Source organism: Schistocerca nitens, chromosome 12 (assembly GCF_023898315.1).
Source record: "Schistocerca nitens isolate TAMUIC-IGC-003100 chromosome 12, iqSchNite1.1, whole genome shotgun sequence".
NCBI lineage: Eukaryota > Metazoa > Arthropoda > Insecta > Orthoptera > Acrididae > Schistocerca > Schistocerca nitens.
This window is the reverse complement of record NC_064625.1, coordinates 133,358,597-133,430,685: the sequence shown is the minus strand read 5'-3', so window position 1 is coordinate 133,430,685 and position 72,089 is coordinate 133,358,597. Positions and strand designations below refer to the sequence as shown.

Sequence of the window (72,089 nt, the reverse complement as noted above, 5' to 3'; positions counted from 1 at the left end):
CGATTCCCGTGAGTTCCGTTGTTCCCGCTGGGGCGTGGCCTGCTGGCCAGCCTTTACAGTGTTCCGGTGAATCATCACCCCTCCTCCATGCTGAGACGGTGGAGCAAAGGGATTCAACGGGTTGTCATCCCGATGATCAGGTGATGCAATGCGACACCGGAACTGTCTCTTCTGTACCTGATGTTGCTGGAAGTCGTTCTGAGTTCTGCTCCCCGATTTCCGATGATTGCAGTGGCGATGGCTCCTCTGTCAAATCGGAGGTGGTCATGCCTCCAACCCCTCCACATCAAGAGTGTATGTTTTCACGGATTGGTGTGAAACAGCGTTTCCAACCTGCATGTGCAGCGGCGCGTCGTAAAGAGAAAAAGGAGGTTCCCTCGGCTTCCGATGCGGATTAGAATTATACCTTCTTTCCACCCCGGACGTTGAGGAGAGAAGGGAGTGATGTGTGCATTTCCCTTAGTATTGTTTCATTGACCTTACATGCCCTGACGGATGCAGGCATATACATTTCTAACCCTCAATGATAATAGGGTATGTTCCCAATTACGGCTTGTTGCATTGTTGTTGTTGTCTGCAGTCCCGAGACTGGTTTGATGCAGCTCTCCATGCTACTCTATCCTGTGCAAGCTTCTTCATCTCCCAGTACTTACTGCAACCTACATCGTTTTGAATCTGTTTAGTGTATTCATCTCTTGGTCTCCCTCTACGATTTTTACCCTCCACGCTGCCCTCCAATGCTAAATTTTTGATCCCTTGACGCCTCAGAATATGCCCTACCAACCGATCCCTTCTTCTAGTGAAGTTGTGCCACGAATTTCTCACCTTTCCAATTCTAATCAATACCTCCTCTTTATTGACGTGATCTACCCATCTAATCTTCAGCATTCTTCTGTAGCACCACATTTCAAAAGCTTCTATTCTCTTCTTGTCCAAACTATTTATCGTCCATGTTTCACTTCCATACATGGCTACACTCGATACAAATACTTTCAGAAACGACTTCCTGACACTTAAATCTATACTCGATGTTAACAAATTTCTTTTCTTCAGAAAAGCTTTCCTTGCCATTGCCAGTCTACATTTTATATCCTCTCTGCTTCGACCATCATCAGTTATTTGACTCCCCAAATAGCAAAACTCCTTTACTACTTTAAGTGTTTCATTTCCTAATCTAATTCCCTCAGCATCACCTGACTGAATTCGACTACATTCCATTATCCTCGTTTTGCTTTTGTTGATGTTCATCTTATATGTTGCATCACTCCAGTTTATTTACGATTCCCAACCTGATATCTTGTCTTCACAAGAAGTATTATTTGATGTGTTTTGTCTTACTGGATACTCTATGTTTTTCAATGTCGCACCTGAAAATTCTACCAGTATGGCTTTGCTTTATCGAGATGCAATCCCGCTGACGGATTTCGAAACGCTAGATGATGGTGGTGGTGGTGGTTAGTGTTTAACGTCTCGTCGACAACGAGGTCATTGGAGCGCAAGCTCGGGTTAGGGAAGGATTGGGAAGGTAATCGACCATGCCCTTTCAATGGAACCATCCCGGCATTTGGCTGAAACGATTTAGGGAAATCACGGAAAACCTAAATCAGGATGGCTGGAGACGGGATGCTAGATGATGGTCGCGCTATAGGCTCTAGATTTAATGCCTTCACCTTAATTTTTCTTTACGATCCCTCTGGATCCGGTCGTTCATCCGATCGTGCGTGGTTTTATAAGGAAGAAGTTTTTATAAGGTAAAAGTTGTTTATCTACTCCCACGGATTCCGCGAAAGGTTTTGTTGGGCGGGGGGGGGGGGGGGGCGATTGTAACTGCGTCTTACGTGGTGTAGATCAGACCCCCAGTTATACATCTTGTCGTGAACTTAATGATATGGTGACGTCTTTGCAAATCCAAGATGCTTGTGTTTGCAGATATCCTACATTGGTTCGGTTTACGTTTTTTACAGCTACTTTAAGTAGCCTATTGGACCGCTTTTATTTATCTGCCCCCATATGTGGTCAGCTTCTATCGATTGATGTAATTTCTGCCAGTTTCACTGATCACTGTGCTGTTTCCATGACTTTTAACCACGTCCCGCAGCCGGTCCATCTTTCGTGCCCTTTATGGAAGCTAAATATTCTACCCCTCTCTCGAAGGCATCATCGCAGACGTATGGCGGCGGACAACCCAGTTCCATGCTAGTTATCCCTCACTTCTAAAATGATGGGTTACTTTTGCTAAACCCCAGATTCGAAATACACTCGTGGATTTTAGCACTGAAAAAGCGGCTGAAATAAGGTGAATTAGGGAATTTTATTGTGCTGTCCTTCGCGATCCTTAAGATAATGTTCGTGATGCCCCGTTGAGTGTCGTTGACGTCCACCGTGTGAAGGCAAAACTCACACAACTCAAACGTAGGCAAATGGTTGATTGCGTTCCCAGCCTCGTTCAATCGTACACGATGAGTTGGCCTCTCTGTACCATCTTCTTCGGCTTCACAATCGTTCGCAAAGGACGTGTCTTAGTACCATCCGTCCTCTAGATGGTCGTGAGTGGTCCTCCCAACCTGATATCATGCGTGAACTTTAGCAGTACTTTTTCGGACTTTATACTGGATTCAGACGGTCCACCGTCTGTTGATTTCACCTCCCTCCTTGATCGTGTTGTTACGCCTGCTCTCCAGGAAGAGTTTTTCTCTGTATTCCATCGCGATGATATACTTGATACTGTGGCTCGTTCTACCTCACACAAATCGCCTCTCTTCGATGGCCTCCCCAAAGAATTTTATATTCGATTTTTTGCCCCTAATAGGAGGTAACTTCTATGGTGAACGAAGTATTCCACAGAGACCTTCTCCCGCCCAACTTTAAGGTTGCTAAAATTGTCCTGATCCCCAAAAAGCCGGTACGTTTGCGTGTGGATTAGGTCCGCCCAATAACCCTCTTTATCTATGATTATAAAATAGTTACGCGAGCGTTAAACAGCCGACTGTCGGTATTGTTGGCTACCATTTTCGCGAGCAATCAAAGTTGTCTTCCTTGTCGTACTCTCTTGACTCCCGTTGCTGAGTGTCGTGATTTAATTTCGATTGTGTCCACCATTCCCGTGCCAAGCGCTTTGCTTTTCATTCATTTTCACCAAGCGTTCGACCGCGTTAATCATGGCTTCCTTACGCTAGTACTGACGACTGTTGGTTTTAACGATGCTGCACGAAGGCTGTTTAGCTCTCTAATCACTGGAATTCGGACGCCCATTGACGTAAATGGCCGTCTTAGTTCCCCCATCGCAGTGTGTGAGAGCGTCCTTCAAGGGAGTCCATTATCCAATGTCGCTCTACACCCTGTTTCTGGTATCGTTATTGCTATCTATAGCTGCTCGTTTGGGTGGCTGCTCGCTGCTGGGAGAAAGGTTTACCGTTCGTGCATATGCTGATGACGTTATGGCTCTTCTCCGTGCCGATGATGATATACCACAGCTGAAGGAAGTTTCAGATGCCTTTTGTCGTCTTACGGGAGCGCGGCTTAATGACCAGAAATGTCGCTCACTCAGTCTGCGAGGATCTGACGCTGTTAGAATTCCATGGGCTTTGAAGGTCACCCGATATCGATCGTTAGGTGTTATCACTGACAGTTGTTCGCTAAAGATAGCTACATTAAACTGGAAGACTGTCATGGATAAGCTTCAGGGAGAAATGAACACGAGTGTCAGTCCCTCTCACTTCTTCATAGGGACACTGGACACGCATTCGGGACGACGACGGTTCAATCCCGCGTCCGGCCATCCTGATTTAGGTTTCCCGTGATTTCCCTAAATCACTCCAGGCAAATGCCGGGATGGTTCCTCTGAAAGGGCACGGCCGACTTCCTTCCCCATCCTTCCCTAATCCGATGAGACCGATAACCACGCTGTCTGTCTCCTTCCCCAAACGACCAACCAACCAATCTTCATAGGGTCCGGGCCATGGAAATGTGTGTGTTAAGTGAGGCTTATTTTATTGCACGAAGGATGTACCGCAAGTTGCAAAGTTTAGCTGGCATAGTGAGCCACTCGTGGTCTCGCGGTAGCGTTCTCGCTTCCCGAGCTCGGGGTCCCGGGTTCGATTCCCGGCGGGGTCTGGGATTTTCACCTGCCCCGAGATGACTGAGTGTTGTTGTTTCGTCTTCATCATCATCATTCATCCCCATTACGGTCGGAGGAAGGCAACGGCAAACCACCTGCATTAGGACTTTGCCTAGTATGGCGATGTGGGTCTCCCGCATCGTTCCCCTACGCTCTGTAAAGAAGCATGGGACTTAATTTGTCCATTTATGTGGCGCAACTCTATATTTCGCGTGCGTTATGGGATCATGGCGCGCCCCGTCTTCTGGGAGGTTTGGGCCTTCCTGACATTCGGGTTAAGGTTTCTGCCTTATTCACCCGTCGCACCGTTTTAACATGTCTACGCCCCCCCCCCCCCCCCCCCCCCCAGTGACTGTATCCGACCGGCGAGTTCTCCAGTAGATATTGGTAGGATTAGTCATAAACTACGGCACGTTAAGGAATTTTTTCCTTGAAGTCAGTTATCTAGGAGTGAATATACTTTCCCACTCGAATCTCTCCCTAAAACTGCTGTTAAGCCGCTGGCCAATTCCTCATAGTATTCCCTCTGTGGAAGTCCTGTCGCCAGAAACGAATTGGAAGATTGTTTGGTCTAACATCATCTTCCCGATTTTCCCGATGGATGTGGCGTCCTAACGGTACCAAGTTGTTCATGATATTGTACCTACCGAAGTGCGACTTTTTCGTATTGGTCTCAATGTGAGGGATCGCTGCAATCGTTGCCTCGAAACCGATACATTATGTCACCGGTCGATCTCCTGCGGTCATGATCATTGGAGATGGCTTCGCCGACAATTGGCTTTTCTTCTCCGGGCGTCGGAGGTCGCTATCTATGGGAGATTCTCGTGCTTCCCGATTCAGCCTTCTTTCCCCGATCGAAGAACAATTCCATCATGTGGCATGTTGGACATTACGTCCACTACGTGATGGTGAGTAGATATGACGCAGATCCGTGTGCCTTTTTCCAATATATGGCTACAGCCCATTGGATGTGGTCCAGGATGCCACGTTATCGTGCCATTTTTTTCTGATATGCTGAGCTGGATGAGTAGACATCCACCCCCTTTCTTTACGGGCACTCTTGTTTGGATTTAAATGTTACACGATCTAGAAGTGACGGATGAAAGAAGGTGTGGGCACGTTTAGATTTATGCCATATTCCTTCAAACGTTTTTCTGTTATAACCCTTTTGTTTTTGTCGAAGTGTCTTCTTTTGATTTATGTTAATAAAAAAATGGTAAAAGGGGTAAGGTCTTTGATTAGTAATAAAAACGTCTTCGGTCCCCTGGTTCGAAACCCTAAAAAATAAAGGGGTTAGCGTCTGTGATTCGTAATCAAAACGTCATCGGTCCCGGGTTCGAGTCCCGCCGCTGCTTAAATTGTGATTAATGATCAGCATTGTCGGCCGAAGACTTCCTGAATAAGAAGTGACCCTCATTCTGCCAACGGCAAGGGTGCAGGAGCGCACAGAGGTTCAGCGCACTCTCTTGTCGTTGGAGTGGGGCACTGCCCATAAAGGCGGAAGAATCAGCAATGATCAACGACATGAGGATGCAGAAGGCAATGGAAACCACTGCATTAAAGACACGTAACGTGTATCCACAGGACATGTGGCCTGTAATTGAAGAAGTGTCATAATGATCTCTCCATTGGCTAAAGATTTCAGAATAGTCCCCCATTCGGATCTCCGGGAGGGGACTGCCAAGGGGGAGGTTACCATGAGAAAACGATTGAATAATCAACGAAAGGATAACGTTCTACGATTCGGTGCGTGGGATGTCAAAAGCTTGAACGTGGTAGGGAAACTAGAAAATCTGAAAAGGCAAATGCAAAAGCACAATATAGGTATAGTAGAGGTCAGTGAAGTGAATTGGAAGGAAGACAAGGATTCTGGTCAGATGAGTATAGCGTAATGTCAACAGTAGCAGAAAATAGTATAACAGAACTAGGATGCGATATGAATAGGAAGCTGTGGCAGAGAGTGTGTTACTGAGAACAGTTCAGGGACAGGGTTGTTCTTATCAAAATCGACAGCAAACCAACACAGATAGTTCAGGTATACATGTCGATGTCGCATGTTAAAGATGGAGAAATACAGAAAGTTTATGAGGATATTGAAAGGGTAATACAGTGCGTAAAATGGGGTGAAAATCTAATAGTCATGGGGCACTGGAATGCAATTGAAGGGGAAGGAGTAGAAGAAAAGGTTACAGGAGAATATGGGCTTGGGTCAAGCAATGAGAGACGAGAAGGACTAATTGAGTTCTGTAACACGTTTCAACTAGTAATAGCGAATACTCGGTTCAAGAATCACAAGAAGAGGAGGTAAACTTGGGAAAGGCCGGGTGATACAGGAAGATTTCAGTTAGATTACATCATGGTCAGACAGATAATCCGAAATCAGAGCCGGCCGCTGTGGCCGAGCGGTTGTAGGCGCTTCAGTCCGGAACCGCTGGCCGCTAAGGTTGCGGGTTCTACTCCTGCCTCGGGCATGGATGTGTGTGACGTTCTTGGTTCAGTTAGGTTTCAGTAGTTCTAAGTTCTAGGGCACTGATGACCTCAGACGTTAAGTCCTATAGTGCTCAGAGCCATTTGAACCGAAATCAGATACTGGATTGTTAGGTGTACCCAGGAGCAGATATAGACCCAGATCACAAAATAGTAGAAGAGGAGGCTGAAGATTACGACATTTGTCAGAAAGAATCTATTTGCAAAGAAATGGTATACGGAAATACTAAGGAATGACGAGACACGCTTGAAGTTTTCTAAGGCTATATATACAGCAATAAGGAATAGCTCAGTAGGCAGTACAGTTGAAGAGCAATGGCCATCTCTAAAATGGGCCATCACAGAAGTTGGGAAGGAAAACATAGGTACAAAGAAGGTAAATGCGGAAAAAGCATGGGTAACAGAAGGGATAGCTCAATTAATCAATGAAAGGAGGAAGTAATAAAAATGTGCTGGAAAACTTAGGATTACAAAAATACAAATTGCTGAGGAATTAAATAAATAGGAAGTGCGGGGAAGCTAAGACGAAATGGCTGCATGAAAAATGTGAAGACATCGAAAAAGAAATGATTGTCATGGCTGCATGAAAAATGTGAAGACATCGAAAAAGAAATGATTGTCAGAAGGACAGACTCAACATACCAGACAGTCAAAATAACCTTTGGTGACATTTAAAGCTCGGGTGATAACATTAAAAGTGCAACAGGAATTCCACTGTTAAATGCAGACGAGACAACGGATAGGTGGAAAGAATACATTGAAAGCCTCCATTTTAGGGGGAAGATTTGTCTTATGTGATAAAAGAAGAAACAGGAGTCGATTTAGAAGAGATAGGGCATCCAGTATTAGAATCAGTATTTAATAAGGCAGAAGGGAAAGATAACATTCCATCAGAATTTCTAAAAGCACTGTGAGAAGTGGCAACAAAATGAATATTCACATTGGTGTGTAGAGTGTATGACTCTGGCGACATAACATCTGACTTTCGCCAACCTATCATCCACACAATTCCGAAGACGGCAAGAGGTGAGAAGTGCGAGAATTATGGCACAATCAGCTTAACAGCTCATGCATCGAAGCTGCTTACAAGAATAATATACAGAAGAATGGAAAAGAAAACTGAGAATGCGCTAGGTGACGATCAGTTTGGTTTCAGGAAAGGTAAAGGCACGAGAGAGACAATTCTGACGTAGCGGTTTAATAATGAAGCAAGACTAAAGAAAAACCAAAACACATTCGTATCATTTGTCAACCTGGAAAAAGCATTGTACAATGTAAAATGGTGCAAGATGTTCGAAATTCTGAAAAAAGTAGGGGTAAGCTATAGGGAGAGACGGGTCACATACAATACTTACAACAGCCAAGAGGGAATAATGAGAGCGGACGACCAAGAACAAAGTGCTCGTATTAAAAAGAGTGTAAGACAAGGATGTAGTCTTTAGTCACTACTATTCAATCTGTACATCGAGGAAGCAATGGTGGAAAAAAAAGAAACGTTCTGGAGTGGAATTAGAATTCAAGGTGAAAGGATATCAATGATACGATTCGCTGAAGACATTGCTATCCTGAGTGAAAGTGAAGAAGAATTACATGATCTGCTGAACGGAATGAAAAGTCTAATGAGCAGAGAGTAGGGACTGAAAGTAAATCGAATAAAGACGAAACTAATGAGAAGTAGTAGAAATGAGAACACCGAGAAACTAAACATCAGAATAGATGGGCAGTAGATGAAGTTACGGAATTCTCCTACCTAAGCAGTGAAATAACCAATGATGGACAGAGCAAGGAGAGCATCAAAAGTGGACTAGCAATGGCAAAAAGGGGCATTCCTGGACAAGAGAAGTATACTGATATCAAATATCGGCTTTAATTTGAGGAAGAAATTTCTGAGACGTATGTCTGGAGCACAGCATTGTATGGTAGTGAAACATGGACAGTGGGAAAACCGGAACAGAAGAGAATCAAAGCATTTTTGATGTGGTGCTACAGATGAATGTTGAAAATTAGGTGGACTGATAAGGTAAGGAATGAGGAGGTTCTGTGCAGAATCAGAGAGGAAAGGAACATGTGGCAAACACTGATAAGGAGAAGGGCAGGACGATAGGATATCGGTTAAGACATGAGGGAATGACTTCCATGGTACTAGGGGGAGCTGTAGAGGGATACAACTATAGAGGAAAATGGACACTGGAATAATCCAGCAAATAATTGATGACATAGTTTGCAAGTGCTGCTCTGCTCTGAGATGAAGAGGTTAGCACAGGAGAGAAATTCGTGGCGGGCCGCAAACCAATGAGAATGCTGATGACAAAAAAAAAAAAAAAAACTGTATGCAAAATGAAGACTAATGTCCATCCTATCCAGCTGCCCAGCACAGACTGAGTCTTTTTCCCACCAGTTCCAAGGAAGAATTGGCGGTCAGATGATTTAGGTTAGTGGAGGTAGCCCAATTGATCTGTTAACCCACCAAAATTTGAATTTCCCACCATGATGTCATTGCAATGTTGCCATATTTACCGTCGCCATCTTGGATCTGCCATCTTGAATCAATTTGACAACATCGTTGAGTGCAGTGACAGGAAGCGTGTTCCACTGCTACGATAGCGCCCTCTGGTGGCAGTAGTGTGTATTAGGTCATTTGGACTCATGGGGAACATACTGGATGGAGCTACTGCCTATGACAACTCAAACTGTTCAAATAAATTCTGCATGCACAATAAAGACTTACATCCATCCTATGCAGTGGCCCAGCACAGGGTGAGTCGTTTTTCCACCAATTCCAAGGAAGAGGTGGCGGTTGAATGACGTAGGTTTGTGGAGGTAGCCCAAGTGCCCTTTTTTCCCCACCAAAATTATAACTTCGCACCATATTTTTGGGGAGGGGGGAGGTAGGTGTGGGGTTAGGGGAGGGGGTTACGTAAGTGGAGAAGAGGAGGTAGCCCGATTGTCCTATTTCCCCGCCGAAACTTGAACTTCCCGCCATGACGTCATTACAGGGTTGCTATATCTATCGCTGCTATTTTGGGTCCGCCATTCTGAATAAATTTGGCAACAATGCAACGTGGGGTGGCGTCCTTGTTGCCCTACGACTGAAGTCTACTAGTCTCAAACATAGGCCTTACTTTGACACAGAAACTCCTGAGTAATGTGCTTGAAACACAGCATTGTTGACAGTGAAACATGAACTGTGGGAAAAATGGCTCTGAGCACTATGGCACTTAACTACTGGGGTCATCAGTCCCCTAGAACTTAGAACTACTTAAACCTAACTTACCTAAGGACATCACACACGCCCATGTCTGAGGTAGGACTAGAACCTGCGACCGCAGCGGTCGCGCAGTTCCAGACTGTAGCGCCTACAACCGCTCGGACACACCGGCCGAACAACTGTGGGAAAAACGGGAGAGAACAGAATGGAAGTTGTTGTTGTTGTGGTCTTCAGTCCTGAGACTGGTTTGATGCAATTCTCCATGCTACTCTATCCTGTGCAAGCTTCTTCATCTCCCAGTACCTACTGCAACTTACATCCTTCTGAATCTGCTTAGTGTATTCATCTCTTGGTCTCCCTCTACGATTTTTACCCTCCACGCTGCCCTCCAGTACTAAATTGGTGATCCCTTGATGCCTCAGAAAATGTCCTACCAACCGATCCCTTCTTCTAGTCAAGTTGTGCCACAAACTTCTTTTCTCCCCAATCCTGTTCAATATTTCTTCATTAGTTATGCGATCTACCCATCTAATCTTCAGCATTCTTCTGTAGCACCATATTTCGAAAGCTTCTATTTTCTTCTTGTCCAAACTATTTATCGTCCATGTTTCACTTCCATACATGGCTACACTCCTTACAAATACTTTTAGAAACGACTTCCTGACACTTAAACCTATACCCGATGTTAACAAATTTCTCTTCTTCAGAAATGCTTTCTTTGCCATTGCCAGTCTACATTTTATATCCTCTCTACTTCGACCATCATCAGTTATTTTGCTCCCCAAATAGCAAAACTCCTTTACTACTTTAAGCGTCTCATTTCCTAATCTAATTCCCTCAGCATCACCTGACTGAATTCGACTACATTCCATTATCCTCGTTTTGCTTTTGTTGATGTTCATCTTATATCCTCCTTTCAAGACTCTATTCATTCCGTTCAACTGCTCTTGCAAGTCGTTTGCTGTCTCTGATAGAAGTACAATGTCATCGGCGAACCTCAAAGTTTTTATTTCTTCTCCATGGATTTTAATACCTACTCCGAATTTTTCTTTTGTTTCCTTTATTGCTTGCTCAATATAAAGATTGAATAACATCGGGGAGTGGCTACAACCCTGTCTCACTCCCTTCCCAACCACTGCTTCCCTTTCATGTCACTAGACTCTTATAACTGCCATCTGGTTTCTGTGCAAATTGTAAATAGCTTTTCGCTCCCTGTGTTTTACCCCTGCCACCTTCAGAATTTGAAAGAGAGTATTCCAGTCAACATTGTCAAAAACTATCTCTAAGTCTACAAATGCTAGGAACGTAGGTTTGCCTTTCCTTAATCTATTTTCTAAGATAAGTCGTAGGGTCAGTATTGCCTCACGTGTTCCGTTATTTCTACGGAATCCAAACTGATCTTCCCCGACGTCGGCTTCTACCAGTTTTTCCATTCGTCTGTAAAGAATTCGTGTTAGTGTTTTGCAGTCGTAACTTATTAAACTGATATTTCGGTAATTTTCACATCTGTCAACACCTGCTTTCTTTGGGATTATTATATTCTTCTTCAAGTCTGAGGGTATTTCGCCTGTCTCATACATCTTGCTCAGCAGATGGTAGAGTTTTGTCAGGACTGGCTCTCCCATGGCTGTCAGTAGTTCTAATGGAATGTTGTCTATTCCATATGTGAGTGAGACACGAACTAGATGAAGTAACTAATGCACTGGCAAGCACCCTCTGCCACGCATTTCACAAAAGTTTGCAGACTACTGATGTAGATGTAGAAAAAGGTGATCCTATTTGATGTGTTACGGGCAGTTACAGGACGGATTAACAGGGTTTTCCATAATATTGTCCTCAAGTACATTGTATAGACCCTCTATATACTCCTTCCACCTTTCTGCTTTCCCTTCTTTTCTTAGAACTGGGTTTCCATCTGAGCTCTTGATATTCATACACGTGGTTCTCTTTTCTCCAAAGGTCCTTTTAATTTTCCTGTAGGCAGTATCTATCTTACCCCCAGTGAAATAAGCCTCTACATCCTTACATTTGTCCTCTAACCATCCCTGCTTAGCCATTTTGCGCTTCCTGTCGATCTCATTTTTGAGACGTATTCCTTTTTGCCTGCTTCTTTTAGTGCATTTTTATATTTCCTTATTTCATCAATTAAATTCAATATTTCTTCTGTTACCCAAGGATTTCTACCAGCCCTCGTCTTTTTACCTACTTGATCGTCTGCTGCCTTCACTACTTCATCCCTCAGAGCTACCCATTCTTGTTCTACTGTCTTTCTTTCCCCCATTCCTGTCAATTGTTCTCTTATGCTCTCCCTGAAACACTCTACAACCTCTGGTTTAGTCAGTTTATCAAGGTCACATTTCCTTAAATTCCCACCTTTTTGCAGTTTCTTCAGTTTTAATCTACAGTTCATAACCAATAGATTGTGGTCAGAGTCCACGTCTGCCTCTGGAAATGTCTCACAATTTAAAACCTGGTTCCTAAATCTCTGTCTTACCATTATATACTCTGTCTGATACCTTCTAGTATCTCCAGGCTTCTTCCATGTATACAATCTTCTTTTATGATTCTTGAACCAAGTGTTAGCTATGATTAGGTTGTGCTCTGTGCAAAATTCCACCAGGCGGCTTCCCCTTTCGTTTCTTACCCCCAATCCATATTCACCTACTATGTTTCCTTCTCTCCCTTTCCCTACTGACGAATTCCAGTCACCCATGACTATTAAATTTTCATCTCCCTTCACTATCTGAATAATTTCTTTTATTTCATCGTACATTTCTTCATTTTTTCGTCATCTGCAGAACTAGTAGGCATATAAACTTGTACTACTCTGGTAGGCGTGGCCTTCGTATCTATGTTGACCATAATAATGCGTTCACTAAGCTGTTTGTAGTAGCTTAACCGCATTCCTATTTTCCTATTCATTATTAAACCTACTCCTGCCTTACCCCTATTTGATTTTGTGTTTAAAACCCTGTAGTCACCTGACCAGAAGTCTTGTTCCTCCTGCCACCGAACTTCACTAATTCCCACTATATCTAACTTTAACCTATCCATTTCCCTTTTTAAATTTTCTAACCTACCTGCTCGATTAAGGGATCTGACATTCCACGCTCCGATCCGTAGAACGCCAGTTTTCTTTCTCCTGATAACGACATCCTCTTGAGTAGTCCCCGCCCGGAGATCCGAATGGGGGACTATTTTACCTCCGGAATGTTTTACCCAAAAGGACGCCATCATCATTTAATCACACAGTAAAGCTGCATGCCCTCGGGATAAATTACGGCCGTAGTTTCCCCTTGCTTTCAGCCGTTCGCAGTACCAGCACAGCAAGGCCGTTTTGGTTATTGTTACAAGGCCAGATCAGTCAGTCATCCAGACTGTTGCCCCTGCAACTACTGAAAAGGCTGCTGCCCCTCTTCAGGAACCACACGTTTGTCTGGCCTCTCAACAGATATCCCTCCGTTGTGGTTGCACCTACGGTACGGCTATCTGTATCGCTGAGGCACGCAAGCTTCCCCATCAATGGCAAGGTCCATGGGTCAAGGGTATTTGGTGTTAAATAGAAATATTGAGATTAGGTGGACTGATAAGGTAACATATGAGGAGGTTCTCTGCAGAATTGGCGAGTAAAGGAATATATGGAGAAGACTATCAGAAAGAAGGGACAGGATGAGAGGACATCAGGGAATAACTTCTGTGGTATTAAAGGGAGCTGTAGAGCGTAGAAAAAGATTGCAATACATGCAGCAGATTACTTGGGAAGCAGGTTACAATTGCTACTCTGAGATGAAGGCGCTGGTACAGAATGGAATTCGTAGCGTGCCGCTTCTCGTCAATCAGAAAATTGATAACACCACAACATTAGAAAATAGCCACCTAATGAGGGGTTTTCTTGTGGATTCTCAGAGGCGGTATGGGTTGAAATGTTTCCCTCTGCCACCCATATTTGAACCTCGGTCATCGCTGTGAAGAAAAGTAGAGAGATGTGGGAAAGTGTGGGAGGGGATGCTACGATATTCTCATCGTGTGACAAGTGCACAGTGTCATTGAATAGAATTGTCGTGGAATGTGGTACCAATGTGACCTCCCAATATACTCTCCTGGAAATTGAAATAAGAACAACGTGAATTCATTGTCCCAGGAAGGGGAAACTTTATTGACACATTCCTGGGGTCAGATACATCACATGATCACACTGACAGAACCACAGGCACATAGACACAGGCAACAGAGCATGCACAATGTCGGCACTAGTACAGTGTTTATCCACCTTTCGCAGCAATGCAGGCTGCTATTCTCCCATGGAGACGATCGTAGAGATGCTGGATGTAGTCCTGTGGAACGGCTTGCCATGTCATTTCCACCTGGCGCCTCAGTTGGACCAGCGTTCGTGCTGGACGTGCAGACCGCGTGAGACGACGCTTCATCCAGTCCCAAACATGCTCAATGGGGGACAGATCCGGAGATCTTGCTGGCCAGGGTAGTTGACTTACACCTTCTAGAGCACGTTGGGTGGCACGGGATACATGCGGACGTGCATTGTCCTGTTGGAACAGCAAGTTCCCTTGCCGGTCTAGGAATGATAGAACGATGGGTTCGATGACGGTTTGGATGTACCGTGCACTATTCAGTGTCCCCTCGACGATCACCAGTGGTGTACGGCCAGTGTAGGAGATCGCTCCCCACACCATGATGCCGGGTGTTGGCCCTGTGTGCCTCGGTCGTATGCAGTCCTGATTGTGGCGCTCACCTGCACGGCGCCAAACACGCATACGACCATCATTGGCACCAAGGCAGAAGCGACTCTCATCGCTGAAGACGACACGTCTCCATTCGTCCCTCCATTCACGCCTGTCGCGACACCACTGGAGGTGGGCTGCACGATGTTGGGGCGTGAGCGGAAGACGGCCTAACGGTGTGCGGGACCGTAGCCCAGCTTCATGGAGATGGTTGCGAATGGTCCTCGCCGATACCCCAGGAGCAACAGTGTCCCTAATTTGCTGGGAAGTGGCGGTGCGGTCCCCTACGGCACTGCGTAGGATCCTACGGTCTTGGCGTGCATCCGTGCGTCGCTGCGGTCCGGTCCCAGGTCGACGGGCACGTGCGCCTTCCGTCGACCACTGGCGACAACATCGATGTACTGTGGAGACCTCACGCCCCACGTGTTGAGCAATTCGGCGGTACGTCCACCCGGCCTCCCGCATGCGCACTATACGCCCTCGCTCAAAGTCCGTCAACTGCACATACGGTTCACGTGCACGCTGTCGCGGCATGCTACCAGTGTTAAAGACTGCGATGGAGCTCCGTATGCCACGGCAAACTGGCTGACACTGACGGCGGCGGTGCACAAATGCTGCGCAGCTAGCGCCATTCGACGGCCAACACCGCGGTTCCTGGTGTGTCCGCTGTGCCGTGCGTGTGATCATTGCTTGTACAGCCCTCTCGCAGTGTCCCGAGCAAGTATGGTGGGTCTGACACACCGGTGTCAATGTGTTCTTTTTTCCATTTCCAGGAGTATATATATATATATATATATATATATATATATATATATATATATATATATATATATATATACATATATATATATATGTTCTTTTTTCCATTTCCAGGAGTATATATATATATATATATATATATATATATATATATATATATATATCAGTAATTAACTGATTGTGAATCTAAACTGGTAAATTTGGACGTCAGCAGCGCTGCGTCATGGCCCTGGAAGATCATTCTGAATAAATCGAAAATTCTTACCTCAGTGAAGTCGCTGGATAACGCGTATATATCTGCTCGTATGAGGAATTTATCTGGCACAGCCCAGTGCAATGCTGGCCGCTAGATTTGTCATGTATAAAAAGAAACAACTGATTTCTCTTTATGATAATATCCATGGAGAAGATATAAAAACTTTGAGGTTCGCCGATGACATTGTAATTCTGTCAGAAACAGCAATGGACTTGGAAGAGCAGTTGAACGGAATGGACAGTGTCTTGGAAGGAGGGTATAAGATGAATATCAACAAAAGAAAAACAAGACTAATGGGATGTAGTCGAATTAAGTCGGCTGATGCTGAGGGAATTACATTAGGAAATGAGACACTTAATGTAGTAAACGAGTTTTGGTATTTGGGGAGCACGATAACTCACGCTGGTCTAAGTAGAGAGGATATAAAATATAGACTGGCAATGGCAAGGAAAGCGTTTCTGAAGAAGAAATATTTGTTAACATGGAGTACAGATTTAAGTGTGAGGAAGTCGTTTCTGAAAGTATTTGTATGTAGTCTATCCATGTATGGAAGTGAAACATGGACGATAAATAGTTTGGACAAGAAGAGAATAGAAGCTTTCGAAGTGTGGTGCTACAGAAGAATGCTGAAGATTACATGGGTAGATCACATAACTAATGACGAGGTATTGAATAGAATTAGGGAGAAGAGGAGTTTGTGGCACAACTTGACTAGAACAAGGGATCGGTTGGTAGGACATGTTCTGAGGGGACATGTTCAAGCGATCACCAATTTAGTACTGGAAGGCAGCGTGGAGGGTAAAAATCGTAGAGGGAGACCAAGAGATGAATACACAAAGCAGATTCAGAAGGATATAGGCTGTAGTAGGTAGTGGGAGATGAAGAAGCTTGCAGAGGATAGTGTAGCATGGAGAGCTGCAACAAACCAGTCTCAGGACTGAAGACCACAACAACAACAACAATCGGTATGACCATGGATTGCAGAAATTAGTAAATAAATTCAGATGAATGATTGTCAAAAGTTAATTTAATAAGTAAGATTATTATTAAAAGATTTTTTTAAAAACATTTACACAGGACTTGATATAACAATAGTAAAAATTTAGTTGTAACAAGTTAGATATGCGCGCGGTTGCTTTTACCTTATACTACGTCGCTCAGGCACGGCCTAACTGCCCGACTGCAAGCTACCACCACTACTGCCGACTCAACTCCTACTGCAGCCGACAGTGCTCTTTGGTCTGCGATTCTATTGTGGCTTAAATATCGCAGGCCGCGAGTGAACAATCCATATCTGCTCCAGTGCGCTAGCAATAAAGCCCTTGCCGGTCGGGGTGGCCGAGCGGTTCTAGGCGCTACAGTCTGCAACCGCGCGACTGCTCCGGTCATCCTGCCTCGGGCATGGATGTGTGTGATGTCCTTAGGTTAGTTAGGTTTAAGTAGTTCTCAGATCTAGGGGGACTTCTAAGTCCCATAGTGCTCAGAGCCATTTGAACCAATAAAGTCCTTAATCATGGACCTCTTACAAACTCACTTTATCTATGGCCTTCTTTCCGCATGCTGTTTGAACCGTTGCCGGGCTCGAGGATAACGACACAAGGCATCAAGATTTTCTATCCCTACAGAAGCTGGTTGTAGGCAATTTAGCACTAAAATTTTAACTTCTGCAGCCCAATGGCAGAGAATAACTGTGTTTCAAAACAGTTACCATTTACTTTTTTTCGTGTCTTCAACAAATGTCACATAATAATATTCTTCTTTTCTTTCTGCAGGGCGAGTAGAGCATCTGAAGTATGGGTTCCAAATCGATAATGCGTTACGCCAGAGTAAAGGGCTTGTATGAAGATGTGTGTTTGGCGGAAATTGCAGACGAACGGAGAAGGAAAACTGGTGAGGAACCGGTGATAGTGGTCGACGGAGTCGAATGCGTGTGGTACCTGTACCGAAACTGTGACTTCCACTGTGGTGGGCAGTACAAAGAGTTCCGAGAGGCGTGCAGAAACTTTGTGCGGAAATTCAGTAATTCCAGCGTTCGACTCGTGTTCTTCTTCCACGGGCTACCACCTGCTGAGAAGAATGAGAAATGGCTCCATGTGTCTAACCAGAGTGTAGAGAACCCGGAAGAGACTCCCACTAGAGCAAAGGTGCGCTTGCAACTACCAGAAGGGTTGATCCCGTGCGCCCGGGTGATTTTCAGGGAGGTACCATTGTCCGAGGTGCGTCTCAGTATGGAAGATTACAACGTGGACATCGCGCGGTATGCGGCGAGCAGCAAAAACTGCCTGGGAGTCATTTCGAGGAATGTGGATTTCCTGATATATAAGGAGGTGCCAGGCCTGTTCACATTCGACAGAAGCCTGCAGTTAGACGACGAAGTGAGAATGTTGCGTTTTCGTCCCTCTGACATCGCCTCCAGTCTTGGCATACAGCAACAAGACCTGCCTGCATTGGCAACATTCTTGCAAAGTGACGGCATCAGCGCGGATGAGTTTCGACGCGTACACGGACGGCTTGGTCGTCGTTATGGACGAAGAGAACATCTAGCCAGCGTTGTCGCAGAGCTGGTGAAAAATGGCACAGTGGAGGAGATGTGTCGCATTGCATTCGGTGACAGCTGGCGAGAATTCGTCGGCAGCGTGAAGGCAAAGATTGAACATTTCAATTACAAGCGGAAAGCAACTGTAAGGATTTCAGATGGGTCTAATTGGTCCGACGTCCTCCAGAGGATTACAGCTAAGCACTCTTCTGGCGAGGTACCAGCTGTACTACTCTCAGTTGCCAGGTGTCATAAATTCCATGTGGGTGCTGCACTGGAAGATGTGTCACTTGCCAAATATGACACCACGTCGATAGGAGAAGCTCTCCAAACTATGAGACGCAGGATGTACACCGCGCTGCTGTGGGAATGTGGAGACGGCCCATTCCAGGTGGAGGAGCTGGTGACTGGAAAGACGGAGGTGTGCCGGGAGCGAGTGGAGGTCCAGAAGCGGCTGCCGCCCAATGTGGTACACCCAGGCCTGCTGGAACTGTGGGCTGGAGGTGTGGAAACGCGCTGGAGGCTCTTCACCTGGATAGTGGGAGTCCCAGATCCAGAGGAGTCCGCCCTGATGTCACTGGAGCCCCAGTCTCTGGTTGTGCCAGCCGTCACACTGTACTTCCTGCGGCACGAGGCTCATCTTCTGAGGCGCCATGAGGCTGAGATCTTTGCCGTCGTCGCCGCCACTGTGGGGAAGCTCACAGCGTGGGAACTCGCCCGAAAACATTGCCCAGAACTGGACCAGCGTGCTGCCTTCCTGGCAGCACTGTTTGTCCGCACCGCCTTGCACGTGCTGGATGCAGCCGCACTCTGTGGGCTGTCATTCCCACGGGAAGCCGACTGCCAACTGGATGCCTACTTTGATGGGAAGTTCTTCCACGAACTCTACCTCAAGGCTAAGGCCCAGTCGTTCTCAAGGATTGGGACCCACGCTCCCTGGGACCCTACCTACCTGGCCCCAATCCACAAGCTGCTAAATGTTGTAGAACCCACACATTCTTAACATACGGTTCTATCACTGCATAATAAGATGAGTCAGAGAAACCATCCTGTTTAATGCAGCCAAAACATGTTAATATGATGGGCAACCACAGTATTTCAGAAGAACCCAAAATAACATACTGTCATCCTGAATCTGCTAGCAAATACTCCAAATATACGAGGTCTGTTTTTTAAGTAAGTACCGTTTTGAAATTAAAAAAAGACGTGCTAAGATATCTCAATAATTTTATTTTTACATGAAAGCCTGTACCTTAATTTACTTTTCTACATAATTTCCGTCAATATTGAGGCACTTGTCGTAACGTTGTACCAGTTTTTGAATACCCTCCTCATAGAAGTCTGCTACCTGACTCGTTAACCACTGCATCACCACTGTTTTGACTTCGTCATCGTCTTGAAGACGCTGACCGCCCAGGTGTTTCTTCAAGTGCAGGAACAGATGGCAGTCGCTGGGCGCAAGATCGGGGCTGTACGGAGGATGATCTAGAGTTTCCCATCGAAAAGATGTGATGAGATCTTTTGGTCTGATTCGCCACATGTGGACGGGCATTGTCTTGCAGCAAAACGATGCCCTTGCTGCACTTCCACGGACTGTTGCTTTGATTCTGATGTGACGTAGCCCACCCACGTTTCATCACCCGTAACAATTTGGCTGAAGAAATCGTCACCGTCGTTGTGGTACCGCTCAAGGAAAGTCAATGCACCGTCTAAACGTTTCGTTTTGTGCACATCCGTCAACATTTTCGGTACCCAACGTGCGCACAATTTTCGGTAACTCAAGTGCTCGGTCACAATGGCATACAAAAGACTACGAGAAACATTAGGAAAGGTGTTTTCTCTCACCTTATTGTCCACTTCCTGCACCAGACTTTCATTAACGACCGAAGAACGCCCACTCCGTTGTTCATCATGCACATTTGTGCGGCCATCTTTAAATGCTCTCACCCACTTTCTTACCATTCCATCATTCATAATGTTTTCTCCGTAAACTGTACAGATCTCACGATGAATATCGATCGCTTTTAGATCTTTAGCACTAAGAAATCTTATAACAGCCCGTACTTCACAGTTGGCGGGACTCACGATTATCGGAGGCATCTTGAACACTCAGTACACAACGTAAACAAGGAAGAATCAGACTGTAATGGCGTCAGTGCGTAGATTAAGGTACAGGCTTTCAGGTAAAAATAAAATTATTGAGATATCTTAGCACTTCTTTTTTTAATTTCAAAACGGTACTTACTTAAAAAACGCCAATATCAGATGAAGCATGTCGCCCTCGTAGGCACATGGCATAGTATTCACAAATTATGTATACTGCATTTCCATTTATTTCAGAATTTCTAAGCTGTTTCCAATGGAATCTAGTTCCACAACTAAGAGCTTATATGTTCCGCTTCATGTCGAATGGCATGTCAAATGTTACTTGAGGAACAACTTATAGGAATGTTTAAATGCAATTTCCGCTATTTGACTGTTTGTATAGACTGTTTATTGTACTGTACAATCATGATTCCTGGCTTTGGCTGTTTTAAAATACTACATTATATATATATATATATATATATATATATATATATATATATATATATATATAGAGAGAGAGAGAGAGAGAGAGAGAGAGAGGAAGAAAGGGAGAGAGAGAATGCATGCATTATCAATTTATAAGAAGTAACGCTGAAAAAAAGTATTATAAAATACTGATATCTGTATCACAAGTGCACAGTGGGATACCGGCATCTCACCATTCCTCTCTTGCTACTTATTTCATACCATTTTCTTCATTTACCATTTTTCTTTCTCCTTCCAGAACTTCGCTGCCTGAGTTACATTGCACAACTGTAACACTATTCCAATGGTCTATTATTCATTGAGTCCACAACTTTTTCTACTTCGCATTTTTTTTTTTGCCTCTCAAGGTCTTTCTCAGCTGCTATAATGAATACACTTTCAAATTTTTTAATTGATTAATGCAGTTTCTCATGACAAAAAAGAAAAATGTCCTTAATACATTTGTTCCATTATGTCGAAAGATTCATTATCGCTCAAACGTTTCCCAGAGTAGAGTAGAAGCAACTGGCGTAAATATGGCTCGTGCCATAATTTTTCGACTCAGTGTGAGCTCGCACAAGGGTCGCTGTAATTTGCTTGTTACAATTCATGTCGTACGAACATGTAGTTCACTCTAGCGGCTTTCAACCGGAACCCAAATGCCTAAACGTGCTACTTGTAACGCGGACGTAAGGAATATTGACCAAAGCTTGCTCCAGCAAAACATTTCAAGTACGTGCTGGACAAGGTACCTTGAGGTATATATTTTTGAAACGAAATAAGCCAAGTGAAAGCGTATGTTATGATAAGATTGACCTATCGGAACTGCATTTACATAACGAATAATTTAGCATAGCTACAGAACAGCACACACACACACACACACACACACACACACACACACATATGCACACTACATTATAAATTAGCGTGTATAATACTGACACTGCAAATTTTGAAAACAACGTAAGGTCGAATAGATTGTGCAGTTAGTATAATACTGAGAAATGAGATTTTATATACATAATAGCAACAAACTGCTTCATGGACCGGAAATATGGTGCTGCAGTAATGAATTTTAGGTCAAATACTATCAATCAACTTAAATGCTGCAACTCAGAATTTTCAACCCATTTCAGTGCAACAGTTAATTCTTCCGGCCATTGTTGTAAATCTCGTCACAGATCTAGCGTTTAACAATGTCACTGAAACTGAGTGTAATACCTTTATTATTCAGAAGAGTTTATTTTGAAAACTGAGGTTGTACAAGAATTGTCGAGTGCTGTACTGTACAAAGCTTGTTGGACTCATCTGTGTTGCTGGAAATACGCATTGAAGAAGTGTGTATGGGTGTGTTAAGGGCAGACTAGCGTTATCTTCTTTGCTTCTCGCTCTTTTTCTCCGTATCAAAATAACTGCAGTGACATTTTGCAGCTAACACTCCGTGGCAGAAAACGGCTTTCTCCGCCATCTAAGAATATTGCAATACACTTACAGCGAATCACATCCATAGAGTAGAAATATCTCTGGAGTGAGCATTGAGAAGCGCAGAATTGATTTTTGTTGTCAACATACGTTGCCACAATGGCCACGCGATCTCGGGGCGCCGTAGATTTGTCCAACATTTGTCCTATAAATTTTGAATGTTGTCATATCGCTAGTGAAGATAGATTCCCTTCGTAAGAGCTGTGGATTCAGTATAGACGTTTTGCAGGCACCATAGCACTTTACGTCTGATATTTTAAATAAATTGAGCTCTTAGCTTTGAAGAGCAAAATGAACGGGCATGACGTTACAGAAGCTTCACGTCAGCATGTATTTACACTGTCTTCCATGTCACATCTCGTCAAGTCGCTTAACACAGTACTGAACGACGATATTGGGGTTTTGAGTCACCATGCCTAATATGCATAAAATGTTATAGTATCAGAACTGAGGAGCTAACAATGGCCGAAGCATACTTTATAACCTGTTTTCTTGATCAATTATGTTTGGTAAATTACTGAGAAGTGAGACAACGTTTCAAAACATTGACAGTTACTTGCTAGGGAAAATACGTACATTCATACACATCAAAGAAAGCTTCAAAAGAATTAATTAAACCTGTTAAACTTATCCATTATGTTATTTCTTACGTAATTAATAACGTCATAAACAACTGTATTTTACTCCTTCATTAAAGCTGACTTTTTTGCTTAAAATGTCATATGGTGGAATTTGCTTCGTCTACTTACGGTCTTATATATTGTGGGCGTCGGCGCTGTTGTGTTATCGTAATACCTAAATAACTTTTCGCCTTCGGATATACGACCTCGGTTGTGTAAGAAAGTGGAAAAAATATCCCAGTCGTCATGGAACATCTCCAATTTGCCACTAAAACAAAGCGCTATTATGAAATAAATATTATGAAGATATAACAGTACAAAATCCACTATTATAAGTAGAATGAGAACGGCGAAAATAGGTTAACTTAAGATGTTAACAGACTGGTACCGTCGAAATTTTCTTCCCGAGACATCTTGACGAACCGTGAAACGACGTGACGTTTCGTTGACGACCTGTGCGAATGCCTCCATTCGAAAGGTATTGAAGAATATTTTGATGTTATGTGACGAGACGTTACGTCACCTGATGGCGGACGCGAATAGGTGTTAAAAAATCGACGTCGTTCCTAGATCACGTGGCAATTTCAGTTTAATGTTGACAACATGCGCAGGACGCAATGTTCACCCCAGAGATGTTTCTACTCAATGATCACATCCCGTCCTCTTAGCACCGCCATTGTGTATCACTGCTCATCACAAATGCTCTCCTTGCTCAATAATATCTTTGCTCTACGTAATGCCTCTTTCTGCTGTTAATAAAATGTTTACAAGCATATATTGTCTTTTAAGCTGTACATTCTTCTATTTGCCAATCATGTAAATCTTTAACAAAACAATGTAACATGTATTATTGAAAGGAAATAAAAAATAAAATGACAGTTTTGTGCAGACAATACAAAAACTGAAATATTGTCACTCGCCACTAAAGTACGTCGGACGATAACTATAGCTTGATGCGTAAATTTTTGAATTGAAATGAGCCAAATGAAATCATAGAAAATAAATACTATCGACTTAAGTGTGGTCAATAATGTGTAATACACACCTGTCAGTACGGCATTTACGTAAGGAGTAACTTAAAACAGCTACAGAACAGCATTCACACACACACGCACTTACACAAATTCATGCATACTACGTTATTTTTTAGAATCAGTAATATTAAAACTGCACTTTTTGAAAACAAAGTGAAGTCGGAGCTATTGATTTTTCTAAAGACTTGCCCTCAACATCAAACAGCCTCACAGATGCCTTTACCTCTATAGCATGTTTGATCTTGTACTGAGATGTTTCAAAGTAGATTAAATCATTAATTGAGTCGGAAGAGAAAGAAAATAATGTCTGTCAGTTAGCGTTCGCACACTAAATGTTTTTGCATCATAAGAAGGTAACCATTTATGCTGTAAGTGGATAGATATTACGACGAACCTGACATTATTAAGCGTAAGCCAAAAGATAACAGCGGAGAAAAGTTTCAGTTCTGTAAGTTTTCTTGACTATGCGACGAGATGGGTTTAGGTTGCAAGTGGTTTAAAAGGTTGTAAGGCTAGAACATTCTCTCTGGAAAAATAATGTGCATACAGGAACATATGAAATATTTCATAACTAAACCAATAATAAGGGTTGTTCTTATTCAAGAAATTTCAGTCAAGACTAAAATGTGAAACGACAGTAGATTATTTTTGTTGATAACCTATGGCAGGAATAAATATGGTACGAAATGTGCACCTGTCCAGCACAAACTGCTATAAAAAAGCAGTGTGTTAACTTTATTAATTCTAGAGTTCTCCCTGGATGGTACTTGAGTCATTGTGCGGCGTAGGATGCGATGGACCAGTAGTAACATTTTGTTCAATTTTTATTTTACTTGTCTGTCTTCTTTTTACGAATATTTTTCAAGTGTAGGATGTTGGCCCTTAAAAGTCCTAGAATTCATGGCATGCTGTTCATACGAATGTGGTCATTATTTAAGTAATGACGGATGTGAGCCGGCCGTTATGGCCGTGCGGTTCTAGGCGCTTCAGTCTGGAGCCGCGTGACCGCTGCGGTCGCAGGTTCGAATCCTGCCTCGGGCATGGATGTGTGTGATGTCCTTAGGTTAGTTGGGTTTAAGTAGTTCTAAGTTCTAGGGGACTGATGACCACAGATGTTAAGTCCCATAGTGCTCAGAGCCATTTGAACCATTTTTTGAACGGATGTGATGTTGTGGCCTAAACTGTTTCCACCCTAATCCTTGAAGTTGGTCTCTGACTCAAACAAGCCGATATTTGGTTTTTGTATAAAAAAGCAGCTGATGGTCAAACATGTGTTCTATAAACCACGACATTATTATCCAAATAAAGTCCATAGTACTAAACATAAGGCTTAACACGACAGCTGTTACTGCTCAACTTCCAAAAATGTTCAATCTCCTCTTCGCTTGTGCTAGACTTTACATGTCTTTTCTGCCTCGTCCGTTAACTATTAACTTTGATTCCAAGGTAGCAGAATTCCTTAACTTTATCTATCATTTTTGATGTTGACCTCTTGCTATTCTCATTTCCGATGCTGCTCTTTACTTTTGTCTGTTTTAGGTTTTACCTCAGTCCATATTCTATACTCATTAGACTGTTCATTCCGTTCAACATGTTCTGCATTTGTTCACTTTCACAAAGCATAGACAATGTCACCAGCGAATACTATGATACACTTTCATCCTGAATTTTAACCCAACTCTTGAACCTTTCTTTTATGTACATCATTGCTTCCATGATATATAGCCCGGAAAGTAGGTCCGAAGGCTGAATCCCTGTCTTACACCCTTTCAATCCGCCCACTTCGTGTTTGGTCTTCCACAGGCACATTGTTCGCTCTTGTGTCTTCAACATATCGCTTATTACCCTTCTTTGCCTACATCTTACTCCTATTTATCTCGGAATTTCGAACGTCTTGCAGCGTAAGAAATTTTTGAACGCTTCTTCCATTTCGACAGATTCTATGAAAGGATCTTGATATTTCCTAAATAATGCTTCCATTGTCCCGTACAATTTCAGAATTGCCTCTCTGGTCTCTTCATCTCTCCTAAACTGATCATCGTGTAACACGTCAGAACCATTCTTCTATACATTACTCTCGTCAGCAACTTTGATACATTAACTGTTAAGCTGACTGGGCGATAGCTCTCACATTTTTCTGTTCTAGCTGTAACGCATAATTGTGTGTTCCGAATGGGATTTTCACTCTGCAGCGGAGTGTACACTGATATAAAACTTCCTGGAAGATTAAAACTGTGTGCCGGACCGACACACGATCTCGGGACCTTTGTCTTTCGCGGGCATGTGCTCATACGGTATAGCACTTGCCTGTGAAAGCTAAAGCTCCTGAGTTCGAGTCTCGGCCTGGCACACAGTTTTGATCTGGCAGGGAGTTTCATAATTATGTGGATGATATTTTTACGAAATTCGCATGTTATGTCTGCATTCCGATAAAGTCGACGTATCAAAGAAATTCCCAAGGGACGCCATCCATACCTTGCCCTTCATTTGATCGTAAAACATCCAAAGCTCTGTTACATTCTGACTAACACTGCGTTCCCTGTATACATCACATCACCCCTCGTTTCTTTTTGTATTACATCGTAACACAGGTCTTCCTCCTCGTAGACGCCTTCAATGTGCTCTTTCCGCCTATCCACAGTTCCATTAGACCAAAACTAATACCTTAATATGTTTACGCTTTTCCAGTTTGAGGTTATGTGTGATGCCAGTGAGGCTCTGGGGATGTTGTGAGAAACACCTCTCTCAGCGCCCATGATCTTCATCTACATCTACATGGACACTCTGCAAATTACATTTAAGTGCCTGGCAGACGGTTCATCGAACCACCTTCACAATTCTCTATTTTTCCAAACTCGTATAGCGCTCGGAAAGAACGAACACCTATATCTTTCCGGACGAGCTCTGATTTCCCTTATTTTATCGTGGTGATCGTTTCTCCCTTTGTAGGTCGGTGTCAACAAAATATTTTCACATTGGGAGGAGAAAGCTGGTGATTGGAATTTCCTGTGAACGTTCCGCCGCAACGAAAAACGCCTTTCTTTTAATGATGTCCAGCCCAAATCTTGTATCATTTCAGTGACACTCTCTCCCATATTTCGCGGTAAAACAAAACGTGCTTCCCTTCTTTGGACTTTTTGGATATACTCTGTCAGTCCTATATGGTAAGGATACATTCCAGAGACCACTTTCCACAGTGGATCCACCTTCTGGCTGAAGGTTCACTGGAAGAGAAGTCACCAAAATGGATGGTCAGCAGGACTAACTGGACGGCCAGCTGGCTGTGTTTGAACACCGTGACAGCGTCCAGGGCTACATCACACGAGTGACCCATCATGCCACTGACTTATCCGTCCAAAATTCCTCAGATCACCTTAGGAGGCAACCTGTTCCTTGACCAAGAGGTGACTGCCACTCAACCATGGCACAGTTTCTTCCAGTGATGAAGATGGGATGACTTTCTCCTTACTGGTCTTGCATAGACCACAGACCAATGACACATGGCTTCTTGCTCTGGCGAGAGGATTTTCCAGTGCGTAGTGCTTGTGGTGTAAAAATTGCTGTGCGCTACCTTTTACTAGTCTGTGTTGTATTTCCAGACCATAGGGTAGCGGCTGTTTTGTTCGCAGATCCGCCCTCTAGTTTAAGTGACATTGAAACGAACGTGGTTAAAGTTTTATGGTTTTATGATCGATCCAGCTGGGTTCCTAAAATTTTATGGAGATGGTAAAGTGTTAAGATGTTGGCTGGCTGACCTATATTTTTCGTAAGAGTGCAGCCAGTCACATTGCCCTGCAGTATTCTTTTAACTCCTCTTGTTTTACTTCTGTTTCAATACATTGTATAGCACACTTCTCTGTCCTATTTAGGCCTGTGAAAGAGAGTGTTTGTTAGGGTCAATGCGAGTGAGGTGCGATTGAGTGATTGTCTTTTATAGGTTTCCTCGTCAATGTGACATAGCACTTTTAATTCCTTTGTGCCGGCCGCTGTGGTCGGGCGGTACAAGGGGCTTCAGTCTCGAACCACGCCGCTACTACGGTCGCAGGTTCGAATCCTGCCTCGAGCATGGATGTACGAGATGTCCTTAGGTTAGTTAGTTTAAGTAGTTCTAAGTCTAGGGGACTGTGCTTAGAGCCATTTGAACCATTTTAGTCTCTTTAACCGTATTTGGTTTTTTTAGTATGTGTAAGGGTGCTGATAACCTCAGCACTGAACACCTGTAAGCTCCACAGACACTCACACACACACACACACACACCACACACACACACACGCACACACACACACACTCACACCTCTTCTCTCGCTCTTTCTTCCTTGGCTTCCATATAGTCTATATCCCATGTTTCTACTCCCTGCATTTTACGTGGACGGTTGGGTGGTATTAACACCCATAATCATAAGAGACCTCGTGTAGCTAGTGCACCTAGGTCATCTCTGACTCAACAACAGTAATCATAGTAATGGACCACATCCTGTGCTGTTGTTGTTGTGGTCTTCAGTCCTGAGACTGCTTTGATGCAGCTCTCCATGCAACTCTATCCTGTGCAAGCTTCTTCATCTCCCAGTACCTACTGCAACCTACATCCTTCTGAATCTGCTTAGTGTATTCATCTCTTGGTCTCCCTCTACGATTTTTACCCTCCACGCTGCCCTCCAATACTAAATTGGTGATCCCCTGATGCCTCAGAACATGTCCTACCAACCGATCCCTTCTTCTAGTCAAGTTGTGCCACAAACATCTCTTCTCCCCAATCCTATTCGATACTTCCTCATTAGTTATGTGATCTACCCATCTAATCTTCAGCATTCTTCTGTGGCACCACATTTCGAAAGCTACTCTTCTCTTCTTGACCAAACTAGTTATCGTCCATGTTTCACTTCCATACATGGCTACACTCCACACAAATACTTTCAGAAACGACTTCCTGACACTTACATCTATACTCGATGTTAACAAATTTCTCATGTTCAGAAACCATTTCCTTGCCATTGCCAGTCTGCATTTTATATCCTCTCTACTTCTACCATCATCAGTTATTTTTCTCCCCAAATAGCAAAACTCCTTTTGTACTTTAAGTGTCTCATTTCCTAATCTGATTCACTCAGCATCACCCTATTTAATTTGACTACATTCCGTTATCCTCGTTTTGCTTTTGTTGATGTTCATCTTATATCCTCCTTTCAAGACACTGTCCATTCCGTTCAAAAAAATGGCTCTGAGCACTATGGGACTCAACTGCTGTGATCATCAGTCCCCTAGAACTTAGAACTACTTAAACCTAACTAACCTAAGGAAAACACACGCATCCATGCCCGAGGCAGGATTCGAACCTGCGACCGTAGCAGTCGCACGGTTCCGGACTGCGCGCCTAGAACCGCGAGACCACCGCGGACGGCCCATTCCGTTCAACTGGTCTTCCAAGTCCTTTGCTGTCTCTGAGAGAACTACAATGTCATTGGCGAACCTCAAAGTTTTTATTTCTTCTCCATGGATTTTAATACCTACTCCAAATTTTTCTTTTCTTTCCTTCACTGCTTGCTCAATATACAGATTGAATAACATCGGAGAGAAGCTACAACCCTGTCTCACTCCCTTCCCAACCACCGCTTCCCTTTCATGTCCCTCAACTCTTATAACTATCATCTGGTTTCTGTACAAATTGTAAATAGCCTTTCGCTCCCTGTATTTTACCCCTGCCACCTTCAGAATTTGAAAGAGGGTATTCCAGTCAACATTGTCAAAAGCTTTCTCTATGTCTACAAATGCTAGAAACGTAGATTTGCCTTCTCTTAATCTAGCTTCTAAGATAAGTCGTAGCGTCAGTATTGCCTCATGTGTTCCTATATTTCTACTGTGCTAAGAAACGTTTTTATTGTCATGAAATGTATGGACTTATCTTTTGAGAAATTATCTCCATTTTATGTCTATGTCTTTAGAGAAACTTTCAATGCAACTCAGATCGATCAAGAGGCTGTGGAATGACACTCTCCTGCTGAAGACTATGAGGGCTCCTCAGGTACAGAAGCTGATAAAAGCCATGCTGCTGGGATATGTCCCATCAATAGTGAGGTGCACACCAGGCGAAAAGGCGTTAAAGGCTTTGTAAGATGCTGGGACATTATGGATGTGGATACAAAAGAAGAGCAACAGCAGTGGGAAAGTACAATGGTGACTGAAAAGTGTTGGTGGTTGATGGTAAGCTCCAAAAGTTAGCATCATTTGTTGTGACATTCAATCTGCCAGAGTTGCCTGCGTATATTGCAGCAAGATTCCTCTAGCTTAAGATTAGATCTTACGTACCAAAGCCAATTTGCTGCTTAGAGTGCCAATGCTCCAGTCACGCCATTATGGATGTTGACAGTCGGGCTACACGTGGACGAGCCCTCAGGGGCTATGCATTTATTTGCTGGGTTACGGACTTGGCAACTCCAGGGTTGATGTGGTGGGGGTTGTTAAATGAAGCCGGCCCCTGTCACTGTAAGCTCTCAGCAGGCTTCAGCGAGCACTGTGCGGCAGAGCAGTCGGACGTTGCATGTCATGGGGAACGGGGACCTAGGTTTGACTGCCTGGATGGCAAGGATGGCTCTATAAAAGTAACCTTAGTCTTAATGTGTGATGCGCACCATTAAGATGCATGGCTGCTGAGGTGAAACAGATTTTAGTGGGCAAGATCTGGGGAACCTGCTGCATCTCAGTTGTGTAAGGCTTACTCAGACTCATGAGACTCTGTCTAGATGGACGTCTGTTTCCCTAGTGGCCCATGGGACAGGAATGGATAATTTGAAATTTTTGTCATCCTTCTCCTCAGTGTAACGGTGATACTAACAACCAACCAAACTAGAGGGCTTGCGCAATCAGTCCTCCTGATTCTGGATTTATTCAGAGTGGTGGTATTTGCAGTACTGGAACATATTCTGCTGGCCAGAAAGTGTTTTTCACAGTGAAGCGGAAAGAGCGTAGTTTTGGTGAGGTTTCATTTTTGTGTGTCCAAAAGGGTTTAGAGGGAATCTGTGGCTCCTTGAAGTCCGTCAAGAAGCGCTTGTGCATAGGGGCATTGTTAGGAGAATCTTCTAATTCCCAGCAAGCAGCTACCCTTGATTAACCTTGGGGTCAGGTTGTGGAGAGCCTCATGACGGCTCAGGAGCTGTGCATCCTTAACACAGTTACACCCATTTATTTCTGCGCTGTTACTGGGTCATTCTCAGTCATCGGCCTGTGATTCTGCTCTCTAGACCTCACAGAATCTGTTCAGTGGGAGGTCAGTGATAACCACCATTCCACTGACCACTTCTCACTCCACGTTCACCTGCTGGATGGAGCACTACCTGAAGAGAAGCCAGCAAAACGGTTGGTCAGCAGGGCCAACTGGACGCTATCCAGGCCACTTTCCCAAATGGTGGAAGGAGGCAATTTTGGAACCTCTTCTCAAAGTGACAGCGTCCAGGAATTGGTGGACAACATCCAATGAATGATGCATTATGCTGCTTTCTCCATCCCAAAGTCCTCACGTCATCTTAGGAAGCGACCTGCACCTTTGTGGACAGATGAATGCTTGTCAACAATGCAGGATAGGCGTGCACCTGTTCGACAGTTGAAATGTCACCCAACAAGCAACAACCTCACAGCCTTTCGTATCGCGTAGTTAAGGAGATCAGGGAAAGATCATGGTAAGCGTTCCTGGACCCCATCAACCGTTCTACTATACAAAAGTATGTAGCAGCATTGTTAAACCAGGGGTGTCTCCAAACAACACGTGGAGACATTGCACAGGCAGTGGTAGAGCATTTTCCATTGACTACTGGTACTTCCAGCTAGGATCCAATATTCCGTCGTACCGTGGCCCAGTGGAAAGGGGTGAGTTGCACTTCCGGTCTAATAATCCAATCCTATAACTGTCAATATTCTATATGGGAGCTGGTTCGACATTCTTCTTCTTCTTCTTCTTTTTGCGTTACGGCGTCTGTAGGACCACAGGTAACCCCTTCGTGGACTGCATTTTCCTCTTCTCCCAGAGCCTCTTCATTCTTTCTCTTCTTCTCTCCCGCTCTTCTTTCGAGATCTTCAGTTTCCGTTTCTCCAGTTGGCTCCACTGGTGACACTCTAATCTTTTCCTGTATTCTTCTCTGTCATTGATCTCCGGCACATTGGGCGGTGTGTATTTGTTCCTCCAATGTTCCTTTCCTTCGACCTTGATCCCCAATTCCAACCGGTCCTTCCGAAGTTCAACAACCCACTTGGTTCCTGTCTTTCCCCTTGTCCTCCCTGTTGTTTCTCTTCGTCATTCTGTCCATACTCATCCTAACTACATGTCCAGCAAACCTTGCCCTTTTGAGTCTGATTTGCCCGGATATTGTTCTCATGTTCCGGTACAATCCTTCCTTAGGTCTTTGCATCCATCTCTCTCCACCTCTTTTGGGACCTAGTATTTTTCTCAGTATTTTTATCTAGTTGTTCTGCCCCATTTCTTCCTAGTGTCATCGTCTCAGCAGCATATAACACTGCATTCCTCACCGTTGCCTTGTAGTGGCGTATCTTTGCCTCTGTGGATATATTCTTTTTATTGTATACGTCTCTCGTCATGTAGAAGGCTGACCTCACCTTCTTTATCCTCTCTGATATTCCCTCCTTGCTCCTGTTCCTTCCTGTTACAAATTCTCCCAGATATTTAAATTTGTCCACCATTTGCACAGTGACTTCCGATGCTTCCCAGTCTGCAGTGGTATTTACTGTCTTTGTCTTGTTATAGGTGATCCTATCAGTCCCATCTTTCTGGCTACCGTACTGGTTCGACATTTTCTATAGCTCGTGATGTTGCTCCCAGTCACGATCAAATCCGATTCAGAATGCCCCGGAACTTGTCGAAGTAAATCCTCTTGCAATGTTTTAATTTGAAATGGTGGTCAGCCGCTTTCCCAAATTCTGGAAGAAGGCAATTTTTGTACCCCTTCTCAAAGTGGAGAAGAACCGAACGTCTCCCAGTACATACCCGAGCGTTGCCGTAACGAGCCGAGTAGGAATCACATCGGAGCGGATGGTTAACCATCGTTTGGTGTGGATGTTGGCGACCAGATAGCTCCTACGTCGCTCCCTGTCGGTGTTCAGGAGATTTCGATCCAGTGCCGACAACCTGACCTTGTTAGAGACGGCTATTCAGATGGCTTTCTTACGTAAATAGCATTGGGTATGTATTTCTCCTATATTTTTAAGGTGTAGGACACTGCTTGGACACACCTTGCTCTAGGGTAGCTCCACGACTGGCCATCTCCCCATCTTCATTCGGTCTGTTTATGAAAGCGCTGATACGCCCGCTAAACCCGCTGGGCAGAACAGGTAATTAGGATTGTGGAGAGGGCCAAATAATGTGACGGTCAGTTTCACTTCAAAATTGTAATTTATTGTAATTTAATAACACATTTAAACCAAAACAGCACTTAGCCGAACCTTTACAACTACAAAATTCAATCCTTTCACGGCTGAAGGCCTCCAAGCAAGAAATCTTAAAAATCAACAAGATGAATTTCAAGTCACTGAAGATACGCAGTAAAAATTGCAAATAAAGTAATATATAGATAGGGTGTTACAAAAAGGTACGGCCAAACCTTCAGGAAACATTCTTCACACACAAGTAAAGAAAAGATGTTATGTGGACATGTGTCCGGAAACGCTTAATTTCCATGTTAGAGCTCATTTTAGTTTCGTCAGTATGGACTGCACTTCCTCGATTCACCGCCAGTTGGGCCAATTGAAGGAAGGTAATGTTGACTTCGGTGCTTGTGTTGACATGCGACTCATTGCTCTACAGTACTAGCATCAAGCACATCAGTACGTAGCATCAACAGGTTAGTGTTCATCACGAACGTGGTTTTGGAGTCAGTGCAATGTTTACAAATGCTGAGTTGGCAGATGCCCATCTGATGTACGGATTAGCACGGGGCAATAGCCGTGGCACGGTACGTTTGTATCTAGACAGATTTCCAGAACGAAGGTGTCCCGACAGGAAGACGTTCGAAGCAATTGATCGGCGTCTTAGGGAGCACGGAACGTTCCAGCCTATTACTCGCGACTAGGAAAGACCTAGAACGACGAGTACACCTGCAATGGACGAGGCAATTCTTCGTGCAGTTGACGATAACCCTAATGTCAGCGTCAGAGAAGTTGCTGCTGTACAAGGTAACGTTGACCGCGTCACTGTATGGAGAGTGCTACGGGAGAACCAGTTGTTTCCGTACCATGTACAGCGTGTGCTGGCACTATCAGCAGCTGATTGGCCTCCACGGGTACACTTCTGCGAATGGTTCATCCAAAAATGTGTCAATCCTCAGTTCAGTGCAAATGTTCTCTTTACGGATGAGGCTTCATTACAACGTGATCAAATTGTAAATTTTCACAATCAGCATGTGTGGGCTGACGAGAATCCGCACGCAATTGTGCAATCACGTCATCAACACAGATTTTCTGTGAACGTTTGGGCAGGCATTGTTGGTGATGTCTTGATTGGGCCCCATTTTCGTCCACGACACAACATGTGGTTCATGCACGATGGAGCTCCTGCACATTTCAGTCGAAGTGTTCGTACGTTTCTCAACAACAGATTCGGTGACCGATGGATTGGCAGAGGCGGACCAATTCCATGGCCTCCACGCTCTCCTGGCCTCATTTGAAAGCTCTTGTCCGTCGCAACCCCGGTACCAAATGTAGAGACTCTTCGTGCTCGTATTGTGGACGGCTGTGATACAATACGCCATTCTCCAGGGCTGCATCAGCGCATCAGGGATTCCATGCGAAGGAGGGTGGATGCATGTATCCTCGCTAACGGAGGACATTTTGAACATTTGCTGTAACAAAGTGTTTGAAGTCACGCTGGTACGTTCTGTTGCTGTGTGTTTCCATTACATGATTAATGTGATTTGAAGAGAAGTAATAAAATGAGCTCTAACATGGAAAGTAAGCGTTTCCGGACACATGTCCACATAACATATTGTCTTTCTCTGTGTGTGAGGAATGTTTCCTGAAAGTTTGGCCGTACCTTTTTGTAACACCCTGTCACAGCTAGGCTGAAAGCCTCAAGGCAAAAGTGGGTAGAACAAACATATACAAGGTGCAATAGAAACGGTTGAAGGTCGAAGGCCACAACTAATTTTCAAAATTTTAAAATATGTCACCATAATCTTTTAAGGCAGAAGGCCGCAATATTTTTGCTTAACGGGAAATTTGAAGAATAAGTCTTTAAACGGCTGAAGGCCCACAGTTGATTTTCCAAAAATTAAAAAAAAAACCTTAACCTTTTATTTTTTGAGTGGCAGAAAGCACACTAAATGAAAAAGCAACGCAACGACAATAGCAAATTTTAAGAATAAGGTTTTAAGTGGCTGAAGGCCCACAATTGATTTCCCAAAAATTCAATAATACCTTATACCCTTAAGTTTTAAGTGGTTGACAGTGCATTAAATGGAAAGATAGCACAACAACAGTAACTTTCAGCAAAATATCCACTTGGCAGAATACAAACTTACTTATACGGGCTGAAGGCCATTGATTTACATAAAACATAATAATTTTTTTTCTTTTAAAGCACTGGCTATAATAGATCACCAACAGACCATTAAACACCCATGAAAAGGACAGTATAGACAACGAAAATGAGACTCCTCCGGGGGGAGGGGGGGGGGCTTCCTCCCCTCGAAACAGTAACAGTAACGTTCACTTAGATGAGTCAGGTGGTGGAGACAGTCACGGACCGATCGACCAAACGACTTGCTAGCCACCAATCGGTACATGAAAAGACCAAACTGTTACCGACGTAATTATGCACAATGAAACATGTATTAATCTGTCAAAAATACACACCGTGTTGGACAGCGACGACATGTGAACAGAGGACACTGCCTGAAATTACGTTAGTGGCCAGGGCAGGTAAACGGCCACAAGGAAGAAAATTCCGCTGGTGCACTTGATTGTAGTGAACCAATATACACTACTGGCCATTAAAATTGCTATACCACGAAGATGACGTGCTATAGACGCGAAATTTAACCGACAGGAAGAAGATGCTGTGATATGGAAATGATTAGCTTTTCAGAGCATTCACACAAGGTTGGCGCCGGTGGCGACACCTACAACGTACTGACATGAGCAAAGTTTCCAACCGATTTCTCATACACACTTTACCGGCGTTGCCTGGTGAAAAGTTGTTGTGATGCCTCGGGTAAGGCGGAGAAATGCGTACCATCACGTTTCCGACTTTGATATAGGTCGGATTGTAGCCTATCGCGAATTGCGGTTTATCGTATCGCGACATTGCTTCTCGCGTTGGTCGAGATCCAATGACTGTTAGCAGAATACGGAACGCCATGCCGGAGCCCAACGACCTCGTATCACTAGCAGTCGAGATGACAGGCATCTTATCCGCATGGCTGTAACGGATCGTGCAGCCACGTCTCGATCCCTGAGTGAACAGGCGGGGACGTTTTCACGACAACAACCATCTGCACGAACAGTTCGACGACGTTTCCAGCAGCATGGACTACCAGCTCGGAGACCATGGGTGCGGTTACCCTTGACGCGGCATCACAGACAGGAGCGCCTGCGATAGTGTACTCAACGACGAACCTGGGTGCACGAAAGGCAGAACGTCACTTTTTCGGATGAATCAAGGTTCTGTTTACAGCATCATGATGGTCGCATCCGTGTTTGCGACATCGCGGTGAACGCACATTGGAAGCGTGTATTCGTCATCGCCATACTGGCGCGTCAACCGGCGTGATTGTATGGGGTGCCATTGGTTACACGTCTCGGTCACCTCTTGTTCGCATTGACGGTGCTTTGAACAGTGGACGTTACATTTCAGATGTGTTACGACCCGTGGCTCTACCCTTCATTCGACCCCTGCGAAACCCTACATTTCAGCTGGATAATGCACGACCGCATGTTGCAGGTCCTGTACGGGCCTTTCTGGATACAGAAAACGTTCGACTGCTGCCCTGGCCAGCACATTCTCCAGATCTCTCACAAACTGAAAACGTCTGGTCGATGGTGGCCGAGCAACTGGTTCGTCACAATACGCCAGTCACTACTCTTGATGGACTGTGGTATCGTGTTGAAGCTGCATGGGCAGCTGTACCTGTACACGCCATCCAAGCTCTGACTCAATGCCCAGGCGTATCAAGGCCGTTATTGCGGCCAGAGGTGGTTGTTCTGGGTACTGATTTCTCAGGATCTATGCACCCAAATTACGCGAAAATGTAATCACATGTCAGTTGTAGTATAATATATTTGTCCAATGAATACTCGTTTATCATCTGCTTTTCTTCTTGGTGTAGCAATTTTAATGACCGTGTATAATGGGCCACGGAACACGTTACTAACTGCAGATGTTTTCCGTTTCAGAGAAAGAGAGATGGAGAGTGAGAGAAAGAGAGAGAGAGAGAGAGAGAGAGATAACTACTTTGTTGCCCGCCACAAGGGATTTCGGATCTGGAGAGCAAAAAATGCGACAACCAACTGATAACTCTGGGTTTAAAGTTGTCGGATGAAGCTGAAATGGCAAAGCCATGTAGCAGTGCTGCCAACATCCATTGGTCCTGCTTTGAATTAGAAAACACATTTAATGGTGTCTGATAAAGAAGGAGAATCCTACCGCAGCACACATAGCACCTGCGTTATTATCTGTGTCTTGCACAAATGTGCGGCACAGTTCTACTACACTCGCTAACGCGAGCATAGCTGCTACGAAAAGAAATTTTTTGGCAGATGTGCGTCAGAAATGCAACGGAGAGGGTGCGGCAAGTTTAATCGAGATTCGTTGCAGTTGCTGATAGCAGGTATCGTGACGAATGTGAAGTGTTTATCAAAGATTGGAGAATCTGTCTAATGAAGCAGCTGATATAATATATACCGTGCGATTGTGAAGAACTGCACAGTTAACAGCTGTAGCTCTACACGCACGTATCTTTTGGTGACAGCGACGAAGCTACATCTGCTGAACGTAAGTTTACATTTCGCAGTACAGCCTATTACTAATAAATTCGGAAGCTGCTACATTTTGTGTTTCTGTTGCCGAGGCGCTGAAAACGTCTGTGTTTATTAAACATGTTTAACAATGTAGTGAACAATAAGTGTAAAATTTTCCGTCGTTTGTCTGAAAAGTTTGCTATTTGCGTGTCGCTGTGTTTGTAATTTCCATTCCATGAATGAATTTTCAATCGGTCGGCGGTGAAAATATAACTATGCATTTCTTTTGCAGACACTGGTTTCGAAATTATACCTTTCGTGAGACAAAATCAGTGTCTTATTTTGTCGTCTACTCCCACGTTTTCACATAGTTGATTACTCCCTAACTGAAGTTTAAGCTCAACAGGTTTTGCAGGCAATTGCCACCAACTCCTTAGTATTCTACGAAATTCATTACGCGCAGCTGCGCTAATATCCTCTCTTATCACTGATAGCTTAAAATAACATCCACCATCAAACTATCTTCCATATTTTCTTTATCTGTACTTATATGCTTATATTATTTCACATTTTAAATATTTAGACTATTACCTATAAGATGCTAACATTCTTGTTGTTGTTGCTTGGCAGGAGCCAACCCACGGAGTTTGGAGGAAGCCGAAAGGCACGCGTTTTAGCTCACGCAGGCTGGCGTGAGGTCTGGAACAGGACAAGGAAGTTAGACTAGAAAAAAAAGGATATAGCTGGTAGAATACTTAACTTTAATCCATTAATGTTGAACGTAGCTCTTGTCTGTACATTATTTACAATATCAATAGCAACTGATAATGGCGCCTTGCTAGGTCGTAGCAAATGACGTAGCTGAAGGCTATGCTAACTATCGTCTCTGCAAATGAGAACGTATGTAGTCAGTGAACCATCGCTAGCAAAGTCGGCTGTACAACTGGGGCGAGTGCTAGGAAGTCTCTCTAGACCTGCCGTGTGGCGGCGCTCGGTCTGCAATCACTGATAGTGGCGACACGCGGGTCCGACGTATACTAACGGACCGCGGCCGATTTAAAGGCTACCACCTAGCAAGTGTGGTGTCTGGCGGTGACACCACACTTGTTTTTAGGGTTCCATACTATAACCGGTAAGAATGGAACCGCTCTATGATCAGTTTCTTGTCCGTCTGTCCAGGTGTTAATACGCCTTTTTCTCAGGAATGGTTATAGGTATAACGTTATAGTGGACTTCCCATCGACCTAAAATCGTAAAATTTGCCAATGAGCAAAGTTTCACAGTACAAGTAAACGGGAAAAGTACGAAAATTGTTAGTTGGTATAGATATATAGAAAACGTGTGATTTAGCGATTTAGCCTTTTGTTGTTCGTCTGCTTGCCTATCCGTCTGTGAAGTCCTCATTTTCTGAGGAATTATAGATGTTGTTGTTGTTGTTGTGGTCTTCAGTCCTGATACTGGTTTGATGCAGCTCTCTATGCTACCCTATCCTGTGCAAACTTCTTCATCTCCCAGTACTTACTGCAACCTACATCCTTCTGAATCTGCTTAGTGTATTCATCTCTTGGTCTCCCTCTACGATTTTTACCCTCCACGTTGACCTACAATGCTAAATTTGTGATCCCTTGATGCCTCAGAACATGTCCTACCAACCGTTCCCTTCTTCTTGTCAAGTTGTGCCACAAACCCCTCTTCTCCCAAATTCTATTGAATACCTCCTCATTAGTTATGTGATCTACCCATCTAATCTTCAGCACTCTTCTGTAGCACCACATTTCGAAAGCTTCTATTCTCTTCTTGTCCAAACTATTTATCGTCCATGTTTCACTTCCATACATGGCTACACTCCATACAAACACTTTCATAAACGACTTCCTGACACTTAAATCTATACCCGATGTTAACAAAGTTGTCTTCTTCAGAAACGCTTTCCTTGCCATTGCCAGTCTACATTTTATATCTTATCTACTTCGACCATCATCAGTTATTTTGCTCCCCAAATAGCAAAACTCCTTTACTATTTTAAGTGTCTCACTATAGAGATGACAACTTCAAATTTATGTCAAATATTGTGGACAACACTTCTTTGGCGGTGAAAAAACGGGTAGAGGTGTCAACTGGAAATTCATGTCAAACACTGAGGACTATTGGTCGCGTTGTGGTGTAAATAATTTCAGGTCCTAGGTAAATACGGTAAAAAGATGCACATATTTTGATACTCGGAAACTCACTCATCCTAATCTAAGGACGCACCATGTACTTACATGTGAAACCTGATGCTTTTGTGACAAGGCACGAGTCTAGAAACCGAGAGTTGTTGCCGTCGAATCTGGGGCAGGTCACGGGTTTATTAGTCTTCGTTTAAACCCAGATTTCAACTTTTAGCGATAGAAAGTGTAGTGTTGAACAACAAGTGGTTCGGGTTCCGCATTAAACTGTAGGTCTCCTTTCCCCACTTTGATAACTGCCGTAGATTAGGGGCACTCTAGTTCCTAAAGTGGCGCTCAACAAAAGGACCTGCAACAGGGTACTGAGCCACACGAAATTATTATTCTATATATACATAATTAAATTTATGGTACTTGTATCTGCACTTTTTAAATTTCTTTTTCTTTTTAATTGATAATCTTCTACAACTGACATGTACTTTTTTACACCGAAGAGCCAAAGAAACTCGCACACCTGCCTAACATCGTGCATGGCCCCCACGAACACACAGAAGTGCCTCAACACTGCGTGGCATGGCCTCGACTAATGTCTGAAGTATTGCTGGTGGGAACTGACACCATGAATCCTGCAGGGCTGTTCATCAACCCGTAAGAGTGCGAGTGGGTGGAAATCTCTTCTGAACAGCACGTTGCAAGGCATGCCAGATATGCTCAATAACGTTCATGTCTGGACAGTTTGGTGGCCAGCGGAAGTGTTTAAACCCAGAAGAGTGTTGCTCGACCCATTCTGGACGTGTGGGTTGTCGCATTGTCCTGCTGGAAATGCCAAAGTCCGTCGGAATGCACAATGGGCATGAATGGATACGAGTGATACGACAAGATGTTTATGTACGTGTCACATGTCAGGGCCGTATCTAGACGTATCAGGGGTCCCATATGACTCCAACTGCACACGCCCCGCACCATTACAGAGCCTCTACCAAATTGAACAGTCTCCTGCTGACATGCATTGTCTATGGATTGATAAGGTTGTCCCAATACCCGTACACGTCCATCTGCACGATACAGTTTGGAACGAGACTCGTCCGACCACGCAACATGTTTCCAGTGATCAACAGTCTATTGTCGGTTCAAAAACGGCTCCAAGCACTATGGGACTTAACATCTGAATTCATCAGTCCCCTAGACTTAGAACTACTTAAACCTAACTAACCTAAAGACATAACACACATCCATGCCCGAAGCACAATGGGCATGAATGGATATAGGTGATAAGACAAGATGCTTATATACGTATCACATGTCAGAGTCGTATCTAGACATATCAGGGGTCCCATATCACTCCAACTGCACACGCCCCGCACCATTACAGAGCCATCACCAAATTGAACAGTCCCTTGCTGACATGCATGGTCCATGGATTCATGAGGTTGTCCCTATACAAATACACGTCCATCTGCAGGATACAATTTGGAACGAAACTCGTTTGACCAGGCAACATGTTCCCAGTGATTAAAAGGCCATTGTCGGTTCAAAAATGGCCCCAAGCACTATGGGACTTAACATCTGAGGTCATCAGTCGCCTGGACTTAGAACTACTTAAACCTAACTAACCTAAGGACATCACACACATCCATGCCCGAGGCAGGATTCGAACCTGCCACTGTAGAAGCAGCGCGGTTCCAGACTGCGCGCCTAGAACCGCTCGGCCAACGCGGCCGGCCCATTGTCGATGTTGATGGGCCCAGCCAAGGCGTAAAGCTTTGTGTCGTGCAATCGTCAAGGATATACGAGTGGGCTGTCGGCTCCAAAAGCCAATATCGATGATGTTTCATTGAGTGTTTCACACACTGACAGTTGTTAATAGTCCAGCATTGAAATCTGCAGCAATTTGCGGAGGGGTTGCACTTCGATCATTCTGAACGGTTCTCTTCAGCCGTCGTTGGTCCAGTTCTTACAGGATCTTTTTTCGTTACACTCGTGAAATGGTTGTACGGGAAAATCACCATGTCACCGCTACCTCGGAGATGCTGTCTCTCATCGCTCGTTCGCCAACTACAATACCACGTTGAAACTGTTTAAATCTTGATAACCTGCCATTGTAGCAGCAATAACCGATCTCACAAGTGCGCCAGACACTTGTTGTCTTATATAGGCGTTGCCGACCGCAGCGGCGTGCCCTACATGTTTACATATTTCTCTAATTTCTTACACATGCCTATACCAGTATCTCGGCGCTTCAAAATGGTTCAAATGGCTCTGAGCCCTATGGGACTTAACTTCTGACGTCATCAGTCCCCTAGTACTTAGACCTACGTAAACCTAACTAATCTAAGGACATCAGACACATCCATGCCCGAGGCAGGATTCGAACCTGCGAGCGTAGCGGTCGCGTGGCCCCAGACTGTAGCAGCTAGAACCGCTCGGCCACTCCGGCCGGCCGTGGCGCTTTAGTCTAGCACACGTTTCTTGAAGTTCTAAGTGGAGAGTCAACGTTTTGTTCCATGTTTTTAGTAATTTTGAACATTGAAATAGTTGTAGCTATATCTCACCTTTGGTTTGTTTTTTGCAGAACACGTCTGTGTTTAACAACTCTCTTGTTTGTATGTAATTAGCGAATGACCAGATAACAGTGCTTTCACGTCTGACTCACTGTATGATTATCCTTTTCATGTTCAAAAGTTCTGACTGGGCAGTACTAATACCATTGCCATAATGTTAAGACACCATCTGAAACGCCAATAGCCGCACGGGATTAGCCAAGCGTTCTTAGGCGCTGCAGTCATGGACTGTGCGGCTGGTCCCGACGGAGGTTCGAGTCCTCCCTCGGGCACGGGTGTGTGTGTTGGTCCTTACGATAATTTAGGTTAAGTAGTGTGTAAGGTTAGGGACTGATGACCTTAGCAGTTAAGTCCCATAAGATTTCACACACATTTGAACTTTTTTTTTTTGAAACTCCAATAACACATGACTTTTTGCAAGTTACGCCACCTCGCGTACAAACGAATCTACACTCTGCCTTTCCGGTTGTCTCGTTTTCCTGTACACCGTTACTGTGATGATGGCTATTAATTAAAACCGATATTGAAATAGCAAGGATCACATGGACAGCTTCTTGTCATGCATTTCATAAAAACACGCATCGGTGCTTGGGAATGGGTCAGGGTACGATTTGTGCTTCTACCAGGGGGGGGGGGGGGGGGGGATGTCTTAGGGGGTTAGTAGAATTATATATGTTACTAGCTTGGACCGTGGCGTTACGCATGGTTAAACAGCTATTTATAAATAGATGTTAATGCCGAAACTCACTACTCTCGCGAATGCATTATCAGAAAAGCCATCCCTTGTTATATCTTTAAAAGTACATTATAGGTAAAGCTTATTTAGAAAATCATCTACATCATCATCATCATCATCATCATCATCATCATTATCATAAGCCAATTGAATCATTAAATGATGTGGCCTCTTCGAGTCGTAGATTCAGGTAGGCTTTCAGCAGTCTTCTCCAAGTGGGACGGTCTTGGGCAGTTCTCTGCCAGGTGTTACCAGCGATCTTCTTGATGTCTTTGTCCCATCTGTCTGGTGGTCTTCCTCTAGGCCTCCGGTGCTCCCACGGACTCCACTCCAGTACTAGCTTCGTCCATCTGTTGTCTTTTCTTCTTGCGATGTGGGCAGCCCACTGCCATTTCAAGGAACCCACTAAGATGCCCGTGTGGGGTAGCTAGTCCCCCATCGGGCGCCTCCCCAGGTGGCGGATAGGGGAAAGCCTCCCAGATATGGGTGGCACCGGGGAAATGAAATACCCGGGGTGGACCAAAACTAGCAGCGTGGTGGCGCCTGTACTCTAGTGGAGCGGCCTACCAAAGGCCTCTGTACCCCATGTCAGGGGCGGCCTGGAAATTATATCGCCAATCCGTTCTGAAGCAAGCGTGGCGATTATGCTTCTCACCTTCGAGTTATGTTGTGTGACATTAATGTTAAATTTTCCGGAGTAATAGCCCCACAGTCGGATCTCCGGGTGGGAGCAACTTTGATGCCCCAAACACCAAGTGGTGCTGAGAAGAAGATACAGACTCTTCAAGTCTGTACATATAACTGTCGCTCTCTAATAGGCAACGACAGACTAGAAGAGATCGAGAAAGAGCTTACAAAATCATCTACATACGGGTACAGATATACGAGGGGGATTCAAAACGTAGAGGCACATTTGTGAAAAGTTGTACTTATTCTGATGATATAAAACTGAAACATATTAATAGTGTTAATAGTAAGACTTATTAAAAACTTTCAGTGTTCCGCTCCACAAATTTACATTATATGTAAAGTTTTACTCCAGTGCGTGGGAAATAATTATCCCAGGTTTGGATGCATAAACTAAAGCCAGAGGAGGGGATGGTCTGATGCAGAAGGAGGGGGGGGGCGGGGAAATTTACCCCATCCCCCCCTGCAAATCGCACACTGGAATGGGTGCAAGACAAAAATATTATTTCACTCAGGAATAGCGTGTTGGAGCCATGAACGCCTAAATCTTGCGGTACCAGCTCTGATTTCTGTATCTTGTCGAGTTTGTTATCCCCCGCAAGTTTCCCCAGACCCTCTGCTGGTATGCTGGAGGCAACAAAATAGAAAAAGGGAGGAGGAACGAAATAAAACCAAGTTCATGGGTTGAGAGAGGATGTTAGGCTATTCTAGTGTTTACAAAATTGAGTTATGGGCCCACTTCTCTGCATAACGTTGCACCGCCTGAAGCCTGGAGAGATACATTCATTCGATTGGGAAAGGTGTCATAAAACCGTTGTGTCCACTCCTGAGACCAGTTGTCCCACAAGTCTTGTTAATGGTTCTTGACATCACAGATGCTGGGACTGGGATGGAGTTGACATCTGAACTGGTCCAACACATGTGCCATTGAGGTGAAATGTGGGCATCGAGCTGGCTGCGAGACTACTTCATCATCGCTCACACAGTGTATAGACTCACAAACCGTGTGAGCACGAGCATTGTCCTGTTGAAAAATGGCGCCCCGTTACTGTGGTTTGAGAGAGAAGACAGGAGAATGGAGGATGTCAGCCGGCCGGTGTGGCCGAGTGGTTCTAGGCGCTTTAGTCTGGAACCACGCGACCGCTACGGTCGCAGGTTCGAATCCTGCCTCGGGCATGGATGTGTTTGATGTCCTTAGGTTAGTTAGGTTTAAGTAGTTCTACGTTCTAGGGGACTGATGACCTCAGATGTTAAGTTGCATAGTGCTCAGAGCCATTTGAACCATCTTTTTATGGAGGATGTCCACGAAGTGCTGTTGTGATATCATAGATGCGTCAATCACCACCAGCCGTGACATGAACTCATATGCAATGGATGTCCATAGTACCAGGAGAAATACGCTGTGCCTCGCCAAAACATTGAGACCTCAGGTACTCAGCATTCGTTTCCTGGGTATGAGATTGGCGACCCTGGTGTCCCTGAGCTGGAGACTAGTAAGGATGTCCACGAAGTGCTGTTGTGATATCATAGGTCCGTCAATCACTACCAGCCGTGACAAGAAGTCATATGCAATGGATGTCCGTAATACCAGGAGAAATACCGCTGTGCCTCGCCAAAACATTGAGACCTCACAGACTCAGCATTCGTTTCCTGGGTACGAGGTTGGCGACCCTGGTGTCCCTGAGCTGGTGACTGGTAAGTGCCCACAGTCCTCTGTCACAGTAAGCTCTAGACATCCTTCAGAAGCGTGGTGATGGAACGTTGTGTGTCACAGCGAAAGTGCAGTTTGACTGCCCTGATGGCAAGGATGGTAGAAACCTTTATAAAGAAAGCCCTTAGTCTCTAGGTCTGCTACGCAGAGCTGAGATGCGTGGCTGCTGAGATGGAACAATCCTTAATGGGCACCCTCAGGAGAACCTACGACACCTCAGTTGTATATGCCAACCAATGTGTTTAGCTCCATTACTCTCCAAACTAGCCAACGAACCAATGCCAGTGCTTTGGACACATCACCTTAGGATGTAAGGATGAAGCCTGTTTTGGCAAATGTGGCAAAGCCACCCACGAAGCAGTTGGTTGTTCCTCCCCCTCTGAAGTACTTAAATTGCTCTGGGCATGACTCAGTCTCCAGTAGGGTACACAGTGTCATCCCTTAAGAAAGGAACGTACAGGAGATTGAAACATCGAAACACATCCCATGTGGTGAGGCCATACAATCTCTCACATTACCTACATCTTTTGCTTTGGCCCTTAAAAAGCCGATTTCCACAGCCAACGCTTCTACGCCAGTGGAGGTCACACTTGTCAGTGCACATGTCAAGCTGCAGTTGTTTCAGGCCCATACTGTAGTGTTGGCAGAAAAGCCAACACTGTTTTTCTAGAGGAGGCCGAAATGCACGCGTTTAATTACACACTGACTGGCGTGAGGTCTGGAACAGGACAATGTCTTGAGAATTGCAAATAAAGTACGTAGTTGATATAATACTTAACTTTAATCCACAATTGTAGAACATCGCTCTTGATGATACATGCTTCATATAATAAATATCAATTGAATACTGCGCCTTGCTAGGTCGTAGCAAATGTAGCTGAAGGCTATGCTAACTATCGTCTCGGCAAATGAGATCGTATCGGTCAGTGAACCATTGCTATGAACGTCGTCCGTACAACTGGGGCGAGTGCTAGTACGTCTCTCTAGACCTGCTGTGTGGTGGCGCTCGGTCTGCTATCACTGACAGTGGCGACACGCGTGTCCGACGTATACTACCGGACCGCGGCCGATTTAAAGGCTACCACCTAGCAAGTGTGGTGTCTGGCGGTGACACCACATTCCTCCCCCGCAAATCGGCGTACGGTTGTGTTATAAGGCTTCCGCCCGCCGTGGGGAGGACCCCATGTTGACGTATGCGACGAGGTGGGGAGCCTAACAACAGGCGAGGCTGTGCCACCCGCACCCGGCCATTCGGTCCGAGGGGAGCTAGGAAACGCCTGAAAACCTAGTCCAGGGGGCACGCCAACATGCGGTGCATGCGCCCTTAGAGAGACTGGACGGGCCGAAGGGTCGACCTCCATCGCGTCGGGGTACCAATTTCACTATCACACGGTACGTCTGGACGCCGACACATGATAATACGTGAGGCTTCCGCTCATTACCTTGAATTCTGTAGGCGGCGAGATGGAATCCAAATTGGCGTGACCACTCCGTCCAGCTTTCCAGTGCCGCATCCAAATGACGAAAAGGCGGTGCAACTGCCTGTTGTGGCTGCGGTAGTGGTGGAGCGGCGGCGGCCGCATCGTTTTGCATTGCTCGTTGACCCTGGACGAGCTGTCCAAGGGCATCCAATAACGCCTGCGTCTGCTGATTCTGCAAGTGATAAAATTCGGACAGTACATCTGGAGATTGTGGCGAAGCCATGACACAAGTAATTTAGACAAGATCAATTGGTACAAACGCGATTTAGCTCGTCACCAATTTGTAGTGTTGGCAGAAAAGCCAACACTGTTTTTCTAGATGAGGCCGAAATGCACGCGTTTAATTACACGCTGGCTGGCGTGAGGTCTGGAGCAGGACAATATCTTGAGAATTGCAAATAAAGTACGTAGTTGATATAATACTTAACTTTAATCCACAATTGTAGAACATCGCTCTTGATGATACATGCTTCATATAATAAATATCAATTGAATACGGCGCCTTGCTAGGTCGTAGCAAATGTAGCTGAAGGCTATGCTAACTATCGTCTCGGCAAATGAGAGCGTATCGGTCAGTGAACCATTGCTATGAACGTCGGCTGTACAACTGGGGCGAGTGCTAGTACGTCTCTCTAGACCTGCCGTGTGGTGGCGCTCGGTCTGCTATCACTGACAGTGGCGACACGCGGGTCCGACGTATACTACCGGACCGCGGCCGATTTAAAGGCTACCACCTAGCAAGTGTGGTGTCTGGCGGTGACACCACACATACCCCTTCCAAGAACGTCAGATGAAGCAATAGTGAAACGTCCCCTTTGAAAAATTAATGAATTACTGTGCTGATAAAACTCTTACGCTATTTGATTTTCAAACAGCTGAGCAGAACTGAACGTACTCAGACATTTCGCTCTTTACCTATTCTGATCAACACTCAACTGACACACAGTACTTTTAGCGCAACGCAATCTGACTTTCAAAAATCCCTACAAAAGAATGGCCCTGACTAACATTAACCTATACCTTCAACAAATCACTTACCTCACAAAAATCTTCGTTACTCGAACTACTGCAATACAGCGAGCGGCAATACTGCCAGCTAAATAAAAGATTCAAACTACTGAAGGCACTAATTACTAATAGGCATAGTTAGCAAATGAAAGATTTTGATAAAGAACAAACAATGTATTTACCTTTCATCATTATATATATATATATATATATATATATATATATATATATCAGTTCATGACATCCAGTCTTACAAATTTACTGTTTCTGATGGACATACGTCCAGATCATCCGCTCTCAAAATTCCGCCGTCTCTCTCCCCACATCCATCACTGCTGGCGGCTCACCACCAACTGCGCAACGCTACGCGCTGTTTACAAAAAATGGCTCTGAGCCCTATGGGACTCAACTGCTGTGGTCATAAGTCCCCTAGAACTTAAAACTACTTAAACCTAACTAACCTAAGGACAGCACACAACACCCAGCCATCACGAGGCAGAGAAAATCCCTGACCCCGCCGGGAATCGAACCCGGGAACCCGGGCGTAGGAAGCGAGAACGCTACTGCACGACCACGAGATGCGGGCCGCTGTTCACATCCAACTGCCCAACACTACAATAGCGACTATTGCAACAATGCCGACCAGCCTCAGGCTGCACACAGCACAGTCAGTGATTTTCATACAGAGCGCTATGTGGCGTTACCAATATAAATACCTAAACAGCCTACTTACAATAGTTACCACCTCTGCGGATGTCCTAGCACCTGCAAAGGCAGAGCCGGGTGAAAAATTTGGCACTACTTCCACTGCTGATTGAACTGTGAATTTACTTTCAATTTTTTTAAAGAATTTACTTTATGTACTAGCGATTCATCAAGAACATTAATACATTTAATCACACTAGGTGAGCATGGAAGTAGTTGCCAGGAAGTAACTGATGGAAAATGAAATTATTTTTAACAAATGTGAATTTTATTCCTAAAAACTTTTTCAAAACAGATTCAAAATTATAAGCAGAAAAGCACCCTCGAAATATGAAGTTACAATTTTATTTAGAAGCAGAAAGAACAATATTAACAGTAGGAGCCTTTGGGCTGAGAAGCTCGCTTGCACCGTTTCAACACGGCCGCTCACAACAGCCTCTGAAAGAATACACTGGTGCAAATCTGCAACACACCAGATTACTTTAAACTAAAAAAATTTTAACAACTCGTACAAACACGTAAACTTTGCACCCCGTAAGAGGGATGGAAATGGTACAATACTCAAATTATTTGTCACCGAAAGTGCAATTTTTCTTTTTTTTAAAGGACTCTTACGGTGGAATGGTGGCAACCTTATAACCTAAACTGACTATTTAAATAAAACCCATAAAATGCAGACTTACATAAAATGTACAACATGCTCTACATTACACATATACCATCTCGCAAGATGATAGGCAAGATAAAAAGATCTTTCAAGAATTCGGTCTTTAAGCAATAAATTCGTTAACACCGAATCCGACAAACATGACAGAGGCAGCTATTAACTTATGGCCGATTGACAGGGGGGGGGGGGGGGGTTACTAAACAACCCGAACCGCAGATTGCTCTAAACCTCCCCAGTTCCACAAGGGAAAACCCCCAATTCACAAATAACCAGCTTCTTGCGGGTGGGCAAATGTAGAAGAATGGTGGGACGACCCCAAAACAAAGCGGCTGGTGACCTCAAGTAGAATTTAACAAGTAAATGAAACAACATATCCCCAATCACTTAACTTCTAATAAACTGCGACTTCTGGCGAAGACCTGGCGCAGCACCCCCCCCCCCCCCCCCCCCCAGAACGGTCTCCCAGCCGCTTCAACGGACGCAGGAAGGCGCGCCGATCTCCCGTCTCACGGCGTCGCAGCTCGCACCGGCCAGACCGATGTCGTGGTTTCGCTCCTGTTGCTCTCGTGTGAACCACGAAGCCCTTTCTATACGCCACTGCCCACTGGACTGACGTGGGGACCTCCCATGCGCCGACGCTCAAGGCGGACAAGTCATCTCGTGTCTCAGTGCGCGACCGACCAACCGACCGATCCAACCGCCAATGACCGTTGCCCGAGGAACTCGAGCAGACTGGCGGCCTAACGCGCAGACTCAGATGCAGGAACTCAGCCCCGACCGGGCGACCACTCGCTGAGTTATGTTATTGGCGGAGTGGCAAGACTAATTTTCTGGCTTTAAAGCTTGATCCAAACGACATATTAGCACTCCGACGACAGACACCAAATGCCGTACAAATGCAAACGAGAGACAGACCAGATACTGGTGACGCGGGACTGGCCTAGCCTCACTCCGACTGACCCCCTGCTGAACTCATAGCGCCCATTAAATGCACGTGAACAGGCTACCTTTCCGCTTTTCCACCAGAGGGAGACACCAGAGCTGCGATTACCACAGCGGTGCCACCGTCAGAAACGGAGGGCGACTGCTTCACACAACGCGCTGCGGCGCGCTCTTCAAAACAGCAATTTTTTTTACCACGGCTCACTGATGCAGTAGCTTCTACAAAGCCTATCCCCCCCCCCCCAGACGAAAAAAGCAAATGTGATGCTTTCACCACAGGCGATAAGAGGCCATAAATCATCAGATCATGTCGACGTCATGCGACTTGATGGCTCTGCTGCTTCTACTTCAGAGCCAATGGTCTGCAAAGTCTGCCCCGGGCAAACATCTTGCCCCAAAGTAGAAACTCCAACCATTATGGGTTCCCTTCCTTGGCGGAAAGACAAGCTGAATGTCCAACCACCATGATAAATGGATCCCATACAACAGTGGAACATGAACGGCTTCAGGACTCATGTGGAGGAACAGAAACTTCTGTCACAGGCCCAACACCTTGAAAGTTTACCGTCTTACCTCCTTGCCTAGGGACACCAGATGAAAGTTGATGTCGTCAAGCCCTGAATGAAAATAGCGCAACGGATAACTGGGGAGGGGAGCTTGAGAGCGCTACCTAGAGAGCGTGCCCTTTCTGAACGACACTAGGCAAGGGGCGGGAGGGCTCACACGCTGATGTGTGGGTCCCTGCATTCTGTAGCTTTTATTTTAAATAAATTCCTTTAACTTGACTTCTTTGGGATTTTTAAGGTATGTTAAAGATTGATGACAATTGATTACGTATTTATTTTAAATATTATCACTCGATTTTACAGCGATTGCAGCAATTGTTCCAGTTTACAGATATTACAATTTTACAACTTATAGCTCGGGTATATTATATACCAATCTGCACGCACTTTTCTACGGGCAAGACGGAATTGCGTTGGCCAAATTTATACCACCAAAGCCTCCCAATATTTTACATAGGACATCCACTACGTGAGGAGGATAACAGGCAAACTGGGGACCAGATACATTAACAGAGGGGGTCAAATTTCCTAAATTAACGAGATCATTCATTTCCTTACACAATCGGAAGCTGGAAATAAAAGAATTAGTACAAATATTCAAATACCTCTCTTCCGTGCGTGAAGATTGAGACAGACGCACTGAGGGCACGTCTGCTCACTTACCCGTCTTCTGTAACACTGCTAGAATATGGTGGGCACCCGGAGGTCTTCCTGGGCTCCGGTGGAGGGGAGAGGGGGGGGGGTCGAACCACCTGGCCGTGACCAACCTCTCCACCCCAAATCTTGTGACACTGGAAAGTCTTTGACTTTTACCTGCCTGTGCTGTCTCTCTGATCCCCTAGTCAGGAGTAAGGTTGGCACTACTGTACTACAGAACTACTTCCCAGCCAAGATTTGGCCACGCTTTACGGAAAGGTGTGAGGAGGATTAGGAAAGTTCATGTGCAGATTCACATCCACGTACAAGAAACGCATAATACACGACACATACAGGGTGTTTCAAAAATGACCGGTATATTTGAAACGGCAATAAAAACTAAACGAGCAGCGATAGAAATACACCGTTTGTTGCAATATGCTTGGGACAACAGTACATTTTCAGGCGGACAAACTCTCGAAATTACAGTAGTTACAATTTTCAACAACAGATGGCGCTGCAAGTGATGTGAAACATATAGAAGACAACGCAGTCTGTGGGTGCGCCATTCTGTACGTCGTCTTTCTGCTGTAAGCGTGTGCTGTTCACAACGTGCAAGTGTGCTGTAGACAACATGGTTTATTCCTTAGAACAGAGGATTTTTCTGGTGTTGGAATTCCACCGCCTAGAACACAGTGTTGTTGCAACAAGACGAAGTTTTCAACGGAGGTTTAATGTAACCAAAGGACCGAAAAGCGATACAATAAAGGATCTGTTTGAAAAATTTCAACGGACTGGGAACGTGACGGATGAACGTGCTGGAAAGGTAGGGTGACTGCGTACGGCAACCACAGAGGGCAACGCGCAGCTAGTGCAGCAGGTGATCCAACAGCGGCCTCGGGTTTCCGTTCGCCGTGTTGCAGCTGCGGTCCAAATGACGCCAACGTCCACGTATCGTCTCATGCGCCAGAGTTTACACCTCTATCCATACAAAATTCAAACCCGGCAACCCCTCAGCGCCGCTACCATTGCTGCACGAGAGACATTCGCTAACGATATAGTGCACAGGATTGATGACGGCGATATGCATGTGGGCAGCATTTGGTTTACTGACGAAGCTTATTTTTACCTGGACGGCTTCGTCAATAAACAGAACTGGCGCATATGGGGAACCGAAAAGCCCCATGTTGCAGTCCCATCGTCCCTGCATCCTCAAAAAGTACTGGTGTGGGCCGCCATTTCTTCCAAAGGAATCATTGGCCCATTTTTCAGATCCGAAACGATTACTGCATCACGCTATCTGGACATTCTTCGTGAATTTGTGGCGGTACAAACTGCCTTAGACGACACTGCGAACACCTCGTGGTTTATGCAAGATGGTGCCCGGCCAAATCGCACGGCCGACGTCTTTAATTTCCTGAATGAATATTTCGATGATCGTGTGATTGCTTTGGGCTATCCGAAACATACAGGAGGCGGCGTGGATTGGCCTCCCTATTCGCCAGACATGAACCCCTGTGACTTCTTTCTGTGGGGACACTTGAAAGACCAGGTGTACCGCCAGAATCCAGAAACAATTGAACAGCTGAAGCAGTACATCTCATCTGCATGTGAAGCCATTCCGCCAGACACGTTGTCAAAGGTTTCGGGTAATTTCATTCAGAGACTACGCCATATTATTGCTACGCATGGTGGATATGTGGAAAATATCGTACTATAGAGTTTCCCAGACCGCAGCGCCATGTGTTGTTGAAAATTGTAACTACTGTAATTTCGAATGTTTGTCCGCCTGAAAATGTACTGTTGTCCCAAGCATATTGCAACAAACGGTGTATTTCTATCGCTGCTCGTTTAGTTTTTATTGCCGTTTCAAATATACCGGTCATTTTTGAAACACCCTGTATAAATACGTATTATGAAGCCCGACACATTTCTTTCCACCCGTCCGCATGGGTTCTGTTGCACCCGCGGCCGGCCGCGTCGTGTAATGAAATTGGCTGCGGAGCCACCTCTGTTGCTATTTCCCGGTGCGAGCGAGCATCGAAACCTGCTGCTTATAGAGCGGAAACTACTGTACCGTTTCAACCTGTGCCTGTGTTTACAGGAAACACATTTCAAAGCTACGTTTGTCATTTTACTTGTGTTTTAGTCTCCTGTGTAACATCATTTATTCTTTCCTGTAGTCTTAGTGTGTATGCTCACATTTTAGTAATTTTCTTCCACATTCGTTTCTTTCAATGTGAGGGCGCTGGTAACTTCGCCATAGGGCACGTGTAAGCACCAAAAAAAAAAACACTGCCATACACAATGTCTGTGTTTCTCTAGCCTTGTGTTTGTCGTCCAGAGGTTTTAGTGTGTTGCTGAGTGGTCGGCTCATCCGTTTTTATTTTTACGATCAGCCAGCCTAGGCCATCTGCTACGTATATTATTTTAATACCTTCAACCGATTTTATTTTCCTTTTAGTGCATCTTCTCCATTTTTGGTTTGCTTCTTTCGCTTTCTTTTTCAGTGTGGTTCCCGGTTCGTTTTTCACCTCTTTACTTTCCCCGACTCATTTTCGGAATGCTTTTCACCAAAGACCTTTTGGCATGAGGAAAAAGGCTCTGATGACTCTGCAGTTTGGTCCCATTACTGCCCTCATGGGCTCAGCTTTCATTTGCTGGATACGAGCGTGGTGACCCTGAGTTTCTTGTGCTGGAGACCGGTACGCAGGTAAGCATCGCTAGTCCCTTGTCACTGTAAGCTCTGGTCATGCTTCAGCTGTGCTGTGCGACTCATGGAATGGGGATCTTGCCCTGACCACTCGGATGGCGAGGACAGAATAAACCTCTAAGTTACACGAGCGTCGAGGGTCGACAGAACTCATCTAGCAGTGTCCATCCACTGCTCTGGGTATAATTTATTACTATTTATCTTATTTTACACAGGACATCCACTACGTGAGGCGGATAACAGGTAAACTGGGGACCAAATACATTAACACAGGGGGTCAAATTTGCTAACTGGAAAACTCTCTTTCAAATTCTGAAGGTGGCAGGGGTAAAATACAGGGAGCGAAAGGCTATTTACAATTTGTACAGAAACCAGATGGCAGTTATAAGAGTCGAGGGGCATGAAAGGGAAGCAGTGGTTGGGAAAGGAGTGAGACAGGGTTGTAGCCTCTCCCCGATGTTATTCAATCTGTATATTGAGCAAGCAGTAAAGGAAACAAATGAAAAATTCGGAGTAGGTATTAAAATTCATGAAGTAAAAACTTTGAGGTTCGCCGATGACATTGTAATTCTGTCAGAGACAGCAAAGGACTTGGAAGAGCAGTTGAACGGAATGGACAGTGTCTTGAAAGGAGGATATAAGATGAACATCAACAAAAGCAAAACGCGGATAATGGAATGTAGTCAAACTAAATCGGGTGATGCTGAGGGGATTAGATTAGGAAATCAGACACTTAAAGTAGTAAAGGAGTTTTGCTATTTAGGGAGTAAAATAACTGATGATGGTCGAAGTAGAGAGGATATAAAATGTAGACTGGCAATCGCAAGGAAAGCGTTTCTGAAGAAGAGAAATTTGTTAACATCGAGTATAGATTTAAGTGTCAGGAAGTCGTTTCTGAAAGTATTTGTATGGAGTGTAGCCATGTATGGAAGTGAAACATGGACGATAACCAGTTTGGACAAGAAGAGAATAGAAGCTTTCGAAATGTGGTGCTACAGAAGAATGCTGAAGATAAGGTGGGTAGATCACGTAACTAATGAGGAGGTATTGAATAGGATTGGGGAGAAGAGAAGTTTGTGGCACAACTTGACTAGAAGAAGGGATCGGTTGGTAGGACATGTTTTGAGGCATCAAGGGATCACAAATTTAGCATTGGAGGGCAGTGTGGATGGTAAAAATCGTAGAGGGAGACCAAGAGATCAATACACTAAGCAGATTCAGAAGGATGTAGGTTGCAGTAGGTACTGGGAGATGAAAAAGCTTGCACAGGATAGAGTAGCATGGAGAGCTGCATCAAACCAGTCTCAGGACTGAAGACCACAACAACAACAACATATATTATTTTTATATGTTTATCATAACGTTTATACTACCTTGGCAATATATCTTTACAGAGTCTGAAGATGACTCTATAATAGAGTCAAAACCTGTCACTCACTCCAATAAAAAATATTTTAACAAGATTGCGATCAAGACTGTTTTTGTTTGGTTGGCAGAAGTGCCAACACCGTGTTACTAGAGGAGGCCGAAATGCACGCGATTTAGCTCACGCAGGCTGGCGTGAGGAGGGAAGGACTATACTGACGTGAGGTCTGGAACATGAAAAGGAATTAGAATTTAGCTAGTGTGATACTTAACTTTAAGCCATTAATGATGGTCGTCGCTCTTGACGGTACATGATTCACAATAGTATCTGTTGAGAATACATTCTCATACATAGTAACTGAATATGGCGCCTTGCTAGGTCGTAGCAAATGACGTAGCTGAAGGCTATGCTAAACTGTCGTCTCTGCAAATGAGAGCGTATGTAGACAGTGGACCATCGCTAGCAAAGTCGGCTGTACAACTGGGGCGAGTGCTAGGGAGTCTCTCTAGACTAGACCTGCCGTGTGGCGGCGCTCGGTCTGCAATCACTGATAGTGGCGACACGCGGGTCCGGCGTATACTAACCTGACCGCGGCCGAGTTAAAGGCTACCACCTAGCAAGTGTTGTGTCCGGCGGTGACACCACAGTTTTAAATTTTAATTTTAACTCTATAAAGTCCCTTCAATCTCACGGTATGCTGCACTCTGATGGGATGCGTGGCTATTGAGGTGGAACAGTGGTTAGCGGGCAACCTCTGGGGAACCTACTGGACCTCAGTTTTATCGAGGCTCTGTCTGATTGGACCCTTATTTCCCTATCTGCTCGTGGAACGGAAATGAATACTCGTAAATTTTCTTTTTTGCCCCTCCCAGCGGAAAGAGTGGGTCGCTGGAAGGTACCAACATCCAGTCTAACAAGAGGGCTGGTGGAGTCAGTCCTCCTGAATCAGACAGTAGTAAAGGAATGCATGATGTTTCGCAGAATGTGCTTCTTATAGGTGAAAGGAAAGATGGTTGTGTTGAGAACGCTTGGCCCTTTTTTATACATAAAGGCTCAGAAGGCATTGCTGGCACCTTAAAATCTTGTGCAATGGGACTGTTGAAACATTTAGCTCCCAATAAGTCAGGAGCCTTCAGAAATCTTGATGCCTCTGGGAGTACGCGATAGAAACTGAATTTCACAACACCTTCAACTGCAACAAAGGTGGAGTGGCCGAGCGGTTCTAGGCACTACAGTCTGGAACCGCGCGACCGCTACGTCCGCAGGTTCGAATCCTGCCTCGGGCATGGACGTGTGTGATGTCCTTAGGTTAGTTAGGTTTAAGTAGTTATAAGTTCTAGGGGACTGATGACCTCAGAAGTTATGTCCCATAGTGCTCAGACTCATTTGAACCGTTTTGCAACAAAGGTGTTGTGAGTTGCAGGTATCCAGCGGACACTACCCGAGAAGAAATGAAAGCCGAATCGTCCCAGGAAGGCACTGTAGATGTGCAAAACGTTATGACACGGGTCGATGGCGATCTTGCAAAATCCGACACTTACTGTTAACGGCACCAAACTACAAAAATGGTTCAAATGGCTCTGAGCACTATGGGACTTAACATCTGTGGTCATCAGTCCCCTAGAACTTAGAACTACTTAAACCTAACTAACCTAAGGACATCACACACATCCATGCCCGAGGCAGGATTCGAACCTGCGACCGTAGCAGTCCGCGGTTCCGAACTGAGCGCCTAGAACCGCTAGACCACCGCGGCTGGCCACCAAACTACCAGAGCGTCTCAAGCCAGGTTACCCACCACTAAGTGTGCGACATTATGCCCCAAATCCAATGCGGTGTTTTAAATGCCAACACATTGGGCACACTAATCTTGGCTGTAAAGGAGATGACACTTGTAGGAAATGTGATACAGCCGCCCATGACGCAGTTGGTTGCTCCTCTCCTCCAAAGAGAGTCAACTGCTCTGGGGATCAACCTGTGAGGAGCACAGACTGCAGACTTTTTCTTGAGTAACGGAGGGTCCTGGAGATCAAAACGACAAAGCGCGCCCCATATGGTGGAGCTAAGAATTTGTAGAGGTCAATGCACATGCCCATGTTCGCTGCCCCCTTTTCTTCTATACTGAAAATTGTTGCCGCTACACAAATCGAGGTTGCCTCTGTCAGCAGTACCAACTGTGTTTGTCAATGCACTTGTGCCGCTGCAGTTCCTTTGAAGCCTGCTCCTCCAACCAGAATTCCAAAAAAGACCGTGATTGCTGACATCGTGCAGTTTCCTGCCACCTCAACAGGTCAAGTCTTGTGCACCACCCATCACTGCTACGACCACTTCCATGGCTGTGGCTCCAAAGCCGCCTCAGACCAAAATATCGAAGGCGAAGAATCGTCCACTGAGGGAGACAGGAGGTACACAGTCCGACGATATCAACGTCATCCTATCTGACATCTCTCTCGAATCTTCTTCAGAGGTGATGGGGCATGATGCCAGATGGGGGCAATCATCTCGCGCCAAGGCTGAGCCTCCACCCATTGTCGATCCCCATCCCTAGCCGAAAGTCAAGATCGAAGTACTACCCCCCCCCCCCCATGATAGATCACTCTCATTATACCATTAATGGGTTCAGGACACATGTGGAGGAGGAACTAAAACAAATAGCACAACGATGCGCCCTGTGCATGTGGTTGCAGGAAACACATTTTAAAGAATCTGATACCCCTATACCACAGTGCTATAAGCCATATTGCAAGGGTGAACTGCCTGGAGAAAGAGACAAGGAAGGGGTTGCTATGTTTCTGAATATTTTGCATCATTCCTCTGCTCTCCCCCTCGCTAATGACCCGTGAGCTGTTGCAGTTTAAATTCTTGCACTTTGGAGGATTAAAATTTACTCTCTGTATTTACCTTCACTGGATGCAGAGGCTCTCACAGATCGTATGGAACAACTCCCCTGAACCATTTCTACTCCTGGGAGACTCTAATGCCCATCGTCTCTTGTGGAGACCTCTGTTTCCCCTTAGGGTCGTGTTTTGGAGAGCCTCATGATGTCTCATGTGCAGTGCATCCCCAACACAGATACTCATTTCCGTACTGCCACTGGGTCATTCTCAGACATCAACCTCTCTTTCTGCTCTCCCACCCTCACAGACAGTGTTCACTGGGATGTCATTGACAACCTCCATTGGAGTGACCACTGTCCATTCCATGTCCACCTACTGGATGGTGGAGTGTTGGAACAGAAACCATCAACATGGACGATTGGCAGGGCTCACTGGGCGCTGTTCAGCCAGTTGGTTGTGATTGAACACCGTGATGGTATATTGAAGTTGGTGGACCATTCATGTCATCCACCATGCCGCTAAACTATCCATACCACAGTTTTTTGGTCCTCTTAGGAGGCAGCCTGTCCCATGGTGGACAGAAGAGTGCCATTCAACCACCGAGACCAGGAGTGTGGCTCTTCGAAAGTTTCAATGCCACCTGACAGCGGGAAACATTACTGCCCCTCGAGTCGCGAGAGACTAGGGGCGAGTTAAAGAGAGCAAAAACCAGTCATGTCAACCGTTCCTGGGCACCATCGACCGTTCCACTTGTTCTACGAAAGTATGACAAGTCATCCGGTTTCTGATAAACATAGTCATTTACCAATAGCAGCAGTGTGAACTCCAACGACGTTCAGAGTCATCACTCAGACGGTATCGGAACATTTTGCACATACTACAGCCGATGAAAACCAGGATCCGGCATTTCGTCGCTACCATGTTACTGTCGGGAGGGGCAAGTTGGACTTCAGATCCAACTGTTCTGAGGGCTACAGCTCTCCTTTCTCCATTTGGGAGCTCGAATCAGCACTGTCTGAGACTCGTGATACTGCACCCAGTCAAGACCAAATCCGGTACCGCATGCTTTGTCAATTGCCAGTGGCGTCAAAGTAATTCCTCCTAAAGTGTTTTAACCTGATGTGGGAGACAGGCAGCTTCCCCAGCTTGTCGAGGGTTCTGAAACATCTCCTGAAACAGGGAAAAGACCATATGTCTCCGAGTAGTTAAAGGAGTATCGCCTTAACGAGCTGCATAGGAAACACTCTGGAGCGAATGGTTAACCATCGTCTGGTGTGATTAGAGACAAGACAACTCCTTAGCTGAACTCACTGTGGATTCCTGAGATTTTGGTCCACTGTCGATAACCTGGCCCTGCTAGAGGCGGCTACTCAGCAGTCTTTCCTACCCATCAATGTATCAGTCTATTCTTCGATGAAAGTAATGTGTACAATACTACTTAAAGACATTGTATTCTTGCATAACTGCATCAGTGCGGCCTGCTTTGCTGCATCCCCATGCTCTTAAGGTGTTTCCAGTCTCTACAGTTTTTTTCAGACTCGAGATGGTCACCCACTGTCAGATCGTTTTGAGCAGGAGAATGGTGTCCCTCAGGGCAGTGTTGCCCTCTGTGCCATAGCCATAAACAGTAACATATCTATGGTAATGAGTCCTGTATAGTACTCCTGATTAGTGGACGATTTTGTTGTTTTCTGTTCCTCCTACAGTGTTACAACAGCTCCTGTATGTCATGCAGCGTCAAGGGTAACCGATGCCACGTTCTCCGAGCTGATATCCATGCTGCTGCAAACGTCGTCGAACTGTTCGTGCAGATGGTTGTTGTCTTGCAAACGTTCCCATCTGTTGACTCAGGGATCGAGGCGTGGCTGCACGATCCGTTACAGCCATGCGGATAAGATGCCTGTCATCTCGACTGCTAGTGATACGAAGCCGTTGGGATTCAGCACGGCGTTCCGTATTACTCTCCTGAACCCACCGATTCCATACTCTGCTAACAGTCATTGGATCTCGACCAACGCGAGCAGCAATGACGCGATACGATAAACCGCAATCGCGATAGGCTACAATCCGACCTTTATCAAAGTCGGAAACGTGATGGTACGCATTTCTCCTCCTTACAATGGTTCAAATGGCTCTGAGCACTATGGGACTCAACTGCTGTGGTCATCAGTCCCCTAGAACTTAGAACTACTTAAACCTAACTAACCTAAGGACATCACACACATCCATGCCCGAGGCAGGATTCGAACCTGCGACCGTAGCAGTCGCACGGTTCCGGACTGCGCGCCTAGAACCGCGAGACCACCGCGGCCGGCCTCTCCTCCTTACAGATGTTTCACCAGGCAACGCCGGTAAACTGCTGTTTGTGTATGAGAAATCGGTTGGAAACTTTCCTCATGTCAGATCGTTGAAAGTGTCGCCACCGGCGCCAACCTTGTGTGAATGCTATCAAAAACTAATCATTTGCGTATCACAGCATCTTAAATTTCGCGTCTGTAGAGCGTCATCTTCGTGGTGTAGCAATTTCAGTGGTCAGTAGTGTATCTTAGTTTGTGTGTGCATTGTTTGCAGAAGCAAAAAGGTCAGAAAAAGAGTATAGTAGTGATGCAAATGCTGATGAAGGAGCTAAATGCTAGATGTCAAGTTGATCCCATCGACTTCCAATCGCAACCACATAGAGATCGCAAGTTTGTGATGATTTATCTCGACCGTCTCACTAAATTCGTTGTTCCCATGCCACTGAAGTCGAAAAGAGCTGGAGAGGTATGCGATATCATTATTGACACTTTTACGCTGTTAGGCGCTCCCTCAGCATTGCAGTCTGACAATGGTAGAGAGTTCGCTAGCAAAACATGAGCAGCTTAACTGAACTATGGGCTAATTTTAAGACTGTCCACGGTAAACCTAGACAGTCAGGACCGAAGGAGCGTAGAACGAGGAAACCGACCCAGAAAATATGCTAATTACACGGATGCAGGGGCACAACACCGCGGAGTGGAGCAGTGCATTAAGGTCTGACCAGCTACTGGAGAATAGCGCTGCACATTTTGGAATTAAAAGGTCTCTGAAGAAGCGATATTTGGCTGCCCTCCTAAACATGGTTTGTCTTCACCAAGTATGCGAAGCGGCCAGGGATTCTTCAGATGCAACTGCCAGCAAAAATGTTACACTCTGAGGTGCTTTTGCAAAAACAAAAATGTGTTGTGCAACCCAAAATGCCATGGTGCGCTTCCTTGCTGCAATAACTAAATTTTACATGATATGACTATGTTTTCAACTACAGGCGATAAATGCAACTTTCGAAGTACGACTGTTTTGTAATTACAGCCATGGTTCACATTTCTTACCTCTTCGCAGTGAAGGTATACATTCACTAGTGATAGTGCGCTATCCCCAGTCAATGTGTATTGTTTGACAGAACTGGAATCAATAACCAGAAAAAAAAAGTTCAAATGTGTGTGAAATCCTATGGGACTTAACTACTAAGGTCATCAGTCCCTAAGCTTACACACTACTTAACCGAAATTATCCTAAGGACAAACACACACACCCATGCCCGAAGGAGGACTCGAACCTCCGGCGGGACCAGCCGTACAGTCCATGATTGCAGTGCCCAAGACCGCTCGGCTAATCCCGCGCGGCAATCAGTAACCCACTTTCAGTAAATGGGCCAGTGAAAGTACACTATCACCAGCGATGGCACACTTTCCCTGAAACTACCCATTCCACTATAGCATATGAACTTGCTTTGCGTCTACCATAAAATACTTTCAGTGAGTGCCACGTTATAACATTCTCATTTTCTGTCCGCAGGGCGAGAAGCAGGTCAAAAGGATGGGTGGTAAATGGATTACGCGGTACGCCAACATAAATAAGTTATATGAAGATGTGGATCTTGCAGAAATCGCAAAGGAACACAAGAGCAAGACTGGCGGGGAGCCGGTAATTGTGGTGGACGGAAATGGAGTTGTGTGGTACTTGTATCGAAACTGTGACTTCCATTGTGGTGGGCAGTACAAGGAATTCAGGGAGGCTTGCAGGAACCTAATGCAGAAATTCAGGAACTCCGGCGTCCGGCTCGTATTCTTCTTCGATGGACTAGCATCTGCTGAGAAGAATGGGAAATTGGTGGAGGGGTCTAGAGAAGGAGTGAAAAAAAGTAATAAGAGATTAGGAAAAGAGCATGCTAGTAATTCCACAGCGAAAGTGCCTAAACAACTACCCGAAGGGCTGATACCGTGTGCACGGGTGATTTTCAAGTGTGAACCATCAAGTGAGGTGCGCCTCTGTGTGGAAGATTATCATCAAGAGATCGCTCAGTTCGCAGCAAGCCACAGAAATTGCCTTGGAATATTGTCCAACACTGGAAATTTCCTGATATACAAAGATGTACCAAGCATGTTCTTATTACACAGTAAAGATAAACAGGGAGACAGAGGGGTGAGGACGATGCGCTACTGTTCTTCTGACATCGCCTCACATCTTGGCATCCAGCAACACCACCTGCCTGCAGTTCAGACATTCTTAGCAAGTGATACCATCAACAGGGACGAGATGCGGCACGCACATGGAAGAATTGGTGAACTTTATGGGCGAAAAGAACTTCTAGAAAGTGCTGTAGCTGAGCTGGTGAAGAATAACACGTTGGAGGAAATGTGTCACATAGCATTCGGTGACAGGTGGCGAGTATATGTGGACAAAGTGAAAGCAGAAATTGACCATTACAGTTACAAGCGAAGGACATCTGAAAGGACTCCACAAAGCTCCAGCTGGTCTAACGTTCTCCAGCGTATTACAGACAAACACTCAACTGGCGAGATACCAGCAGCATTACTGTCAGTTGCCAAGTACCGTGCACTGCAGGTAGGTGCTGCACTGGAAGACTTGTCACATGCAAAGAGTGGTATCAATTCGCTAGGAGAACAGCTTCGACGTTTGAGGAGCAGGATATACACTGTGCTGCTGTGGGAAAGTGGAGACGGTCCATTCCAGGTGGAGGAGAAGGTGACCAGAAAGACTGAGGTGCAACGGGCGCAAGTTGTGGTCCAGAAGCAGCTGCCACCCAGTGTAGTACACCCGGGCCTGCTGAAACTGTGGACTGGAGATCTGGAAACCCGATGGCGGCTCTTCAGCTGGATAGTGGGGTTCCCACAGCCGTCCGCCCTTAGGTCCCTGGAGCCCCAGTGCCTAGTAGTCCCAGCCACCGCACTGCACTACCTCCGGCACGAGACCTGCCTTCTGAGTGGCCACGAGGCTGAGATCTTCGCTGTGGTCGCCGTCACTGTGAGAGGCCTCACACCTCAACAGCTGGCCCAGAAAAGCATCCCAACACTAGACCCACACGCCATCTTCCTAGCTACACTCTTCATCCGCACTGCCCTGCACGTGTTGGATGCGGCCGCTGTCTGTGGATTGTCCTTCCCACAGGAGGCCGACTGCCACTTGGATGCCTACTTTGATGGGAAGTTGTTCCATGAGCTCTACCTCAGGGCTAAGGCCCAATCGTTCCAAAGAGTTGGGACCCACGCTTCCTGGGAACCATCATGTCTCAACCAAATCAAGAAGCTGCTGGATGTAATAGAACAAGCTAACTAATGTACAGTGAGTGGACAATCATTGTGTAGTATACTACTGGCCATTTCTGGGTCCCTGAGAGACTGAGATGTTTGCTGAGGTCGCCGTAACAGTGAGCAAGTTCATACCAGGGGAACTGGCCCAAAAAGAATTTCCCAAGCCTGACCTTGCACGTGCTGGATGGTGCCACAGTCTGCAGGTTGTCTTTCCCAAAGGAGGCTGACTGTCAGTTGGATGCCTGCTGTGATGGAAAGTTCTTCCACGAGCTCTACTTCAAGATTAACAGCCACTTTGTCCCAAGAGCGTGGATCCCACCTCCCAGGGATCCCTTGCATGCAAACACCATCCAGAAGTTGCTGAGCATCGTCGAAGGAACCTGTGCTTGTCATCAATGAATGGACAGTCACCATGTAACACATGTGGTATGCACCCCTGCATGTTACTAATGACCTGTTAACACTGTACTTTGAAGATTTGTTTGTCTTGTGTTGAGCACCAAGCACACTGAAATGGCCATTTTTAAGCTTGATGTCCTGCAATATATGTTCATAGATAACCTCAATCACTTGAAAATATTGTAAAAGGCGGAAACCTGGGTCCTAATTCAATAAGACACAATACAATCAATCATGGTCTGTGACCAGGTAATCCAGATATACATTCAGGTGACTTATGACAGCATGCTACGAAGTGTTCCACAATAAAATGGACATCGAATATATTGAAGATGGGTTATTCTTTTTTACTGCCACATCATGTATAGTGCATTTACATTTTTTTTTAAATATTTGCAAGTTATTTCCTATGTAATGTAGTGTGATATTAACTTGTTTTTTAATTATTAATTTGTATGTGCAACTGATCCTGAATTTTGCTTGAGAAACAATTTAAACGATCAGAAATGCTGAAAAAAGAAAAACACCTTGAAACAGTGGTATAAGAATTACTTGTGGAGACTATCATCAAAAACCTACTAGCTTCTAATATTGGGATCTCACAATTGATCCTCTCCTCTATTGTCAATCTTTTCATTCCATTTTCCTACTTCTTTTTTTCTTTCCCCACACAGAACGTTTTTGCTTCCATAATGTGACACAACCGTAAAACCATTCCAACGGAATATTTCTCATGGCATTAGTAGCTGTTTCTTCTTCACAATCTGCTCCAGGTCAAATTCTTTCACCACTGTTACACTGGGTGGCTTCTGGATATTCTAGTTCCTAAATTCGGCTCCTCATGGCGTACAGAAAGATCGTCTGTATGTCTGTTACGTAGTATGTGATCGTAAGTCTCATTATCATGCGGAATTGCATACTAAATATATCCTATAGTACAAGCCATGATCATATGTATACACTGTCTGTCACAATTTTAGCTCTTCCTCCTCGTGTGAAACTCTACATATGTCTTTGTAAACGCCAGCATCATAAATCCATGTCGTCTGGGTATGTAGATTGCTGTGGTGGGTCATAATGCAAAATATAAGAGTGCAGATGTGTAGCTTGTAAAATGGATGTGTGGTTTTTCTTTTTTAAATACCTTTCCTAGTAAGCAGGCCTAATATTGACGGTTTGCTAATCAGAAAACTAATTTCATGTCAACAAAAAATATCAAGCACATGTATGACTGAAACTGCACCTGCACGTACGTACCTTAAAAATGAAGTAAGTCAAACGAAATCGTTTGACATAAATAACACTGGCGGAAGTATGGTCAATGATTAATAAAGAAACCTATCAGAGCCGCATTTACCATAACCACAGAAATGTTTTCACATTTCACATACACACTCAAATACACTACGTTGTCGTTAGCCATGTTCAATAGTAACAATAAAAACTCTCAAAAAAATGCAATGTCATATTTATTGATAACTATTAAGCATGCAACGCCACCAAATTATGAGGCTAAAATATGGTCCTGCAATAATGAACTTTTGTATCAAATAGTACAGATGAACTTAAGAGACGCTACTCCCAATTTTCATCTCATTTCACAGCAACAGTTACTTCTTTCTGTCACTGTTGCAACATTTCACCACAGATGTAATTTTTTCATGTCGAATACCATGATCGTGAAACCTCAAATAACGTATTTATCATTCACAACAGTTTATTCTGAAAATTAAAGTCATTCAAGAAATAACGGAAACAGCGCTCTAAATAGTTTGTTTCATTTATTGCTGGACGAACGTAGTGTGGAAGTATATACCGCAGTTTTAATACTTTCTCTCTTTCTCTCTCTCTTCCTCTTAGTCTCTCATAGTAACTCCAATGAAGTATTGTGGCTAATAGTCCATGGCAATAAACGGCTTCCTTCATCGTCTCAGCATTCCTACTTCATTTACAGCGAGCTACATTTCTTCCTCTTGGCGCTCATATTACACACCACTACAGATTACAGATGCTAAATATGGTTAACGTCAAATAATGTCTTTGCTGTACCTAGTGCAGCTCCCCCCCCCCTCTCTCTAGTGTTTACAAATATTATATTGTCTTGCTCCACATTGTACTATCTCCATACCATGAAAATCCTTAACGAAACGAATGTATTACTGAAATATAATAAAAAATGGAATTACAACTTTACGCAGACCAAACAAAATGTCGAAATATTGCCACTTGCAACTAAGTGATGCCGCTGGTTGTTACTTGTATAACACACTGGCACTTGTACTGAGATAATTCCTTCAGTATGTATTTATTCCATCTCCATTAGCCTATCTCTCTTTCTGTCCAACTCATCTGCCCCCTCAAACTCCACCTCCGTCTCCCACAATCTCCATGTATCATCTTCTCCCACTCGCTCTGTTTCAATCAGGAAAAAGAGACCCATCACGCTGTTTTTAGTCCCTTTACTCTCCAAACCAATCAGCCAACCAACCTACCAACCTACCAGCCCTCTCTCTGTCCAACTGCTTCCCCGCACTCTCGCTGTCCATCTGCTCCTCTACACTCTCTCTGTTCGTCTACTTCTCTCCCCGTGTGGGTTCCGGGGTTAGAATAGGTCCGAGGTATTCCTGCCAATCGTAAGAGACTATAAAATGTGTCTCCTTACATTTCTGCCTTCAGTTTTATTCTCCCCTTTACGGTTGGACCTCCACTCTTTCCAGATTTTTCCGAAGTGCGGGCCATTTGGAAAAGAACTACTTATGTACTGCGTCACCCATCCATCGTGCATTAAGATCTTCTGCACCTATCATTGCAATGTCTCTCCAGTTCCACCCATAGTCTAGGTATTTGGCGAGGAGACCTTACAGGATTCATAATGTTCATCCATTGTCTGCTATCCTCTTTTGCACCCATGACAATGCTCAATTTCTACACACCCAGTACCAGCACGGCAGGTAGCCCATTGTGGAGTGGCATCATGTATAAACTTGCTTGTAGCTCCCGGACAACACAGGTATCACACTGCTGATGCCTGAGCTGTAAACTCCTCATGTACACTACAGAGTGGATGCTCATCATCTTGGAGCATCAAGACTCCCAGAAATGGCCCTCGCACCAGATGACCTTTGCTGTGGCTGGGTGGCACCTGTGGAGAGAGCCCCTGATCGCAGTAGATGCCATCAGAGCAGATGACCCACAATGAAGCAGACGAAGCCATCTTTTGATGGGGAGTGAATAACCCCAGCAACCTCTAAGAAAGGTAAAGTTGAATTCAAGGCTGAGAAGTATGACTCCAAACCGTTTTGTTCCCTAGCTACAGCTTGTGCTTAGAGCTATAGAAATAAGAGAAACTATATTCGCCTCATTATTTATTGTCCAGCAGAACCGATGGGGACTCCTTTCTCGCTATTAACCCTCTATATTTCGTAGAATACCTGGAGGATAGGTTGGGCTGTCCAAATTGCGCAATGGGATAGTGCTGCTTCAGGCAGTATCCACAATCCAGTCATGGGCGTTACTCACCTGTGACTAGCTGGGTGATATTCACATTTCAGTCACTCCTCACAAAAGCCTCAAGAGGGTCTATGGGATTAGATTTCATCGAGACCCTGTGTTTCACTCCGACAATCAGCTGCGGACCAGTTTAGAACGACAGAGCATTCCCTTTGTATGGTGTGTCTATTGGGACCTAAAGAAAACGGAGTTGCTACTGGTCACTTAACCTTGGCCTTTGAGGGCGATTCGATACCTGAAAAGATCAAGGTGATGGTCTACTGATGGGACGTAAAACCATACATTCCTTACCCAATGCAGTACTTTAAGTGCTGGATATTCGGGCACATATCTACCTAGTGCATATTCTTTGTCACATGTCACTTCCACTCCCTCCTTCCATCTGAGTCACCTGTGGAGAGCACCACTCCCTTTTCTCACCAAACTGCAAAGGACTCAGAAGAGAGAAGAAAATTATGCAGAATAAGACGCCGGACAGGCTGACTTACCAAGAAGCTAAACTGAAATACGAAAGGTTGAACCCCATTCGATTGCTATCGCCTTATGCTGCTGCTACGACGACGTCGCCTCACTGGCGACGACACACTCCTCGTCCAAGTCTTCTACAGTGGGCTCTCTGGGCCCATTTACTTCCACCCTCCTGGTCGTTGGGGGCACATCTTCTTCTGTTGCTCCGAAATTTTCTACTTAGAGATCCCTCGCCACTGCCCAGAGAAGCAACAGATCCCCCAGCTTCTCCTGCACAGAAGGGGTCGCTTGAGACTCTATCATCCACACTCGCCAGTGAGTGGAGCAGCAACTAGTTGTGGGTCGAAGAATTTCACAGTCTTTCTGTGTCTGTGGAAGTCTGTGAAGTTACTTCAGAGAAGACCTACCAGAAAGTCCCTAAAGAACAGCCAGAGGGTAAAAAAGCAACAAAGAAGTCTGTTAAGAAATGGGAGACCATTTCCTGATGGTTTCGCATCTGAGGATGAGGGGACATTCTAATGTCCCCAAAGAACCTGGACCCTGCCAACGCCTCAGACACAATGGTGATACCAACGCACAATAGGTGGCAGCAGGTGACCCTGCGACGTGAACTGCCTCCTTGGTGACGTCATTTAATAATCGCGAGAGCGTTACGGAGATGATAGATAAACTCCAGTGGAAGACTCTGCAGGAGAGACGCTCAGTAGCTCGGTACGGGCTTTTGTTGAAGTTTCGAGAACATACCTTCACCGAGGAGTCAAGCAGTATATTGCTCCCTCCTACGTATATCTCGCGAAGAGACCATGAGGATAAAATCAGAGAGATTAGAGCCCACACAGAAGCATACCGACAATCCTTCTTTCCACAAACAATACGAGACTGGAATAGAAGGGAGAACCGATAGAGGTACTCAGGGTACCCTCCGCCACACACCGTCAGGTGGCTTGCGGAGTGTGGATGTAGATGTAGATGTAGAGTGCTGCACTGAGGAGAGGTATCGATGTCAGTCGGGTGAGGCCTGGCTGCATACTAGGACAATCATATCTGAGACTACTCAGCAAACATGGCCACATTACGTATCTGAATGGAAAATATCTTACAACGTAAACGGTACGTTTGTTGCCATAGAAAGTATAATATACTCACTCTCCTTTACGAGTCCTAGAAGTTTGCAATGAGAGTTTGCAAACGCCTCTACGAGGCCGTATTCAAACAGTAAGCTGACTTTATATTTTTATGAAGAAATATTTATTTATTCATCAATACTCATGTTCTTCCCTTCAAAGTAGTTCCCCTCAGATACAATACACTTGTGCGAACGCTTCTTCCAATCCTCGAAGAACTTGTCATAAATACACTCCTGGAAATTGAAATAAGAACACCGTGAATTCATTGTCCCAGGAAGGGGAAACTTTATTGACACATTCCTGGGGTCAGATACATCACATGATCACACTGACAGAACCACAGGCACATAGACACAGGCAACAGAGCATGCACAATGTCGGCACTAGTACAGTGTATATCCACCTTTCGCAGCAATGCAGGCTGCTATTCTTCCATGGAGACGATCGTAGAGATGCTGGATGTAGTCCTGTGGAACGGCTTGCCATGCCATTTCCACCTGGCGCCTCAGTTGGACCAGCGTTCGTGCTGGACGTGCAGACCGCGTGAGACGACGCTTCATCCAGTCCCAAACATGCTCAATGGGGGACAGATCCGGAGATCTTGCTGGTCAGGGTAGTTGACTTACACCTTCTAGAGCACGTTGGGTGGCACGGGATACATGCGGACGTGCATTGTCCTGTTGGAACAGCAAGTTCCCTTGCCGGTCTAGGAATGGTAGAACGATGGGTTCGATGACGGTTTGGATGTACCGTGCACTATTCAGTGTCCCCTCGACGATCACCAGTGGTGTACGGCCAGTGTAGGAGATCGCTCCCCACACCATGATGCCGGGTGTTGGCCCTGTGTGCCTCGGTCGTATGCAGTCCTGATTGTGGCGCTCATCTGCACGGCGCCAAACACGCATACGACCATCATTGGCACCAAGGCAGAAGCGACTCTCATCGCTGAAGACGACACGTCTCCATTCGTCCCTCCATTCACGCCTGTCGCGACACCACTGGAGGCGGGCTGCACGATGTTGGGGCGTGAGCGGAAGACGGCCTAACGGTGTGCGGGACCGTAGCCCAGCTTCATGGAGACGGTTGCGAATGGTCCTCGCCGATACCCCAGGAGCAACAGTGTCCCTAATTTGCTGGGAAGTGGCGGTGCGGTCCCCTACGGCACTGCGTAGGATCCTACGGTCTTGGCGTGCATCCGTGCGTCGCTGCGGTCCGGTCCCAGGTCGACGGGCACGTGCACCTTCCGCCGACCACTGGCGACAACATCGATGTACTGTGGAGACCTCACGCCCCACGTGTTGAGCAGTTCGGCGGTACGTCCACCCGGCCTCCCGCATGCCCACTGTACGCCCTCGCTCAAAGTCCGTCAACTGCACATACGGTTCACGTCCACGCTGTCGCGGCATGCTACCAGTGTTAAAGACTGCGATGGAGCTCCGTATGCCACGGCAAACTGGCTGACGGCGGCGGTGCACAAATGCTGCGCAGCTAGCGCCATTCGACGGCCAACTACGCGGTTCCTGGTGTGTCCGCTGTGCCGTGCGTGTGATCATTGCTTGTACAGCCCTCTCGCAGTGTCCGGAGCAAGTATGGTGAGTCTGACACACCGGTGTCAATGTGTTCTTTTTTCCATTTCCAGGAGTGTACTTCTGGTACATTCTTGAGTACTTGCAGCTATGCAGTTTTTATTTATCATTCACTGAAAATCTTCGTCCTTTCATAGGTCTCATAAGTTTTGCGAACAGGAAAATGTCGCAGGGGGCCACATCTGGTGAATATGGTGACTGAGACACGGTTGTCACGTTGTTTGTGGCCAAAAAATCACTCATAAGCAACGATGATTGAGCAGGTGCATTGGCGTGGTGCAAAAGCCATGAATTGTTTCTTCACAATTCCGAAGGTTTTTTGTGTATTGCTTCTCGCAAACGGCGAATAACGTCAAGACAATACTCCTTACTGACCGTGCGACCTTGAGGCAAAAATTCACGATGCATTGCGCCACAGTAATTGAAAAAAGCAGTGAGCAAAACATTTGATCGAACCTGGCGTCCTTTTATTGGTCTTGGCTCTCCCGGATGCTTCGACTGCGTCGACGTCATAACCGTAAAACCATGTTCCGTCACCAGTTATAACATTTTTGAGCAAGTCAGAATCATCGTGGACGTCATTCAAGAGCTCTTGAGCGATGCTCGTGTGACCGTTCTTCTGATCAGAAATTGAGAAGTTTTGGAACAAACCTCGCTGACACACGTCTCGTGCCCAAGACAGCCGAAAACATTGGATGACACGAGCCGACCGATATGCCAGCATCATCAGAAACTTCTCGTACAGTAGTTCGACGATTTTCCAAAACAATTTGCTTCACAGCTTCGACGTTATCACCTGTTGTTGACGTTCTGTGGCGCCCAGAGCGAGGTTCGTAATTGGCATCTTCTCGGCCATCTTGGAAGCGCTTGTACCACTTGTAAACATTTTTTTTGTTA

At 45.2% G+C, this 72,089-nt stretch overlaps 1 protein-coding gene across 1 annotated transcript; it reads left to right on the top strand.

The window, feature by feature from the left end:
• Positions 1–37,694: 37,694 nt before the first annotated feature.
• On the top strand, positions 37,695–64,477 carry LOC126215148 (constitutive coactivator of peroxisome proliferator-activated receptor gamma-like). Its single transcript, XM_049941809.1, has 2 exons — positions 37,695–37,782; positions 62,346–64,477. The coding sequence occupies exon 2, from the start codon at positions 62,367–62,369 to the stop codon at positions 64,125–64,127; it is 1,761 nt and encodes a 586-aa protein (XP_049797766.1). The 5' UTR covers positions 37,695–37,782; positions 62,346–62,366; the 3' UTR covers positions 64,128–64,477.
• The last annotated feature ends 7,612 nt before the right edge of the window (positions 64,478–72,089 follow it).

Bases quoted from the DNA above. Each gene is read 5' to 3' on its own strand.
- LOC126215148 (XM_049941809.1), top strand. From the start codon at position 62,367: ATGGGTGGTAAATGGATTACGCGGTACGCCAACATAAATAAGTTATAT.